The following is a 70,530-nucleotide window of genomic DNA, read 5'->3' as shown; positions in this document are numbered from 1 at the left end:
TCTGTAAATACAGGTACTAAATTAACTGCATAGTAATTACTGTGCAGTAACACTCATGCAGACGCTGACTGGGAGCAAATTTGCTCTCAGTCAGTCCAGGCAGTAGGGGATCACAGGGGGCAGGGAGCTCTCTGTCCTCAGTGTTGATGCTGCTTAGCTCCCCGCTCCCACCAGAAGCTGATCAGCACCAGGACTGGGGAGCTCTCTACCCCCTGTCTCATTTCCCAGTGTGGAGTTGGCAGCTCCGGAAGGTGAGTGGCAGCTGGGAACCCAGTCCTGCTCCTGAGCAGCTCTGCATGGTGCAGGCAGGGGCTGGGAACTCAGCCTCTACCTGCCCCCCAGAGCAGCTCTGTACAGTGAGGAGCTAGTTGCTCTGGGGAGTGGACAAGGGCTAGGAACCAGCCTCTGGCTGCTCCCCAGAGTAGCTAGCCAGCTCTGTGCCAAGCAGGACAGCTGCCAGTAAACTATGTGCGCCTCTGCTCAACAGGAGGTTCACCAGCAGCTGCCCCAAACCTGGGACAACTCCCAGTGAACCCCCTCCTGGGAAGGGAAGCCCTACCCAGCAGGGGCCTCCATGGAAGCTGTGTGTCCTGATGGGCACAGGGCCAGGAGAGCTCTGCCTACTGCAGGGGCAGCTGTCTCCCAGTCTGGAGCACATCAGGTCCCCTCCCAATGTTTATGGGGCTAGGAGACAGCTGCCGCTGCAGCTGGCAGAGCTCTCCTGGCCCCTATGCATTGGGACCAGTCCTGTGCCCCTTGCTAGCCCCTGCACTAGCACCTGGGGCTCCCTGGAGTTCCCCCGGGGTGCTGCAGGGGGGGTATAGCAGGGTGGGGTTAGCCCTGTATGGTGCTGCTCCCACTGAGAGCAAATCTACATGTAGGTGCACTCCCAGGGAAGGCTTATTGCTAGTATTTTACTGCAGAGTAAGCCTACTGCAAATTAATAGCATGTATAGACAGACAAGGTTCTTTGGGTGAATCTGATATCTTTTATTAGACTAGCTTAAATAGTTGGAAAACAATTATTAAATAAGCTTTTGGGTTCAAAAACCCTTTCTCAGGCTAAGGAAGTTTCAGCAGTTGGTGTGTGCTCTTCCTGGATGGATTGAAAAGTAAAGAAGTCAGGCTGGGCTGGTATGCATACAAGACAGCAGGACTGTGCAGAGCAGGTCATATTCGATTCGACAGCCGTGTCGAATATTAAACCGGGTCCCACTTCGATTTGCTGTCTGCTTCGAGTGGAAGTGGGTCTGCTTTGAGTCGAGGTCAAAGCTAAGTTGAATATTCGAGCTGCTTCGACTTCCCCATAGGCTATAATGGGGAAGGTTGAAGCAGGCTATAACTTTGGCATTTCTTGTCTGATCTTGATGAAACTTGCAGGAATGGTAGCGCCTGAAGAGCCCACAAAGCCTGACAAGTTTCAACAAGATAGGTTCGGGGGTACAGAGAAACAGTACCCCAAATTCCTGAGAGAAAACCTCCTGTGACTTCTGTGTGGAAAGCCACAGGGAGCTCAAAACTGCAGGCTTGCCAGCCCCCGAGGAGCCCACAAAGCCTGCCAACTTTCTTGGTGATAGGTGCAGGGTTTTGGGGGAAACTGCACCTTAGGCTGCTGAGAGACAAAACTCATGATCCAGACGGAGCGAGGAGGTGACATTCGCTCCGTCTGCACCTGGTGCTTGGGGACCCCGGCAGCAGGAGGTTCACCTTGAGGAACACCAGCTGCTCCCCCAAACCAGGATCCAAGCAGGTGCACTGGGGTGTCACAACATCCGCAGCCGTGCTGAACACCTTCTCACTTGGCACGCTGGTCAGTGGACAGGACAGGTATTCCCGGGCAACTGTGGCCAGATCCGGCCACATCGGGCTGCAGGTTGTCCAGTAGCTAAGGGGTCTCAGTCCAGGGTCTCCACAGGCTTGGCAGGATAGGCAGACACCATGGTGTGAGAGCTGTCTGTCTGATCCTGGGGTCTGGTAGGTCTGGACCCCCTAATTGCCATGGCCTTAGCCCATATTGGCAGCGCCCATGGTGGAGGGGAAGACTGGCTCATGAGTGGTGGGCTGGGTTCAGGCAGTGGATCCCCCGTCCCACTTCCCCCTGCCTCTGCTGCTCTGCCTCCATCACTGTCTTAATAAGTACCTCCCTCCAGTGACTCAGTGTCTCGCTGCCACATATGGTGCCCTTCACCCTTGGGTCACAGATGGCGGCCAGCATATTCACTGTGTTGGACCCCAAGGGTTCAAGCCTTTTCCTAATGCCCTCCTTCAGCCGCCTCACCAGTGCCTGCACATCTGGTGAAAGCGGCCTGCCCCAGCCAGGAACATTGGCCCCCAGGAAGCTCTCTGTTTGGCTGCAGAGCTCCTTCACTATGGGGACCACCTGACTGAGGAAGGCATCAGCAGCACTGAGGGTCTCAGTGGCCTCGAGGAAGGGCTTGAGGAACCATCAAGATCTGGGAGATGGCATCCCACTCAGCTGAGGTCAGGGGGCTGCTGATCCCAATCTCCCCAAACAAGGCCAGCTCATGGATGGCCTTCTGTTGCTCCACCGGCCTCTCGAGCATCGTGTATGTGGAGCTCCACTGAGTCTCCACGTCCTGGATGATTCTGCGCTGTGGGACATTTAGCTCTGCTCATTTGTCCCGCAGCATCTTGCCCCCCTTGATGCTCCGGTGGAAGTAGCCTGCCACCTTCTTGCATCTGAAAATGAGCCTGCTGGTGTTGCTGGTGTCATCACTGGCAGCCCTCTCCCCCTCCAAGGCATCCCTCACAATCAGATGTAAATTGTGTGCCACACAGCGAATACCAGCAAAGTTGGCATCATGGACTGCCTTGACCACATTGGCCCCATTGTCAGTGACCAAGAAGCCGTGGGTGAGCTCAGCCTGCCCAACGCCCAGCCACCCCTGCACCGTGCGGTTCACGGCCCCCCTTATCTTTGCTGCTTTGTGGGACTCATCCATCAGCTTGGTGTAAAGGAGAGCCCACCGACGGCCTGACTGGCCACACCAGTGCCCTGTGAGGGAGAGGTACACATGATCTCCACCCCGGCTGCTCCAGATGTCTGAGGTGAAGTGTACGGTCACCTGGGGATCTGCCTTGTGCAGCTCCCCCCTCAAGTGCTCCCTGCATGCTTCATATAGGGAGGGCACCACTGAACTGCTGAAGGTGGTGCGTGCAGGCACCTGGTAGGATGGAGCCAGCAGTGCCAGGAGCTGCCTGAACCCTGGCTGCTCAACACAGGTGAAGGGCTGGCCATCCAGAGCAAGCATCTCCTCAATGGCCTGGGTGACCTTGCTCACATTTGCAACTGGTCCCTTTTGCCCCAATGTTCCAGGGTGCCCTCCTTTGTTGTGGGGGACGGGGCCTGTGGAGGGAGCGGGGGCCATTCCTGTGGCAAAGGGGTGGTACCTGCAAAGATGATTCAGCATTCCCGAGGTTGTCATGCACTTTGTTCCCTTGCCCCAGCTGATTTTGGCTCAGCAGTGCACGCAGATAGCAAACGCGGGATCATCTGCCAGCTCATAATGATCCCAGACCATGCTAGTACTAGTCCTTTCCCTCTGGCGTGCAGGTGCACCTGTGGGTGCTGCTAAACTCTCCCCCTCTTCAGCAGTCAGAGGCATAGCAGGAGAAAGAGTGGACTCAACTGAGCCGCTTGCCTTCACCTGTACAGAGGCACCTTCTGAAGTGCCTTCTGGGAAAGACCTTGTGGCTTGAAAGGAAAAAACCTGAGAAGGGTCGAGCATAAACTCAGCTGATTCCCCCTCCTTCCCCAGAGCTTCCCTTGCCAGGGCACTGAGATCCAGATCCAGCGCCAGCTCTTCCTCTGGCGCGGGAAGGCTCAGCATCGGCGGTGACATGGGGTGGAGCATGCTGCGGTGCTGGTTGCAGTTATGGTGGGAGAGCTTGTGGCTGCTGTGTCTGGACACGAGAGAGTCTCAGGCCCAGGCAGTGGCTCTGGTGGCACTGCTGCCCCCCTCTCTTTACTGCTTGTAGCAGCCTCATCCCTTGTAGCAGGAGGAAAGAGGCTGCGTCTGAGTTTGTTGGGGGGGAAACTGCAGCTCTCCCGCTTGCAACCCTCCTTGCTCCCCTTCGTTCAGGCTGGCTAGTGTGGCCACCTGCCTTTCCACCCCACTTCATAATGTGTTCCTTCTTATGAAAACTGGAACCTCTAAGTGTGCTGTGCGCCGCGGGCTAGATTTCTGGATGTTATGTAAATGTGCTTGTGTGTGTGTAGATAATATATCGAGAAGCGTTGGTGTGGTGGAAAGAATGAATGACGTATAAAAATATATATATATAAACTACATTCCTATATATAGAATAGATCCTAGGCTACTACTAACCCTATCCAAAATAAGCGTAAACTTATATGAAAAGTAGTTATAAAATAAAAGCACCAAGTTCTCAGAAATCCCTGTTGCTAGCGTTGCAAGCAGGGAATCTGTTGAAGATCAGGGCTTCCAGCCGTCGTGGTCTGACGCGGAGGTGCTAGAGAACACCAGCAGCTCAGAAACGGACCCCAAGGCAGAAAGCAGGGGAGCTGACAAACTGCTGCCTTTTCTGCATTTTCTCTGGCTCTCCCCCAGAGCACTGGGATTGGAAGGGACCTCAGAGAATGCTGACAGGTCACTGGCCAGCCACACAAGTCAGTCATGAAAGCACTTCTTCCCCCTCTCCCCCTCCCTCCCCTCACTTTCCTTTTTTTCCCCCCACAGGGAATCCAGTATAGGCAAATCAAATATTCGACCCTTGTTGAATATTCGACCCGCGCTGTTAATATTGGACTGGCACTGTTAATATTCGACTTCCGGTATTTGATTCGCAAGCTATTCAACCAGCTGCTATTCGACTTGACTTTCACTTTTCAAGGTCGAATATGTCGAATATTTGTCGAATCGAATATTAAGTCGAAGCTTTGCACAGCCCTACAAGACAGGTAGTTAGTGAAAATGTAGATTGAGGAGTCAGTGGGTAAGAGACAGGCTGGGGGATAGGGAGGGGGGAGAGAAGGGGGATGAATAGTGGAGAGATACCTGGGGAGTCACATGTCAGGCAGGTTATAATATGTCATAGATCCAATGTCTACATTTAGTCCACGATTTTTAGTATCCAGGCGGTGGATAAGTGGAGTTCATAGGCTCGTCTCTGGGAAGTGTTTTGTAAGTTTCCTTTGAGGATCAGGACTGAGAGATTGGCAAGAGAGTGGTTTTCTTGTGAGAAATGTGCCCCCACAGGTAACTGGGTATTCCTGTCTTTGATAGATTTCCAGTGTGCATCATTCTGGTGCGCAGTTGTTGTTTGGTCTCTCCTATGTATTTTCCATCAGGCCATTTGGTGCATTGGATGAGATGTATTGTATTTCTGGAGGTGCAGCTATAAGATCCGGGAATGCTGATGGCTCTGTTGTAGGGTGTAGTAATTGTGGGGGATGGTGGAGATGTGTTGGCAGGTTTTGCATTTCTTGTCATGGCATGGTCTGGATCCATTTGGTGTGTTCTGGGCCTGAGGAAGTTTGCTTCTAGTGATGAGGTTAGTGAGGTTCAGTGCTTGTTTGAAGGGTAGGATGGGTGACTCTGGGAAGGTCTCTTTAAGAATAGCGTCTCTTTCTAGTATGGGTTGCAACTGTTTGAGGATTTTCTGTATGGGTTCGAGGGAGGGGTGATATGTCATAACCAGCGGTGTGCAATTTGTGGGGTTTTTTCTTCTGTACTGCAGCAGTTCTTCATATGGTATCTGGATGGCTCTTTCAAATGTGCGATCTATTTCTCTGGAGGAGTGTCTTTGTTGGGTGAAAGCCTTTTTAAGATTGGTGAGATGGCAATCCCAGGTGTTCTCTTCAGGTCAAATTTGGTGGTTTCTGGGGGCTTGGCTGTATATCACAGCTTATTTGGTGTGTTTAGGGTGACTGCTGGTTCTGTGAAGATATGTATGTTGGTCTGTGGGTTTCTTGTGTAACGTGGTCTGTATTTTATCATTCTGGATACTGATCATCGTGTCTAAAAAGGAGAGGTTGGTGCTGGAGTATTCTAGAGAAAGTCAGATGGAGGTATGGTGATTGCTGAATTTCTGATGGAACTCAGTCAGAGATTGTAGGTTTTCAGTCCAAATTCATAGATTTCATAGACATTAGAGCTGGAAGGGACCTTAGAAGATCATTGAGTCCACCCTCGCGCCTGAAGGGCAGGAAGTCAGCTGGGGTCATAGGTCCCAGTAAGACAAGCATCCAATTTACTCTTGAAGGTGTTCAATGTAGGTGCTTGAACCACCTCTGATGGCAGGCTGTTTCAGACCGTGGGGGCTTGGACAGTAAAGAAATTGTTCCTTATGTCCAGCCTGAAATGGTCTTGGGGCGCTCTGGTGAACAAATGTTCCTCCAGAAACTGGTGGTCACCCCTGATAACTTATAGGTGGCCATCAGATCGCCCCTGAGCCTGCGCTTTTCCAGGCTGAAGAGCCCCATGGCTCTCAGCCTGTCATTGTAAGGTCTGTTTTCCTGACCTCTGATCATGCATGTGTCTCTTCTCTGGACTCTCTCAAGCTTCTCCACATCCTTTTTCTATTGTGGAGCCCTAAACTGGATGCAGTACTCCACCTGCTGCCTCACCAAGGCTGAGTACAATGGGAGAATGACGTCCCGGGATTTGCTCGAGAAGCATCTATGGATGCAAGCCAGCGTTTTGGTTACTTTACTAGCCGCAGCATCACATTGCAGGCTTATGTTCATCTTGTGGTCAGTGATGACCCCCAAGTCTCTTTCTTCAAATGATGAAGATGTAATCGATATATCTTAAGGATAGCAAGGGTTTGATGGTGCAGTTCTTGAGGAAGTCTTCCAGGTGGCTCATAAAAAGGTTGGCATAATGTGGAGCCATTTTGGTGCCCATAGCTGTTCCCATCATCTGGAGGAAGTGTTGGTTATTAAAGTGAAATTATTTTGTGTGAGGATGAAGTGTATAAGGCCAGTATTATCTTTGGGTCTGTATTCTGAGTTATAATCTTGTTCCTGTAGCTATGTAATGCAGGCTTGGATGCCACTGTGGTGTGAGATGTTGATATATAGGCTGGTAACGTCCATGGTGGCTAGGAGGGTGTTGCTGGGAAGGTGGTCTGTGTTTTTAAGTTTCCGTAGAAAGTCTGTAGTGTCTTGGACAAAACTTGCTCTGTGGGTTACGAGCAGTTTTAAGATTGAGTCAATGAAACCTGGTATTTCCTCAGTTAGGGTCCCATGGTTGGATACGATAGGTCTGCCAGGGTTCCTCAAACAATTGCAACCCATACTAGAAAAAGACCCTATTCTTAAAGAGATCTTCCCAGAGCCACCCATCCTACCCTTCAAACAAGCACTGAACCTCATTAACCTCATCACCAGAAGCAAACTTCCTCAGGCCCAGAACACACCAAATGGATCCAGACCATGCCATGACTAGAAATGCAAAACCTGCCAACACATTTCCAGCACCCCCACAATTACTACACTCCACAACAGAGCCATCAGCATTCCCGGATCTTACAGCTGCACCTCCAAAAATGTAATATATCTCATCCAATGCACCAAATGGCCTGATGGAAAATACATAGGAGAGACCAAACAACAACTGCGCACCAGAATGATGCACACTGGAAATCTATCAAAGACAGGAATACCCAGTTACCTGTGGGGGCACATTTCCCAAAAGAAAACCACTCTCTCGCCAGTCTCTCAGTCCTGATCCTCAAAGGAAACTTACAAAACACTTCCCAGAAATGAGCCTATGAACTCCACTTATCCACCTCCTGGATACTAAAAATCATGGACTAAATATAGACATTGGATTTATGACATATTATAACCTGCCTGACATGTGACTCCCCAGGTATCTCTCCACTATTCATCCCCCTTCTCTCCCCCCTCCCCACCCCCCAGCCTGTCTCTCACCCATTGACTCCTCAGTCTACATCTTCACTGACTGCCTATCTTGTATGCATACCAGCCCAGCCTCTGGCTTCTTTACTTTTCATTCTATCCAGGAAGAGCACACACCAACTGCTAAAACTTCCTTAGCTGGACAAAGGGTTTTTGAACCTGAACGCTTGCTTAATAATTGCTTTCCAACTATTTAAGTGGGTCTAATAAAAGATATCAGATTCACCTAAAGAACCTTGTCTGCCTATGTCCTTAGACCAACACAGCTACAACCTACACCCCTGTAGCATGTATAGACATGCCCAGTAAGCTTTCCCCGGGAATGTGCCTACACATGCACCCTCTAGGGCACAGATTTGCTCCCAATAGGAGTAGACAGATCCAAGCCTGGTCCTGCCTGTTCTGCCTCCTGCAGCAGTGAGGGAGAGCTGAAGGCTTTGGCTGTAGCTGCCCGGGTCCCAGGGTGCTTGGGGTAAGGCTCAGCTTTGCGGGGGATTTGTGGGGCAGGCTCAGGCTGGCAGGAGGCTCTGTGGGGGAGGGAAGGCTCAGCTTGGCAAGGGACTCCAGGGGGACAGGCTCAGCTTGGCAGGGGGCTTTGGCGGGACAGGCTCAGCCTGGCAAGGGGCTCCATGGGTAGGCTCAGTCTGGCAGGGACACTGTCCTGAAAGCCTGAGGCCAGCGCACCATAGACACTTTTGGGTCTGTAAGGCTCTTGTGGACCACCTCCTCCTCCACCCCCCACAGTAGGGCACCTGGGTGGCTGCCCATGAACTCCAGGCCCACAGGGCAACCCCAAGACCACACACACTATGGGAAGTTTCAAGTAACAGTCTTTATTTCCCTCACTAACAACAGACTCCATTCCCAACAACAGATTCTCCTGCCCTCCCCCACCAACAACTGATCCCACCTCAAATCCCACTGCCCACCATCAATAAAGTGCCCTCTTCCCTGTGCAACTATGTAGTGTGGTATGTGCCCAGGAGGCATACCTAGCATCCTGGCCTCCGTCCATGCTATTCTGGGTGCGGAAACTGCAGAGGGGCCAGCAGGTTGGGGGCTTGACTGGGGGTGAGGGCAGCCACTGTCCAGGCTGCACAGTCTGCTCACCCCTCTCCACTATGGGGCTGGGGCCAACAGGGCCCAGGTGCGGTGCCAGTTTTGCTGCAGGCAGCTCCCACTCAGGGGCTGCATGGAATGTGATGGGAGGCAGCTGCCCAGGGATCTGGCTCAGAAGCAGAGGCAGGGAACCCTGGTTGCTGCAGGTATCTCTGGACCTCGTCCCAAACCCACTGGGTGGCTTGGTGCTGGGCTGCGGGCAGCTGCCAGAGGCAAGACAGGGCCAGGGCTGGGAGCTGGGTTGCAGGTGGCTGCAGGGAGCTGGGTGGGGATGGGGACTGTGCCACAGCGGCATGAAAGAGACTGCCAAGGCCAGGACAGTGTCCAGCACCCAACTGTCCTCCTCCATTGCCTTCACTGCCTGGGCTACCACGCTTCTGGGCCTTTAGCATCATCTTGACAAGGGCAACGTGTCTCTCCTTGAGGGTGAGGAATCTATCCCTGAAGGTGCAGTCCTCCAGTCCCTCTCCTCCTGCTGCTCCACGCCCTGGGCTTTGCAGGTCTGCGAGTCCTCCAGCTGGAACAGCGTTGGCTTCTCAATAAAGTTCTGCATTGCCTCCCACCTCCCTGTGTGTTGGGGGACAACAACTCCAGAGGGCATGAGGGAGCTTTCCCAGGCAGGGTGGGGAGCAGGGGGAGGGGCAGGGAGGGAAGGGAATGGAGGGCCCCCTGGCTAGCAGCCAACTGTGCAGCAGATTAATTTACTGCACAGTAAATGTTGCACATGTGTAGATAGTGATGCTTTACTGTGCAGTAAATTAGTCTGCTGAGGAATAAAGAGTCTCATGTAGATGCATCCTTTCTCCCTTACTGGGCAGAGAGAAGTAGTTAGCTGTGTTAGTCTGAAGTCAGGCCGAAGACAGAGCAGAGTTGCACCTTACAGACTGTGTAAGGCAAAAGTCAGCAACATTTTGGGGCACAGCATAGGCAGAGGAAGGGGGGATAACGGGACTTAGCCCCCTGAAATGCAGGGCAGCGGTAGGGCCACAAGGCAGCCCAGCCTCAGGCTTCCAGCAGCTGCAGCAGGGGTGGGGAGGGGTGGACAGGTAGCGGTGAGGGAGGGAGTAGGGTTGGGGCAGGCACTGCACAGCTGGGGCAGGGCATGGGACTGAGCTGTGAGTGGCTTGTCTAGGGGGTGCATCTCCCACCATTGTGTGCACCCTGGGAGGCATGGGGGTGTGTGCCCCTGGATCTGCATGGGGCACAGCAGCCTGGCAGTGGCAGTGCTGGAAAGGTGCTATGGGGGGGGGTTGCAGCCACCCCAAAATTCACCATAGTCCCTCCAACTCCCCTTCCAGCACTGCCGCCACCTGCCCCAAGTGCAGTGCAGCCCAACTCCCCTGCCGGGAAGAGCCGGGTACAGCCCAAGCCCGCAGTGGCAGCCCACCCTGCCTCACACAGATTTGGGGGCACACACTCCCCATGCCCTCCCGGGGTGCATGCAGTGGTGGAACCTGCTACTGCCTCCCTGCATCTCCTGGACGAGCCACAGTACAGGTCCTGTGCCCCAGTTTGCCCCAGTTGGGCAGCACCTGCCCCAGCCCCACTCCCTCCCCCCGACCCTTCCCTTGCAGACTTACCTGTTGAGGTGGGGCATGTGCACATGCTCAGCCCCCCCGCCATTTTTTTTGTCCTTATGCGTATGGAGAGTGCCAAAAACATTGTCAGCCTCGACTTGTAAGATGTTGGGGTGCTAGGGGTGAATGGTGGGGGGAGCTGCAAGAAGCCCAATCCTTGTTGCAGCAGCACAGCCCCAGCCCCTTCCCCACTGTCTGCCCTGAGGTGTCTGCGCCAAGCAAAATGCCTTTGTGTGCTACATTCTGCCACCTGTGCCAAAGGTTGCCTACCCCTGGTATAAGGTTTCATAAGCAGCGGTGTACTTAAATGCTACTGGGGATTACCTTTTTCAAATATCTGTAGCCTATTTCCCCTACCTCATTCTTGCTTAGCAGAGCCATGCACATTTATTTATTTTAATCTTTCTCCATAAATCAGCCATACTCTCCCAATCGTTCTCCCACTGCCTCCAGCTTGCCAGCACCTTTCTCCTAATGTATTATCTAGAACATAATTATGCAGACAAATAACCTGACAGCTGGGGGCAAAGTGGCTTCATGTTACTTTTGTGTCTTCTTGATTCTGAGGCCAGCTTGAACACGCGTGGGACAGAACTCTGCAGATTCCATATCATTGGCAAATTCCCAAGCAGCCAGAATGGTTCAAAGGAGCCACTGTGGACCAAAGAATCATCCTAATATTGAAGATGTAGCTACGCCACAATTGCAACTGAAGCTGCCATGTTTTTGTCCTGTGATGTAATATGCTCAGCCCCATATCATGGCAGCCTCTTTTGTTTTCAAACTCATGCCTAATTTCAGCGATGACTAGTGACTTCCATTCCTAGATCTTTGAAAGCACTAATGCTTCCTCATTTTCTTAATCTCATGCAGCACTGAATTTTGGAATTAGTTTTCTTCTGACAGTTTGTTAAACCGTATGCTGTCATGTCCTGCCCATGTCTCTAATCTCTCTAGATCTCTGCATTTTTTTGCTGTGACAAAGCAATGTTTGCAACACTTCTTGATTTAGTGCCTTTAAAGTCAATAGGAGTAGTGTTGTAGCCTTTGTATCCTCTGTTGATTTAATAGGCACGCTGTTTACATCTGATACCTTCCAGATCTACCTGAAATATATCATTAGCACAAGGCCAAACAGAGATCCCTGCACCCTAATTAGATGCCTCTCCACAAACTGACGTTTATTTCAACATTCTGTTTATCATATGTATGCTGATTATTTTCCTTTGTTTACAGACCTTGGGTCTTCAATATACATAGCCTTGACTACAAAGGGGATTTTCTGTAATTCTCCTGCCATTGCTCCTTTTACTGGTGGTATTCTCCTGGTGTTAGGCAGAGTAAGCTTGTGAGTGTAGATGGACCACTGGTGATTTTACCTTTGGGTCATCTAGACTCACTGTGAGCATGGTCTAGAGGTGAAAATGAATGTGGCTAGTCTACACAGGAGTGCTTACTGGTTCCCCTGCACTACGCAGTGCAGTAGACAGACCGAGTTGTACCAAGCAGATCTTTTTTTGTGCTTGAATAGAGGCAAGAATTGCATGCTAAGTGGCCTGGGCTTATTTGGTAGCAGCCTGGCCCAGGTTACATGCCTAAGCCACACTGAACTGGGGCTTAGCTTACACTACAGGATAACACAGTCTTGCTGAGAAGACTTTTGAGTACCTAGAGTCTAAGTTCCTCTAGATCAGTGGTTCTCAACCTTTTTTGTACCAGGACATATTTGTAAACATTGATGGCCAGTCATGACCCAGTGTCCCTCACTCCCAGCTGGCTGCCCCCACCCCCAGACAGTAGCCCCTCACGGCGTATGCGTGTGTCGGGGGAGGGGGGCGCCCAAGTAGCCCCTTGCAGGTGGAACTCTGTCAGCCTGTAAGGGAAAAGCCACGCTTTCCCACATTTTTTGTCTTTAAAGGAGAATCCATTTTTAAAGTTTGTTCGTAATCCTTTCATATATTCTCACGACCCGCTTTTGGGTTGCAACCCATGGGTTGAAAAATGCTGCTCTAGAGTGACAGTATCTCTTCTCCTGCCAACAGCTACCCAGCTTCTCAGAGTGGAATATGAAGAGCACTCTGGGCTTAAACCCGAGAATGAAAGGATTGCTATCTTTGTAAGTAAGGAGCATCTGGAATTTGCCCAATGAATCAGCTAGAGGACCTCATTTTTAAAGGTATGGAGCATCCATTACTCTCAGAGATTTCACTATGTACTATTTAATACAGCAGTTTCCAATCTGTGGTACACGTACCACCAGTGGTACACAGACAACCTGTCAGTGTTACGCATTACCAGATTTATTAGAATGACTTTATGTGACAAAAATTTACTGGTGGTACTTAAGGTTGAACTGAAAAATTTGTTAGTGGTACTGAAGGTTGTATTGCTTTTAATTGGTGGTGCGCAATCTGTCAGATGTTGGGAACTGCTGATTTAACATATAGATTTAGCCTAGTGGCTGTTTCCACAGTGATAATCTTCATTGCTATCTTGGTGCTAACTAGAGTGTAGGCGTGTTAATATTAGGGTCAGGTTGAATCAATAACTATGCATCCAGACTTGACCCTGCTCCACTTGAAGTCCATGATAATTTTATTTTTGGTATTCCATCCCACCATGTGCATCGTTAAATAGAAACTAAAACACCCAATAAAAAAAATCCTCTGTTTAGAACTCAGTTTTCACATAAATATTCAAGCCATGAGTCCTTCCCAACAACTCCCACACTTAGCTAGGTGCTACCACATAGCACTAGTTCTCTTACAGGTTGGCACTCTTAGAAATGTAATCAAAGTTAACATCCTTCACAGCCACAATGCAAAAGTTTAGAGGATTTTTCTCCCTCTCTGTATTAATTGATGGTTTGTAAATGTAATTTACAAGCTGTGAACTGTATTGAATTATATAATTCAATACAATTTGTATTACTAATACAATACAGTAATACAAACTGTATTGAATTAGTAATACAGATCAAAGGAGCTCTCTTCTTCACTGGTTTTTAGGAGAAAGCAGGGAGTGAACATTCCTAATCTGCTTTACACTAAAAATCAGTGTGCTTAATTGCTAGCAAAAGCCCCTGGTTGAAATAAAACAAGAAGCCACCCCTCAACCAAGATTTGATAGCACCTCTCACAATCTGGGCTCATATAGATAAATGCAATACAATCAAGGTTGCATTTCAAATCTTAGCCTCTCTTATCAGTTGATTATAAGCATGTTTCCCAACCCTCCTTTTTGCAATTGCCATTCTCCTTTTGGGGTGCAAAGCAGGGAGAAGAGCACAAGAAACAACCACAAGTATGCATTTGAGCTTGCCAACACAGGGAGAGGAGTGAAAGAAGGGAAAGCAGAGACAAATGAAGAGTGCTAGTAGCAGAGCCACATCTATATGCTAATAGCTAGCTTTTCAAGTTTGCTTTGTCTTTTCTCGCAGCTACATTTTCTTTCCTGCTCTGATTTTGTTTTTTGTTATCTTCACTCAAAGAAGTTATTTTTCTATCCCTTCCTACTCTCTTCCTCGTGCCCCTCTCCACCTTTCTTTTTTTTTATTTTTTTCCCTCATTTTTTTCCCCCTTTTTTTTTTTTTTTTTTAATTCCTAGACTAAAGTTTCGTATTGGATGTTTTCGCGTGCCTGATTGATGCCTGCTTCCCATTGGAGCTTTGCAGAAGCTGACATCACTTAGGGAAAGAGGGGTTGGGTTGGCAAGCTTAGTTTGTCACCACCCAGCTTGCTTTGCCTTTGGCTGGGTGCAACTTCCATTTTAGGTGTTGGATCTTGAAAGAAGGGGAAAGAAAAAAAAACCGCCAGAAAGAAAGAAAGAAGAGAAGATCCCAGGCGAGGGAGAGGTGGAAGAAAAGATTGCCGCTTTGCTCTTTTTAAATTGATTTGATCAGGGATTGGGCTCTCGTTTTCCTGTTAGGGATTTCTTGGGAAACTCGACTTTAGAGTTCTCTGGTGTGGCTTTTTTTTTGTGGTGCGTGTGTTTGCAAAGGGCGAAAAGAAGGCGCTCACCCAGGGTAATTTCTTTTTTTGGTGTTGGATATTGTCACACTGAGATATTGAAGAGAGGAGGCAGAGGGATAACCCCGCTGGCAACTTCCCCCCCCCCCGCCCCCCTTCCATTTCTTAATCTGCTGCTTTGAAGAGTGGGGGAAACAGATACAAGGAGGAGAAACAAACTTGGAGACTCTTGTTGGTGCAACTTCGGAGAGGGGAGAAAGCCAGGGTAAGACTAGTTTCTTTCTTTTTGTTCTTTTATTGTTTTAAATGATGGTGGTGGCTGTTGTTGGTTTTTAACTATTTCTGTTCTGGGGAGGTGTGTGTGTCTGATGCAAACTAACACGCAACTCCTGGACTGCGGTGTTGCAAGAGGGTTGATTTTTATTTCTGTATCTATATCTAGATAGCCCCTATGTTTCCTAGGGGAAGGAATTCAGTCGTGTTTATAAAGGAAGCTTCAGCTTTGTTTGCTCTAAGTAGGATATTTCTTTAAAACTTGGGGAAAACTGAGCATTTTGGGGTGTGTTTTTTGGGTTTTTTTAACTTGATCGGGTCTCTCTCTCGCTCTCTCTCTTTCAAGTATTCTCACTGGGAATGTGTTAAGCTGCTTTCTCCAGTACATTTTAGACCCACACTTTCTCTATGGGTGTATCTCTTTTTTTTCTTCCAGGTATAGTTGGGTGGGGACCTTTCTTTTCTTCAGTATGGATCCTTTTTAGAAGGTTAACTTCCCTCTTGATTTTTTTTTTTCTTTTTCTTTTTTCGGGGGGGCAGTGAAATAAATGCAGGAGGTTTTTCCCTACCAGCCCCTTCAAGGATTCCAAGCTCTGATTGACAACTTGTGTGTTGGCTTGCTCTCTCCTTCCCCCCCCCTCCAGCCCCCCCCCCCCAAACAAAACCAAAAAAAACTTTTCTGTTTTTTAAGTGTGTGCTAACTTAAGTACAGTACTTTTTTTTTCCTTCCTTGAAATTCTTTCAAAACATCACATGCATTTGGGAAGTGGGATACATCAAAATAGCCTGGTAAGCAAACAGGCTTGAGTCAGTAATGTAGGAAGATTTAGATGTCCATTTAAAAGAATATCTACTTACACTCCCCATCACCTGCCTTGAGCTCTTGAAGTTTTGTCTGGCATGGTGCTGTGATTTGGACTTCTTGGGTTTTGCTAAGAATGTTTTATATGAAAGCAGTGCACCAGGGTTTAGGATCCCCTGGTAGTGATAGTCTGGGGTCTTCCCCCCCCCCCCCTTAAATTTTGTAATTGCGCCATAAAAAAAACCAGAAGTATCTAGTTTCATCTTAATTATGACAGGCTAGGGTAGGGAACTAGACTGTGCTTCTGTGTTCAGAATCGTTACATTTTAGGCACACGCTGCATTCCCTGTAACAGTTCTGGGAATATGGTATGCTTTCTCTTCTCGCTGTGCTGTGCTGAGCCGGTAATGCCTTATCTTGGATGAATAGATTTCATAGCGAGAGATTCTTGGAGGGGTGTGTGTAGGGGTGGGAGGGATTTTTCTAGGTAAGAAAACTAGGTTCTGGACCCCTTAAGACCCTTGTTTCATCCTGTATATTTAAGCACCTGCCTCATTTCCCCCCGGCAAGGTCTTGGATATAGCAGAACAAGGAAAACGGTGTCCTACTTCAAGTGAATGTTTCTAGGGCTATTTGGGAGTGGTCCCTTTCAGTCCTGGGTTGTGCTCTGCCATCTGTGGGGAAAGACGATCGAAGGCACTCTGAAAAGTAGTTTCGGAAGGATCGTGTCTTGTGGTAAAGGAGCGGCGCGGTCTTGAGAGGCTTGGCTTGGGGTCTCAGCCTTTCAGTTTGCTTTGTATTGCTGTCTAACCCCCCAGTTCCTCAGCTCCCATTCCAGGAGGTCGGACATTTGACTGGGCTCTAGCGTGTCACTGCTTTGAGCGAGGCATGAACTGGGAGGCTTTTCGCTCTTGCCCCCAAAACAAAGGAAGTTTGTGTGCCAGCCTTGCAGCTCTCTTGCAAGGGAATGAGAATGTATCTCATCAGACAGGCATTTAGCATTAGAGCAAGGGTTGTCTGGTGTAACAGACAGCGTCCTGTCTTTCTTCCCTGCTCTCTCATCATAATATTCCCTTTGTGTCAGGGGAGGGGGTAGGGGAGGTTTCTTATGTGTTGGGAGCAGGGAGTATTTTGGTTATGCAGACCTTTGGGGCTTCCGAGCAAGGAAGGGGGTGGCAAGGGCTGAGTATCCTGGACTTTAAATCCTTTTTTTTTCTGTGATGCTCAGGATCTTAATCTGTGTAGGAAGGACGAAGGGATCAGGGCTTTGTGCATTTGCGAGGGGGAACTCCATGCAGACCAGACTTAACAATTTTAGCTCTGCCCTGGCTAGCTTATCTCTCTTCCTACTCTGTCTCCTGCTGTCTAATTTGCCTCCTCTTCCTTTGTTCTTGCAGGGAAGTGAATTGTATGTCTAGGGAGGGTCAAAACTATTGGGTGGAGCTCATCCTTGCTAATGGGACAGTTCTGATCTGAGAAAAATCTTCCTGATACCCTGACTAAAGTGACGCTGAAATTCCCTCAATAAAAGAATAACTGCACAGCCAGGGGCCCTGGGTTCGTCAGGCCATTTTTCTTTGGTTCTTACTGGCAACACCTTCATCTGGTAATATCTGTCCCTCCTCCCCCTTCTGTGCGTCTTGTCCTGAGGGATTGGTGTCATCCTCTAATGTTCTTTGTTACAGAATTGGGGCTGTGACTTTTTCTACAAGTCTGTTCTCCAAAGCAGACCATTTTAGGGACTTCTGTAGCCATTATTGTTATGAGAGACGTAGTTAACTTCGTTAGCTTGAAGTCTGGCAGCTTTCTGGGAGGCCATGGTGCTCTAAAGCAGTTTTTAATACAGTTAGCCCAATGCCACTGAGATTTAATAGGATGCCATCATCCCCATTTTACAGGGGGGAAGCTGAGGCAAAGAGATGAAGTGACTTGGGCAGGGTCCAAGCAGTCGGTAATAAAGGAGGGACCCAAACCCTGCGTTTGTGTTCCAGTTGTTGGGCCATCTTTGCTGCCCAGAGATATCTTGTGGCTATCTTCTGTCATGCCAGTGTTCAATCTGAGCAGGTCTAAATTTCGAATGTGCTTTAACCAAGGGTTAGAGTCTTATCCACTTATTCAGTCTGTGCTGCTTTGTCCATAGTATACGGTTAATATGGAGATGATATCAGCACTTCCCCAAGCTCAACTGGGAATTCTTGGAATTCTTTCCTGTGCTATCACTTGAAGCAGGACTCCTTATGGTTTTAATACTTGGACTTTTCCTAACATGTTTCATGTGATCTCAAAGCATTTGTACAGATCTTAGTGAACTTTTCCCTGCCAGGAATGGAAAGGTGGGGAATAGTCTTTAGATACATAGTTATCCCAAACATACTAATAAAGAGCTGGAAACCCAATGATCAGCACAAACTCACTATGGCATAGTGGTGGAGATCTGGGACTTATTTTGCCCTTCTGAATCTTTATTTTTTCACTGCTTCATTTATCATGAGGCAGGTGAGTTGAGGGCTATTCTAGTTTCCAAATACCTCCTTTGGGTCCAGTTCAGATTTGATAATATAAGTCTGGATCTTGCCATTCTCCTTTTACCCCTCTGCCAGCTCCTGAGTGCTCAAGCTTTGGTATGCAGCTGTTGATGTTATTTGCTCAAAAGATTTGATGTTATTGGCACTTCCTGCTCAGGAGTACAGGGCTGGAATGGCAAAAGCAGAGCAAGGCAAAAAAGAGATGGAGGAGGCAAGAGCTGTCCTGGTATAACAGGACAGTCTGGCTTTATGCATAGTCCTCCTTGCTTTGCCGTTACTTTCTGAAACATCCTTGTATGAGGAAAATTTCACGATAAAACTATTTGTCGGGAAACTATGCAGCAGTGGGGAACACTGAGAGCATTGTTGAATGTACCCCTAGTTTAAAATTATGTAGAGAAGTGATGTGGTCCAGTGAATGATCATTATACTGACAGTGGTTTTATTTTGAAATACCCTCATGCTTGTTCACCCCTTTAGCCTGTCCTATTACACTTGACTTTAGTTTGGCTGGGATTTTGTGCATATAAGGTGCTGTCCTTTCTTTTCAGGCAGCATTTACTGAAATTTTTAAGAGCCTTTCTGGGATGTTTGGGAAGATGAAAGCTACTAGCTTAATGGTGTGTGCTGGACAGTTTGCTGGACTTGTGTGGGTTTCCTACATGGTGATTTCTTTTAGTTTCAGCCCTTCTGGTTCTGTTGCTAGACCCAGATGATAGTGGTACAGTGTCTATTACAACACTAGGTTTGCCAGAGCACAGGGCTTGGAGTTGGGAGAAGAGTTCTCTGTCTAGTTCTGTGCAGTTAAACCTCTGTGCCTGTGGTTCTTCATCACTAAAATGGAGATACCACTCTTCAACTCATTGCTTTGTGTAAAGTGAGGATCCCCGGAAGAGTGGAGTGTTACTGTACTTGGAAACAGGACCTAGAGGTGCCTTCAATACCTAATGTTTTCTTTAATACTGAAGCCCTCGCTATTTAACAGATATTGATGAATCTAGTTTCAACCTCTGGTTGGGATAAGAAAACATGACTTTCAGACTTGCTTCCAGTTTCTCCATCAGCAAGTTCATATACAAGTGAAGCGCAGTGGCTTCAGTGAGTCTGCACACTGGTAGAAAATGAGATGCTGGCTTATAGTTTATTTGCATCTCCTGTTGGTGGCAGTAGGTAGAATTGGCAAACTGGTTTGGGTTTGTAAACATACAGGTGTTGGCCAATGGGATGACAGAATCCAAACTTGTTAGTTGAATTAGTTAACTTTAGAACTTTCTGATGAAATGTGTGTATTTAACAGGGCTTTACTGGGAGGGAGCTATATTATTGTATTATGGCTCAGGGACCAGTGTTACACCATAATGTTGTTGAGAGAGGCTTAATTTATGGCCCACAAAGTCCACTAGACCTCCAGGAGAGTTACAGATTTCCAGTAAAAGCTTTGGCCACTGTACTTCAGCATCTGCTTTGGATGTAATGGGGATGGTCTTATTTTGGGTCAGTTTTGCCCTTGGCATGGAAGATCAGAAGAGGCACCAATAATGAGCGGCTTGTAAATACTGTTGTTAGCAAGTTGGAGGCCTGCAAAACAGAATAGCAGTTCAGCTGTTGCTACTGATACCTGCTTTCAGCAATCTGGGAACTGCTGCTGTATGCTTGCATAAAGGAGGAGGGTGTGGTTAGGTTAGTGAGATTTTGATTTATCTATAGTGATTTTGAGTGCTGGGAGGCTTGGCTTGAAGAGTTGTGATTTAACTAAAAGGACTGACAAGAAGTTTATCAGCAAGGGAACAACAGATTAGACGGGTAGCTGATACCACATGACTGACCATCTCAGACCATTTCCATTCCCTTTAAAGGAAGTGGAAACAGAACTGGGTTTCCCCTTTAGTGGTGTTGCTTCTTGGTGTGTGGTTTGATTATGGACCACAAAATGTAAAAGGACAAGATTGAGAAGGTGGTTGTGGGGGAAGAGAATTGTGACTAAGCGGCAGATGCTGCCATGTATCATTCCAGGATTGAAGGAGAGGCAGCTGAACTCCTAGTGGGGTGCTGTCTGCCCTTCTGCCATCACCAGTGCTGGTTCACAAGAAATGCAGACCGGTGTCTATACCCTGACACTTGCAGTAGTATTCCCAGGGATGAAATACCTGGCTGCCAGGCTTACTCATATGTTACACACTATTTATGCAAGAGGCAAGGATTTTTGTGGGTAACTTATCTTTTTAGTGGACCAGCTGCATTGTTGGGACAGACTGAGACAAGCTTTTGAATTCACAGTATTTGTCATCCGGTCATGTAGAATGCTGTGGATTTGAAAGCTTGACTGTCTGTCCCAAGCATGCAGTTGGTCCACTAAAAGGTATCGGCCACAAAAATCTGTGCCTCTCATATAATGCATCATCATGCCAGTGCTACCAAAAAAAGTAAGCTTGTGTCTGTGAGGAGGAGGTGCTTCCCTTGCCTGCTCCCTATGACTGTCTTTATAGCATAAGTGAATCTACTTACATTGGTACCTTAATAATGAAATAAGTGAGCTAGAACAAGCTTTCTGTAGTGACTTCACAGTGACTTGTGTAGGACTAGGTTTCTAAATGTCTCTCAGTGTAAAAAAAGAAACGCTGTCCAGGTAACAAGGGCTGTAACTGATAACTTTCTACAGTCTTGAGATGTTTTCTTCCTTCAAAAAGAAGACCAACCTCTTTAGGAAGTGGAGAAATTTGGTAGTACCTGGAGAGCAAAGAGTGGCTCCAAGAAGTAAAATGGCAAAGCTGTAGGAAGACTTTCTTGGGTGCTCTTTTAAAATATCTACACTTATTGTTCCAGGACAGGTGAAATACTCTCTGTGGCATTGCACTTTGGTTTACCCAATGTGCTGGATTGTAAATGAGAATATTGGTGCCAGCCCACTAGCTGTAGCCATATAGGTGGTGGTTATGGTGCCTCTTTACTCGGGCCTACATGTGTAGCGAGTCAACAACCACTGTAATAAACCCTGCCTTTTATATAGTAAAAAAACAAAGAACTGGGAAGCTAAGCAGCATGGTTGGTGAGGTTTGCATATGCCATTCCCCACCATGTTGTTCCCAGAGTTTGGCAGGTAGGAGGAGGACGTGGTTTGAACACACTTCCTCCCATTCTCACAGATTGGTTCTGTTTATGAGGTTTTGCAACTACAGCAGGATCTGCTTGGCAAGAGGCTATAGAAAGAGTACATGAACGCCTAGGCTGAATTCTTTCCACCCTAGCTAGGAGTAGGGATGTATCTTCAGCTACGGAGCCTGGCCTATTTTCTACCCTACTTCATGCTGCTTTCTGTCTTGAATACCTATCAAATTGCTGTCCCATCGCTTCCTCCCTGCAGAAGTGCTCTCTAGTTTAAACAAAAGGAGCAAAGATGGCAGTGGAGGAAGAGGTAAGCATTTCTTGGCCAGAACAGTCCTGCATGGCCAGTTTTGTGGGTTTTTTTGTGGGGCTTGCATCGGCAACAGACCAGTCCTATACATGCATAACTACAAAGACTACTTTTCCTTCAGTAGAAGGGTGGTTTACTGCTCTGTCTGCATGTTTTTGGCATGCCCATGGCCTGTAGAATAGTGCATTCCTCTAGTGTGCATGTTGTTGCTTGCAAAGTTGTTACCACAGCCTGGCCATGTGACTTCAGACAGGTTCTCCTTCCTCTAGGGGTGGGGGAGTGAGTGACAGTAATTTCTTTTCCTTGTGCTAAAGTGAAATTCTGCTGGGGGAGAGGGAATTGGTCCCTGAAGATACCCAAGCCCATTTCTACTTCCAGCAGGAGAGGAATACCATGGACAAACCTTCCTTTTTGTGCTGCTTCCTCTTGTCCCTTTAATTACCAGGAGCTGGTGGTTTGATGTCTTCTCTGAGAGATTACCTCCAGTGAGTGACAAACAGGAACTCTCCCCCACCCCCTCAAGCCTCACCTGGCCTCTGTCACCCGAAACTAGCTGGGCTGGAAAGTTATTTCCCCACAGCCAGTCTGGGGGGGTGGGGGGAGCTGGCCTTTCTTGTGAATTCATAGATCTGGCCATGAGGAGTGTGACTGCATAGGAGGTGGGTGGGGAGTTTCATGATGGTCTCTCCCCCAGACTTGTCTTATGTAATGAGCTAATGTGAGGGACCACAGTGACACATTGCTGGCATTTTCTGTATTGCCTTAAAGTTCAGGCCAAGGGGTGCTAGTGAGTTCAGGGAGAGGTAGGTTCTAAAGTGGTTGCACCTATTAGCAGTGTCCAGATCACAGATGTTTGGTTCTCTGGGGACAACTAGCAGCAGCACGAGGTGCTAGCTGTCCCCTGGGGAACACCCATGCCATGAGTACTCTGGTGTGTGGCAGGTTACCCCAGATGGGGTAGGGGAGGCTGGGGCCAGCAACTTTGCTGGCCCCAGCAGCCCTACTTGGGAGCTGGGGAAGCTGCAGCCACGTTGCTTCTGCAGCTGGGAGCCTGCCAGCAGCTGGAGTGTGGCTTTGGCCAGCCAGGCTCCAGTTTTTGGGCGGTGTGCCCTGCCTCCATGTACACTGCCCTGCCTTTTGTTTTTCTTCATGGGTGTTTTTTTTTTTGTTTTTTTTGTTTTTTTTTTTTTACCTTGGGGTCAACCCCCTTCTGCCCCCCTCACTCCCCCGGAAACACTTGAATGTGCACTGTGGTACCGCAGACGGGGCTGTGATGCCATGTACTGCACAGCCGCATTTGTCTAGATGTGGCCACTGGTGCTAATTTAACACAGAAGCAAAATTTGAGGCTACAAGATATTCTTTAAGCTAGAGGCTTACGTTCGAATCTAGCGTTAAACTAGGCATGTTCCCCAGTTAGATAATTTTCTAGTTGGATACCATGTCATTAAATTCACATCTAGTAGCATGGTGTCAAACAGGCCAACTCACAAGATGCATTTACTTGAGGAAGAGGTATGTTGCCACAGAGGTGAGTGGCTCTTAAGCATGCTTTTTGGAGCCAGGACATTAACCAACTGGTTGAGGTAGTGAGGTTTGGTTGCCTACTTGGGGGTGGAAAATCAGAAATGTTAAAAGTGGGAGGGTGATGTTGTAGGTGACATGAAACCATGCTCAGTCCTCCTTCCCCGGGTGCAGATGCCTGGTGTTGTGTTGCCACCTTTTTAATGTAATGCAACTATTTCCTTCCCACTCTCCTAGCATCCCCTTTCTAACATAAGCGAAGGTATAAAGTGCTGGGGAAAATGGGTTGTGAGGGAAGAAGATTAAGTCCTGTATTCCAGGGAGTGTCATCTTCCTGCTTGGGGGGAGGCGGGAAGCGGCTCTTGGCAGGACGTTGTGTTTAGAACCTTGCAGGAAAGGGAAGGCACGATGTCACTTCCTGTCTGACCAGGAAGTTCTGGTTTCCTTACCTTCTGCCTGCAGAGAGGGTCTGGAAAGCTGCTCCAGCAGGGAGTGGTGTATTGAGTTATGGTGCTGGGAAAAGATGTTGGAACAATAGCCTGTATTGACAAGTCTTTCAGCTCTGTTCTGTGAGTGAACAGTGCCAGGCTGCTCAGTGTGGGTAGTAGAATGGGGCACTCCCTACTCCACTTGTACTATATTCTCCTTTGGTAGTATCCACAATGATGCTATCTTTTCAGTAACGTTACATGCATAGCACAAAACTGGCTCTCCTTTCCTGCTACCACTCTGCTGGTGCATCTTCATTCTGGCCTGTAGCACCCGATGCTTTCTGATCCTCTGTCCTGGCAGATATCCAGTGGTATTGCAAATGTGAGCTCTGTCTATAGCCCTTTGCCAGCTGATGCATTTGCCAAACCTCATCTGTTTCTCTTTCCTGCTTTGCACATGTGGGTATTGGAGACTTGGGGGTCCTCCTGGATACTGCTATCCAGTCACATGTCCATGGGGTAAAGAATTGCAGTCTTGCTGCCTGCATTCCATTAGAGAAGACAGTAATCTATTCAAATGGTGAAGTGAATCTTCTGCTTAGTGGTGATTTCAGTCCCTGGCTCTTGTGTAAAGCTCCTCTGACTTGCTTTTCTTACCCATTCATTATTCCCCTCATCAGGTTTTCTAAATCTGTCTCTTAGCATAGGCACACATACAATTAGAACAGGGGCATTTTGATGAGATCATGCTGAACTAATCTGGGTTTACTGTGTCTCCTCCCTTAGCTCAAGTTGCACAGGGTAGCTACAAGTCACTCTACTCTCATCTCTGATCGAGGAGATTTGGACAACTTGCAGAGCATTCTTGCCGGTGGCATAAATGCACCAGTGTAATGAGTGCAGGAGGGCAGTTGCAACATCGTCACAATGACTGTCCTCCCTTTTCCAAAAGGCTGTTGGCCTGATCCCAACAACTCCCTACCTACTGACTTCCATGCCAAACATGACTTCAGCCTCTAACCTCCTGCCTGTTTGCTTAGAGTGATGACACAGGAGGTGCATGACCTGACTGACAAGGTGTGGGCTTGGAGGAGGAGATGCATGTCTAGGGTGAGAGGAAGGGATGGTAACTAATTTGACAGTGTTTTAGAGGATAGCAGCTTGGCAGTGGAGGGCATACTCCTAACTCAAGAGCATGCTTGGATGGTAGAAGAAGTAACTACAGGGCCTAATAGGAAGGGATTACTTATTTTTCCTCATCCTGTCGTCTGTGGGATGGTGGCAGAAACTATATTCTGGGTTCCTTCATGCATTGTTTTCCTTAAGTAGTTCATACAGCTGGGGGGAGGAGGGGTATGTCTGAGCCCCACCCTGGAGGAAGTTGTGCGCTGAGGAAGCTCTATTCTTGCAGCTCTATCAGAGCACCTTTAACTGCAGTGGGCACTGCAGTTACTGTCCTGGTTCATCTGTAGTGGGCTACACATTGATCCTTCTTGGCAGCCGTCATGTCCTTATGTTGTCCTGAATTCATGCTCTAAGTTGGCAAGCTAAGTTGCTGCAAAATAGGCTTGCCTATTCTGTACTACAGGTGTATATGTTCCACCTGTGTGGCATGCTTTCAAAGGGAAACTTTAAAATGAATAATTGGGACAGGGGCCAGTTGTTGGGAGTTAGGTGGGGTGGGAGAGACAAAATCTGAGTGACTTTTTAATATCTGCTTGCCAGAACTCTTCCTCTGGCTATACTGTACTTGGAGTTTCCATGTTGTCCTCCAGTTCCAACACTGGTCTGTAGCTGACTGGTAGAAGTATGGGTTCTGGTGCCATAGGGATGCCTCTAGGGGTACTGCTTTGTTCTTGTTGCAGTTCCTCAAGTCCTCATAACGGCATCCTCTCTACATAACCATGGGTACAGGTTGGTGCTCTTTATTGCACTGGAGATGCTGGTCATGGGGGATGGATATGAGGTCTTTATGGAGCATCTACTCTAAATACTTCTGTTGGATGTGTGGTTGTGCTACAGTCCTTCCATCTTTCTGTTGCATTCCCTTGGGTATGAAAAGGCACGTCTGGATGGTACAGTGTTGTTGTTCAACATGTATATTTGTGTGTGTGTGTTTTAAATCTTTTTGCATGTACCACATTGTATGCAACAAAATAAGATGTATAGAGTACTGTCTACAAGCTGCCTATTTAACCTGCCTTGTGCCTGATTCTTGACTAACACAGTTAACTACCTCTCCCACTGCTGTGTTGGCAGGGAGTCTGATTCCCGGTGACTGCATACTTAGGCTTTGGCTACAAGGGACTTTGATCCCTTTCATCAGATAGGACAGGCCTTATCTCATGTCATGCAGGGCCTCTGTTTGTTTTAAACGGTAGGGAGAGGCTGGATTGGGAAGTTCAAACAGGAGTGTTTGGGGGGGGGAAGGGAAGAATGAGGGCAAGGAATACAACCTGTAGGGAGGCAAGTATGTGTTTGTTTATTTTTTGTTTTGTTTTTAACCAGGAGTGTTGGGGAAGCGCCTCCACAGCTGCCTCCATGTTGCAGGAGGACTGGGCTCCAACAGGGACTTGTGCCCAAAGGTGGGAGGAGGAATCCGAGTGTGGGATTACAGGCAGTTTGCTGCTCTAAGGAGCCTTTGTAGTCTCGCTGGCAGCACTGTTTGTGATGAGCTCTAGATCTAACTCCTTCCTGCCCCCACTTCCCCCAAATCCCTGGCTCTTCACCTGATGAGCCTGTTGTGAAACTTCTTGAACCTTGTTTCGGGCTGACCCACTGGGAGTGGGGCGGTGTGCGTGTGGGGGTGGGGAAGCAGGGCAGCCAGGAGGGGGTTGTTTACCCTTGCAGAAGGAGCTGCACGGGGTGAAGTGGGAGCTCTGGTCGGGGATTGGCGGCTGGGCGGCTGTGGAATGCTCTGGCCGGGTTCCCAGAATCCAGCACTTTGTTTGTTTGTTTGAGCCTGAGGTCTGGTGCTACTGTGACAGGAAGTGGGAAAGCTGGGGGGAGGGGGGAGAAGGGAGCTGTCTGTATGTGTGCCTGTGAAATCCCTTTGTCCCCCGAGAGCAGCTCAGCTGCAAATTCCCACAGAGAGGAGAGAGCGGCCTTTGTGCGGATAAAGAGTTTCCAACATGTGAAACTCCTGCGCTCGGGGGCTGGGAGTGTGAATGTTGGCACTGGCATCCGCAGCCTGCTCCATGGATCCTGCTGCATGCAGAAGGGAGCCTGGGGCGTATGCCTGGAGGCGCTGGTGCCCTAATCATGACTGTTTTTAAGTTGGGCAGGACAGGTGAGTCTGAATCTAGTGTATGGCTTCTGTTGCTGAATGGCCCTCTTGGAAGGGTATTGTACTGAGGCGTTTCAGAAAAGAAGTTGAGCAATGGGGATTTTGCTGACTTGAGGGAGGAGATAAAGCAGCAGACGCAGACAGTGGATCTGATGGTAATTGGTGGGAGCAAAGGTTGGAGTCAGTAGAATGCAGTGGTTTGGCTGGGCTCTCTGAGATGGAGTTTCTGTCGAGCTGCTGGTTTCCATTCTGAAAATGCGGGTGGCAGGAGGAGAGACCTTGAGGGTCTTTTGTTCATCTCCTCCCCACAGATTATAATAGAGTTGTGGAGTTGCAAAGTGAAGAAAATAGCAGTGAATGTGACCAGTACCTGTGAGTCTGCCCTACTGGAGCCTGCTATATTTTTGTCTAAAGATGGGGCAGTAGGAGGAATTGTATGTGCTTTGCGAAGAGCCGGGACTGGTTTGCACTGGGGAAGTTCACCTCTGTCTAGACGGAAATGGAACGTGCTCTTCCTGCCACTGCTCTTTTCCCCCTTCTGAGTGGGCCCTCCACTGTGAATGGTAGGGGAGGCATCTTTGCAGATTGTATGTTTTAGTCCACAGGATTTTGCCAAGGCAGGCAGCTAGCAAACACATGTGCACGTGTCTTTGACTGTCCGAGCAGACAGCTGCCCTGGAGCCAGATTGCTGACATACCAGTGGAGCAATTCCTTCCCTCTGTTCTGCTCCCCACTCCACACTATTTCTTTCATTTCTGCCAGTCCTGCTTGATCTCTGCTTCCTTTTGTCAGGTGAGGAAGTATACACTAGTCTGGGCAGGTTAGCACTCCTATCATAATGGTTCTCAGCATGGTTTTCTGATTTCCTTCCCCTTCCCCCAGCACAAGGCATGTAGGTAGATATGTAGGATTTTAAAGGGTGAATAGGAAACATGAATTTGCCACATGCCCAGTAATCAAGGGTCCAACTGGTAGTTCAGCAGGGCACTGGAGTAGTTAAGACCTCTGACCTGAGATGGCAAATCTCTTCTGACAGTACAACTCATGCCTTCTCGGTGTGCTTCTCCACCCATCTGTCCTTCCTCTTTATAGCCATGCTGTTTTCATTGCTGTTATTTCCCAATCGGGTAGACACCAATCTTTGTAATGATTGCTCTGTCTACAATTGCATTCTTGCTTGGGAATGGGAGTTGCATCTGTTTCCTTCTTTCTCTGGTCTGTAGTCTGGGTAGTAAGTGCCCTGCCCTTCTTATCTCTCCTTCCTTATCTTCCCTTGGCCACTGAGCTTTTCCCTTATAAGGCTAGGTGAAGCATTGCGTGTGGGTGTAAGCAGGGACACAGGTAACTGCTCTTGTGGGGTTCTTTCCTAATTTAGGTATCTTGGAGCTGAGACTGGCGTGTGTGGGGAGCAGGCGATGAGCAGACCAATGTGAGATCAGTGACTAGTTAGACCAGTCCTGTATGTGTGACACGCTAGGGAGAAGTGCACTCTTTCTGCCTGAGGCCAGTGCTCCAGTCAGCTTGAGACCACACCTTGCATTTAGTTACAGCCTTCTTGCTGAAGTCTGTTACCTTCCAGGAAGGCTTGACTCTGCAGAGGTTTACGTAAGTACACTGTGTCCAAGGTGCCAGCATGGATAGAAGTGGGTGATAAGACATTTAAATTCCATGCTGCATTAAACCTATTCTTGTGCTTTGATGTAGTTTCTGCTGCCCCATGAAGAAGGATCTTTCTTTCTGAGAAGGTGTATTTGGAGGCTGAGGAGCAGGTAAATGAAACAAGCCAAAGGACATGCTTCAGAAATACTAAAGTTCACTTAAAATCTAAAAGCTGACAGCTACAGATCTTTTTCCCCATCCCTTGAGCACATCTGCTGCCAATTCCAGATGGGGTGGTGGTGCCATCTGTTGTAGACAGTTTAGTTGTCAGTAGATGAAGAACCTTTTTGCTATATGTCCAGTAGTGCTCAACCTCTGGCCTGTAGGGCCACGTCATCCAGCCTGTTGGGGGGGTGGGGGGGGGCGTGTTCCACATAGGCCTGGAAACTTGGCAGCAGGGGAGCAGTGGCAACATGAATTGATGCAGCTCTGGAAGCAAATAACATTGCCACCACTTCTCGACCCAAAATTTTTGACCTTGTGGGTTGTCTGATGTGGCCCTGTATACCGGATTGTGCTCACGTGTCCTGTGGCACCCTTGAACTAACCTGGCTTGCAGGGTCACACTCGCAGACCAACCCATTGTGTTGACCCCACACTAGATATGGCCTCTGGACTGATCCTTCCCATGAGATCTGGCTCCTGGACTGTCCCTTTGCTACTTATGCAGCTCGCAGGGCCAGAAGGGTTGGCACCATTGGCTTAGGCTACCAAAGAGCTATAGTTCTGTTCTAATGTGGTCACGGTAGGTGGGCCTGTGTCAGCAAAATGCTGCTTTTTCTTACATAATGCTTTAGAGCTGCTTTCATTTTCCCCTGCCTTCCCCAGTAACAGTTCAGCAAGCTGTGTCCTATCAGGTGTGTGTTTGTCCTCTTGGGCTCGCAAGTCATCTCTGACTTAAAGCTCTTTTTACACATAGAAAAGTTTCTGGCTTAATTTGCCCATCTGTAACGCACCAGAAGCTTGTGGGGTAGGAAAGGGAACGAGAGTTGCTTTCTCTTACAAAAATTTCAGTTTTTGTTGGAGACCTACCCTTCTTACTAGTTCTAGTGGAACTGAGTCTCCAGATTTTTTTCAGTAAAAGTTCAGCAGACTGTTCTTTTGTCTGGTTTGTTTCCACAGTCAAAGGAGTTCCCCTTCCAATTAGCATTACTTTAGAGATGAATTAATTGCGGGGGTGGCAGTTGGGGATGGTGGTATCAGGACTCCTAGATTCTTTTTTTTGGCTTCCTCACAAACTCTGACCTTGCCTTGCTATACTGGCTTCAGACTTGTATTCAAGTGTTAATACTTCTGGGGTATGATTCATGCTGGATGTAAAGCTGCTGAAGATCTTCTGGAAGTGTCTAGAAGTGCAAGGATCTGTTTTAAAAAAAATGCTTGTTCATGCTAATGAACAGAAAGCCCCACCATGAATTACTAAGGATGTAAACCATTGTGGAATAATCAGAGGCAATGTGCCACTACATGCATGATCTACTTTGACTACTGTAGTTTCAATTTTGGAGACTAATGGCAACTTCAGAATAAAGCTATTTTATATTCAGTGATCATTTACTGGACTGCATCACTTCACTTCTCTGCATAGTTGTAAACTAGGGGTAGGCAACGGGTTTTTTTTCTGGAGCGCTGAAAAACCACAATGTCTACTTTGGAAGGTGCCAGAGTGCCGACATGCCAGAGCCCAGAGCAGCTGTTTGCAGCCAGCCCACAGGGCCCAGTCTGCTTGCATCCTCCCAGCTGCCTGCTGGGAGCAGCCTGGGCTCTGGCTGGCAGCAGCTGCTTGGAGCCCGGGCTGGTGGTGGTGTGCTGAGCAAAATGGCCTTGCGTGCCATGGTCGGCATGTATGCCAGGTTTTCCTGACCCCTGCTGTAAATGATGGGTGCATTTTTGACAATGCTACCATCAGTATTCCCTGCTGCTGTATGGTTTCCCCAGTTTGTTGCAGACATATAGTGTGGGTGTTTCTGAAACACCCTCATACACTTACACTTACAAAATTGTGCCATGTCATACAATTGAGCCTTGGTAACACAATGCCTTTGCTATTAAAGGGGAGGTCTGGGGTCCAGTATTGCTGGGGTCTGTTGTCTTGCATCTTGAAAGCAAGAGAGATTCTGCTATCCTCGAGATGGGTGACCTTGTTCCACCTGTCACAGAACATCTTGGTGATAACTTTCCCCTGTGCTTAGAAATTGATATTTGCATTTGGAAGGAGCTCTTGAAGTAGCTTGGTCTAGTCGTAAATCTCAAGTGTTCTTTACCTCACTTACCTGGCCTTGCATCTTGTGGTATAAATGTACAGATGTGTTGACTTGATGTCCATTGCCAAAGTGTGGCTAAGCTAATGTCTCATCTACAGTATTGAAGGTTGATGATGGGCAAACTGGGGAAGATTTGCTTATACTTCCTTGAAGTAGGTTTTCTTAATGGGGGAAGGGGAGGGGCAGTAAGGAGGTTGCTTACTTAAGGAGATGTTTCCAGGGCTTTTCTCTTGGCCCTAATGGGTGACCAATCTCTTGATCCCAGTGTAAATGTTCTTGAGTCAAGTCTGCTTTTATGCTCTCCCAGGACCTACCAAATGGAGATGTGGCAGGGCTTTTGACCTGGAGAAGATTGAATTGATGCCAGTGAGCAAGGAAACAGGCGAGTTTCCCTCTTGCTGTATGATGTTGACATAAGTGACTGAAGCCACTCCTATACTTCCCCAAGTACTGTACAGCGTGGAGTGTAGAGCCTACATCTTGATCTTCGGGTGAACTCCAGCTAGTGAGTTGCCTTCTGTATCAAACCTTGTTTTAGTGATGTCTACATTTGGGGCAGGAAGGATGAAAATACTACCTTCACCTGTAAGTTCTCTCTCAAACTGCAGACCTGTCTTTAGTTGACTTGAATTGTCAAGGATGTACATAGTGGATTGGCAGTACCCTGGCTTCAGAATGTAATGAGAGCCTGTTTGGAGTTTCTAGTCTTTTGCATACTGCTGGAATCCAGATTTTTGTGAATTATCCAACAGGATGAGGAAAAATGGACAGGCTTCTATAGTCTGTCAAGCCCTGGGGCTAAACTCCTCATGGCTGCCAGTGAAACCTTCCTGGTGGAGGGCCTCCAGTTCTGCAATTACTTCCTTCCAGCAATATGTGCTGGAGCCTGAACTTCAGAGTGGGGAGGTTTAGTACTGGATCCTCAAGTGCTTTCTGGTTTGAGCTTCCTGGTAGGAATTGAACTGGAAAGGTGCTTACTCCTAGAGCTCTTGACTTGTATCTGCAAGTTGAATCCGGGGAAAATATCTTGTACAGAGACTCTTCATGATAAGCTAAACAGACAGTCTGGAAATGATTTGATTAGTATGTAGAAGGGCCTTTACTAGAAAAAATACAGGGCATTAAAGTTTTCTCTTAAGCAGGGAAAGGCACAGAAAGAACAATGGGCGGAAGCTGAAACCGGATGCATTCAGATGTGAAAGGTGCACTCAACTTCACGGTGAGGGAAACTGACTGTTGGGACAGACTAGCAAGGGCTGTGGTAGACTTTTCTATCTCTTGAAGACATTAAGGCTGCATGCCTTTCTGGATGTTGTGGTTTAGCCAGGCAAGCATTTTTGGGCTGAATACAAGGGTAACTAGTTGCAATTTTGACTGCCTGTGATGGGTCAGACTAAATCTAATGGTTCCTTCTAGCCTTAAGCTCAAAAAACTTAGTAGATCCCTTTTATAAATATAGTTATCCAGCTGATTTCTGCTGGAGAGAGGGGATGAGTGGGAGAACACTTATTGTAGGTTTTAGTATTTGCTTACTGGCCAGTCTTTGGGGCCCTTTGCACATCTTGTATAATCAGTAATGGGGAAGTGAGAGAAATCCAGGCACTCTTCCCTCTTTGGGATAGAAATTGCTTGGTAAAGGACTTCTTGGTTTTCTTTTTCAGTTCTTGTTTTGGCAGACCTTGATTCAGGTCAAAATATTTTTGGTTTGTTGGGTTTTTTAAGTAAGGGGTGTGCCACTGAGTCTCATTCTAATGAGGAAAGTTTTTTGCAGAATATCTTAAGGATGGGTCACATTCTAGATTTGCTTGATCTGACCTGGAAATTCCAAAATCTGGATCTGTCACCAAATTCCCTTGATGCAGAGTACTTTGTCTAAGCTTTTATATGAGATGTCTTACCCTTTGTGATGAACAGCATTCAAGAGGAACACACATTGACCAAACTGCAGTCTATCTGTGGCTTTATTGGCTCTGAAAAGTAGCACCAATGCCTTAAACTGGAGTTTGAAGTGGAGGAGGAGCCAATGGAGGTATACGGGTATATTGTGCTACCTCCTTTTGTGAATTTGGGTTACTAAGGATGGGTGGGAGTGCATATGCAGGTGAGTATAGGACAGTGTTTTGGGATTGACTGTGGAGGATGGTTTTTTTAGCTTTGTCTTGTTCCAGGTAGCATCTGTTTCAAGTTGGCATATAAGCAAATGTTCAGAGCAGCTGATTGAATTTCAGCTGCTTTTAAGAGATTGAAATACCACTAATCCATGCAGTGAGTGGTGTTTGGGATTAAGACTTCCTTTCTAACCTATAATACTATGAAATAGTGGCAGGCTTAATTAACGCTTGGACATCTGGAGGCTGTACAAGGTAAGTGAACAGATGTGGCAGCATGCAGTGGTGTGAGGCCCCAGATTGGGATTGGAGACCTGGGTTCTTTTCCCAGCTTGGCTCTTCATCTACTGTATGACCTTGTCCAGCTCTGATATTATTGGCAATAATGGGGTTAATAATACTAATACTTGGCCTGTTCAGCTTGCACTTGCACAACTTGGAACTTTTTCATTAGAGTCCTTGTGCCAACTTGGGGATCCATTACTCAGAGTTATTTGTTAGGCCTTAACCCAATGGAGCGAGTATCTGGTTCAGTCTTGTCATCAGTGATGAAGCGAAACCAGACTCGGTGCATTATTTTCATTGCTCTGAAGTGTAGCTTTATAGCTTTCCTCATGCCAGAATGGAGGAATTCTAAGGCAGTCTTTCAATTTTTAAAGCGGTGAGCTATCTAAAGCACTAGTCCAAGTGAGGATACCTAGGGTCTGATGCTGATGAGCTGGGGTATAGAATAGAAAATTGAACCATTGATGGGGAAGAACTTGTACTTTCTGCTGATTTTAGCAGACTAATACCTGTACTGACAGCTATTTTGAGATGCCCAATATAATATGGTATATAATACAAGAATATAGAGAGGTCTCACTAGAGAGGAAGTGGTGGCATGCAGAATCCCTTCTGAGTCCTTGCTACAAGGAGGTTCTTCTGGATAGTCTGTTTTTTTTCCCCCCTCTCAGAGACCAGAAAAGTTGTCTCATTGCTTCCATAGTCTCTTGTACCTTTGAACTTTCAAGAAACATTTGGACGCTTATCTTTCTGGGATCCGTTGACCCTAAATGACTTTCTGCCCCTTGGGCAGGGGGCTGGAACCAATGATCTTATGAGGGCCCTAATGTCTATGAACTCTTAGCCACTGCTAATTTCTTCAAGTTCATAATGAAAGAACATGCTAAATGAACCTTGTGACTTGTGCCCTCTGGGAATGTAGTTCCAAGTGTACTTTTGTGACAGTGAGAAGATGCTTAGCCCATCGTTTGTAACTGACAGCTGGGAGAAATGTATGTCTTAGTAAGCACCACCTCTGTATTTGAATGCCACCAGCCCCTGATGAGGTAGGGCAGCACTTTCAGATCAGTATAGGGGACTGAGCCTCAAAACTTAATTGACTTTTGCCAAAGATGCATTGGGTGGAGCAAGGACTAGACTCCTGACCATCCAGTGCCCAAACTGAGTTCTTAACCATAGGACCATCCTTCCTTATCTGTCCGTTCCCTGTGGCATCTCCTTACTGGTCATTGACTGGGAACATGGGAAGCTATTGTGTGCTCTGCACAGATGGGGAGTAGCAACTCATTTAATACTTGATCTAGAGGTCTTTTACCTGATGGATGTTTTGTGAAGAGAAGTGCCTCCCTTTCTGAAGAGTGAAGGAGAGGTCTATCATTGGGGCAGAACTTTGCTCTACAATCTAACCCTGAAAAGCAGAATAAAAAAATAACAAGATGTTCTGGTGATCACTTTTAAACCAGTCCTTTGCTTTTGAGACCCCCAGTCTTACAGAGCAGTTGCTCTGATCCAGGAGTTGGCAATTAAATTGAGCTGTTCTGGTGCCTGGGGAAGGAGGGAGCAGGGCAGTGGTGATACCTCTTTCACCCCCTCCCCAACATTTGGCCCTGCACCCACTACCAGGGGTGCCAGATGAAGCAGGCAGGGTCTCCATGAAGACTGTCCCGGGACCCTGTGGCAGGTTGTGCTCAGCCGGGCAGTTGGGATGGGGCCAGGGGCAGGCAGGAAGTGGCATCTGGGAGTGGGACAGGTGAAGGGGGGCTGGGACTGTGGGGTGTTTATCCACCTGGCTGAGTGTTCCCTGTCTGGGGGTCCTGAGCCAGTGTCTATGGAGAGCCAGCCCACCCACTCCATCCAGCACCCCAGGCAGTGGGTGCAGGGCAGACTGTGGCCAGGCAGTGAGGCTGGGTCTGGTGGCAGTGGAAACTGGGCAGAATAAGCTGCTGCTGCTTGGGGGGTTGCTGGGAATCTGAGTCCTGCTGCTGTGCTGCCTCTGCTCCACTGTGTGCCTGGGGGTGGTGGGACTGGTTACATGTGCCAGTGTCTTCTGCACCTGTGCTGGATGGGGCTGAGGGACCTGCTGTGGACCGGATCGAATCCCTTGGCTGGCTGGATTTTTCCCACCCCATCTCTAATCCATGGAGAAAGGGCCAGGTCCATGTATTCCATTAATTAACTTCTCAGGGCTGTCCTTGGCTGCTAAATGATTCTCTGATGGTGGTTGTTTTGCGGTCATCTTGTTGCTGCCCTCTTTTCTCCTGCCAAGTATGGCTAACCCTTAGACTCTAATAGCTGTATATTCCTAAATGTTGGGTTGTTGGCAGACTCCTAGCTTCCATAAACGCTGGAGCCCTGGGCCAGGGGCACTAGCCATAGTCTTGTGCTGAAGAGCCTTAAGTGGCAGTAGATGGAGCCATCCACCCAAGTCTATTTATGAGGTCCCTGTCAGCCTCAATCTTTCCTCTTTGGATAGTTGGGTGTCTTGTCCCAAATCTGGTATGGTTATTTAGCAGATAGGTCTGTCTTAGCAGTGGGAAGAATGCTCAGTAAGAGGGTGAACACCACTTTAGTAGAGCCACAAGGGAGTAAGGGGCAGCAACACATAACGCTTTGCTAAGAGGGCTTGGGTTCTTGGAGGGGCTTCCATGCAGTTGGGCTTTACTGTTAACTGACTATTGACTTTTCTGAAATTGGGTCAGACTCCTAGTGCAGTTGATCAGGGGTGCTTCCTTGAGTCTGGTCCTCAAAGGTTTTCTTCATTGGGAGGGCTGGAAATATAGTTCATCAGATGAGATCAGAGATCTGTCTGACTGCAGTGCTGGTTCTGTTCCCTACGGTATCCCTAGATGCCATTTTGAAATCTGGTACTGTTGTTGACCCTGATGAAAGCCCAGGAAGCCAAGCACCAACTAGCCATGTTTCAATCCAGTTAGAACAAATCAAACCAGTTTGTGTGTTCCTGAAGAGGATTTTGAATGTTTGTACACACCCACATGCTCATGTATGTGGTGGTCTCTCTGCTTTTGTGTACATTGAGCACAACAATAGAACTGGATTTCAGTGGATAAAGGAAGACGACAGGGCAGAAGCCACCAGATGTTAAAAGAAAATTCAAACAATCTGTCTAAAGCAAATTTTAAAATCTCATCTGGGCTTAGTCTTTGGCAGTTGATCAGGGGTGCTTCCTTGAGTCTGGTCCTCAAAGGTTTTCTTCATTGGGAGGGCTGGAAATATAGTTCATCAGATGAGATCAGAGATCTGTCTGACTGCAGTGCTGGTTCTGTTCCCTACGGTATCCCTAGATGCCATTTTGAAATCTGGTACTGTTGTTGACCCTGATGAAAGCCCAGGAAGCCAAGCACCAACTAGCCATGTTTCAATCCAGTTAGAACAAATCAAACCAGTTTGTGTGTTCCTGAAGAGGATTTTGAATGTTTGTACACACCCACATGCTCATGTATGTGGTGGTCTCTCTGCTTTTGTGTACATTGAGCACAACAATAGAACTGGATTTCAGTGGATAAAGGAAGACAACAGGGCAGAAGCCACCAGATGTTAAAAGAAAATTCAAACAATCTGTCTAAAGCAAATTTTAAAATCTCATCTGGGCTTAGTCTTTGGCTGATAGGAATTGAAGCCAAAATGGTTACTTGCTTATGTTTTAAGGGGGGCCTTGGAGGGTTGAAAGAATAGGACCTAGCTGGAGTGTCAGCCATCTTAATAGGTGGAGGAGCCTGATCTCAATTTTTTTTTAAGGTCACAAATTGTCTGGGAGGCCTCTACCCTAGACTTTAATGGCTGCTTGTGCGCTGAGATTGAGGGGCCTTGGCAGAGTTGAGATGGAACCAGAATACTGGGGACAGGATCTGGGAGAGGGGAGAGATGGTGAGGTAGGGTATAGCTTATGGGAGCAAGTGCGAGAACTGTTTCTGTCCTGCTGTCTGTTCAATGAGTATTTTATAAGGAAGATGCATGCAGGGGCATAGGGCTTGGGTGCAGCCTGCTCTCAGGGGCTGGTGCCTTGCTGCAGAGCGTGGGAACAGGAGAGAGGCACCTGGCAGAGAGGCTAGGCTAGTCCTTGCATGCCTCCTCTGACTCTATCAGTTTCTAAAATGTCTTTAGCAGGCTTGCTGGGACTCGGTGCGTCTGAGGTGGGTGGAGGAGGGAGCCTGCCTCTTCGCTCTGGTGCAGGTTTCTCGGGAGAGTGAGGGTTTGTGTTCCTTCCTGTTCAGTCTGAGGCAGCCTGTAAAGGGCTGACTTGGCCAGTTGAGCTAGCAGGAATGCATCTGAATGGCTCTATGAGGGGCTTTATGGACCGCTGTAATGGAGGCTGGCAAGCTCTAGGACTGGGGAGTAGGGACAGGGGCTAGTTTGAGAGAGGTGTGTTTTTGTTTTTGTTTTTTGTTTTTTGTTTTTTTTTGCAGGAGAGGTGTTGATTTCAGTGTATATGCAAAACTAGTGTGAGTGAACTTCTACTTGGAGTCATTCTTTTCTACCAAGATCGTCCATATCCTTTTGAGATGATATGGGAGATTGGTGGAAACCAATGCTGAAAAGCCACTGAATGGCTCAGAGTTGTCTCCCATAATTCCCCAGCAGTGTCAAATCCTGACCCATCCCATATTGCCTGTCCCACCCCTCTTTTCCTTTGTTTTAGTCACTATTTTTTTTCTTTACCCCCTTTCCCTTCCCACTATCTCTACAGCACTCTTCCTTCCTGCTGCTTCACTGGTGGTGGCCGGGCTGCTTCTCCCATGATTCTTTGCATCTAGACGTGGCTGCACTGTGCCTTAGTCAATCAGATCAACTCTTCTTTAACAGGTGTGTATGGAAATTTTTTTTTTTTTTTTTTTTTTTTTTTTTTACATTTTAATGTTTGTGATTTTTTTTTTCCTTTTTAATTTTTCTTTCCTGTTTTAACTATTTGTAATTCTCTGCAAGCACAGCAGGTGAGGCAAGAGGATATTCTGCTTTTTGGGACGTGAGATGAAAGACCAGTTGTACAGGTCCAAAGGAGCATTGTGGGTTCAGCAGGTTCAGATTCCAGTCATAAACTTTATGGAGTTGGGATGGGTGCCCAAGGAGGAACTGAAAGTGAATCCCAGGGGCAGTGTAACAGACTGCATTTCCCTTATGGGGGCCCCTGCTTCATTAGTTCTTCCTGTTGGGGAATGATTGCATCTAGGACTGAATACAATGGGAATGGATGATGTTATCCTGATCAGAGTGCCCAGGGAATTGACTGGCTGTATCATAGAGTACATAGAATGGTGCAGGAGCTGGTCTGATTGGGTGCCTATCAAAATACTTCCCACCCTAGTTCCTTGAGCAGCTCTGGCTGATGAAGGATCTTGTCACTGCTCTATTTGACTTCCACTTCCCCAGGGTTGTTAAGAGACAGAGGAGGGGAGTTGTATTTGTGGCCTTTCCCATTTGTACTCTGGGAGTTAGCTTTTAAGCAGTGTTGTCTCTGGAGGTTCCCTTTCAGAAAAAGAAGCCTGAAGAGGAAACTTCCATGTACTGCTTTCAGGTTCAGGATTGTTTTTTACTGCTTGGAATTACGCTATGCTCTTGCTCGGAGCATTTGTTCCTCTAGCGTCCTGATGTACTTCTCCACTAGGGTGGAAAATAGAAACGTCAGTAAGTGAGAGTTGCTGTGGTGATACCAGATATTCTCCTCAAGCAAAAATGATCTTTTGTCTGCCATGCTTCCTGAAGATCCAGGGCCACACCTTTTGTAGGCAGGTAGCCAGGGCAGGGAATGGGGAAAATGAATGGCTCTTCATGGTGGGGACACTAGCTCTCCGACAACTGTAAGCCCATAAAGATGCAGCTATTACTATCTGGCTTCTGTAAGCCAGTCGGTTGTCTGGTGGAATGGGCTTTCTCTGTAGTGACAATTGTACTTGCCTTGCTGACTCTCTTGTCAAGAGTTTCTGCAGCCTGAAAGAGCTTGAGAGAATGCCCTTATCCTTCAGGTGATCCCTGTAGGGGAAGCTAAAGGGACTCTAAGATTGTACAGGAGGTCTTGGGCATATTAGGTGGGATTGCCTCTCTTGGGATTGTTGCTTCTTCAAGGTGCGGAAGACGGATCAGTCAGTTCCATCTAAGATCTCATCCCTGGGGGCAGGCCTGTTTTGAAGCTTGGATCAGGGGGAGCCCCCTTGAAGCGGGGAGGATGCCTCTGCCATGCAGGCCAGCTGTATCAGGCCAGTGGCTCTTGTCTCTGGGGTTGAGTGCTAGGTTGGGGCAGAATTGACGCTTATTCTTTCAGTGCTAAAATAATCTGATCTTTTGGGATCTGTCTCCTGACCACTGATATCTTCTCTCCTTCCTTCCTTCTTTCCCCTTGGCCCCAACTGTGTGTGGTGAAGTGAGGGGTACTTCCCCTCTTGTTTTTTCTTCCCCTCTGATTGACACCAGTTTCCCTCACACACATACCCTGTGCCCTACGCCCACCCCCTGTGCGGGGTCCTCATCATGGACGACTCAGAAGTGGAGTCGACTGCCAGCATCCTGGCCTCTGTCAAGGAACAGGAGGCACAGTTTGAGAAGCTGACCCGGGCGCTGGAGGAGGAACGGCGTCATGTCTCAGCACAGCTGGAGCGCGTCCGGGTCTCCCCACATGATGCCAGCCAGACGATGGCCAACGGTACCCTCACCCGTCGGCATCAGGTAAAACCCCCTCAAGAGAGGTGGGCATGCAGGACTCCAGAGCCCTTTTCTCTGCCTCATTGTGGACAGTAATGGATGCTGGAGCGTCTCTGGGCTCCCAGGAGAGTTGGCCTGTAGTGAAGTGGCGCTCCTCACTCTCCCACTCCTCACTCTCCCAGCTTGCTTTACAGAGCAGCTGTTTCCCCAGCTAACTGATACAAGTACCTGTAGTAACTTGTCATTTGCACTGTAGATCTGGAGGATTTTTTTTTTTTTTTGTGTAAAAGGCCCCATAGGGCATCTGGTCATAAGAGGACTGGTGTGTGGTAAGAGAATGATCAATTAGATAGGAAGGTACTGGTTGATCTCTGTGGTACTAGAGACTCTTAAAGCAGATTGGGTAGAAATGCAGTCCCGGGCAGAAATGTTTGTATGGGGGAGAAGGAGGGAGGGCAGTTGGGGAGCTCTGAGGACTGAGCCCTCCCCTGTGCACATGTACCTAGAATAGCTTCATTCTGAAATGCTCATAAATACGATCAGGTTTTTTAGGATTATTTTTGGAGCACTTCTGCCACTTCTGGAGTGCTTTGTAGGGTACTTACAGCTGTCCACTTGACGTTTTGAGTATTGGAGAGGCATTTTAAGTGCTTTAAATGCTACCTCTGTTCATGCCCTTGGTGTTCTGGCATTGTAACCTGGCAGTGGCACCTGAATTACTTTGTGTATGCTGTGTTATGGTAGGAAGAGTTCAAAGCCACGCATAGGAACATAGATAGCTGTGAGTAGCAAGCCCTGCACAGAAGCTTAGCTAGAGCCCAATCTGACCAGACTTGGCATAGTCTGAGGCACTTTGGTCACATCCTGGTGATATGTGAGCACCTTGGCACTTTGATTTGTATATGTTCTCTTCATGCCTGTAAGAGACGGGGCTGCACCTTTTAATTTTGTAGATAAAGAACTGAGACCCAGAGTTCCAGAGACATGGGTTTAATTCCCTGCTCTCCTACAATGCCCTATAACTAGGCAGGCTCCTGAAGTCCTGGGTTAGCATTTGAACTGCTGGATAGGTGGCCAGGACAGGGCAAATGCCAAAGGAAGCAGAGGAGAACTAGTTCTATATTTACATGGTTTTAAATGAACTTTCTGCTAAAGTGACTCTGGTTCTGTTTCTCACTCTGCTCTTTGGCTATCCTAAACTCAAGACCCTTTGTGCCCCCTCAGTGGCCAGATTACAATGGCAGGAGGCATGCTGTGTGCAGGGTGGGGTTTAGCTCTGGCTGTGGATACTAGTTCTACTTGAGAAAATTTGAAGGTGCTGTTTGAGGGTAAGAGTTTTGCAGGGAATACGTGGGAGTAAAGTTAGCTTCCAAGTCATCAGAAGGAGTGAGAACCCATAGTACAGTGGTCTGCTGCTTGAAACTATTCATGGTGTTCCCCCTAATTCTTCTGAGATGCTGAAATGTCTTATGACCTATTGCTCCCATATCAAAGAAAGATGTAAAAATCCTGAGGAATGGATCCGTCTTTGGCATGACTGTTCAGCACCTACCTCAAGGGCACTTGCTTCCTTTACTTAAGGGAGTAAGAGCGTAGGGTATGTGGAATCTCCTTGGAGTCAATGCTGGCACACTTCTAGGGTCTTGCAACTGGCTCCTGCAACACTTGGGCCTGACTAGGGTGAGAAGGGCATTTGAAACTTGAGTAGCCTTTGCCATGGGGGGCATCTGACCCATCTTACTTGGGCAGCAGGATAATGGTGTAGCTAGCTTCATGGGCATGCTGTTACAACTTGTGTTTCAGAACGGCCGCTTCCTGGGCGATGCTGACCTGGAGAGGCAGAAATTTCCAGATCTGAAACTTAACGGACCCCAGGTAAAGGAATGGTGTGAGAGGGTGTTATCTGCTCTTGGATAATGGCAAACTCTGTGTTCAGGGTTCCTCTGGCACTTCCTCTCCAGAAGGGACAGGGACAAGCCTCGTGAGGTGGTGGGTGCAAGGTTCTCCCACTGCCTGTTCTGCATATTCTTTCTCCTCTCTTGTGCTTGCTTCCCTTCATGACTGCAGATTTGGCACTGAGGAGACAACCCCTCCATTCAGCAAAAAGCCTTGTCTTGGCCCCCTCCCCATAACCTCTCATCCTGTGCAGTCATTTCACTTCATTTGTAAGGAGTGTGGCCTGTGAAGATGAGGGTTGGATTCTAAAATACCTCTAAGCTGAGTGGCTTGCATGGAAGAATTGGTTCCTCCAGTACCCAGGGGCATAAAAATTGTAGGTGCCTTCCTCCCTTTTCAGGAGATGGAAACATGGCAATAAGTTGCTTGCATGCTTGGACAACTTTTGTGTGAGGAAAGATGGGGCTTTTTCCACTTTCCCGACCTATGGCCTGGGTACAAGAGCTAGGTCTCATCTGTCTGTGTGGGAGGTGGAGTTAATTCATCTGGGCTTAGTTGATCCATCTTTCCTTTTTGCCATAGGACCACAGCCATCTCTTATACAGCACTATCCCAAGGATGCAGGATCCAGGCCAGATCGTGGAGGAGACTTATACCATGGAAGAGGACCCAGAGGGTGCCATGTCGGTTGTCTCTGTGGAAACATCGGATGATGGGACTACCCGGCGCACAGAAACCACGGTGAGGAATGAGGCAGGATGATACTGAGTGTGTTGGAAGACTCTGGCTTTTTTGGTGCTTTTTTTTTTTTGGTGTTGTTTTCCTAAAAGGTGTGTGTGTGCATGCACACACATTGGTGGGGGGAGGGGGGTTGTACTCTAAGCTGTCTTTGTTCTTCTCTGGTGATAGCAACTGAAACCAGGCATGGGGCCAGGAGGCTGAGATTTGGAGCATGGGTGGGCAAAATACAGCCTGGAGGCCAACTGATTGGATCTGGCCTGCAGGTGGGCATCTGTTAGTTGACTGCATTTGGCCCATGGCTCCCCACACAGTGCTTCTCATGGGGCCAAGACCCTCCTGCTCCTGCCTGGGGCAGCCTGTGGTATGTTCCTATGTGCCCTGGTCCTGGCCAATGCATGCAACTTTGTGGTGGGACTGCTCCCAGTTTGGCTGCAGCTGCCTGGGTACTGCTTGGCTCTCCCCGCCTCCAGTGGCTCCTCCTGGCATTGCTGCACTGCTCCAGGTAGTGTGGGGATGTGTGCCGGGCACCACATGTCCGGCCAGGCTGGGTGGGTTGGAGGAAGCTGCAGCCAGGTGGCTTCTGCCCCAGCATGCAGGGCTCCAGTTTTTGGCTGCCTTCCACGCACTCCACCTGCCTGCAGATGGCTGTTCATTGCTCTGGGTGGAAAGTGGCCAGGAGCTGGAGCCCAGCATGTTGGGGCAGGAACTGCCTGGCTGCAGCTTCTCCACTAGCTGGGTGTGTGGTGCCCAGCACATGTCCCCACACCTTCCCTGCATAACCTGCTGCCTGGAGTCATGCAGTAGGGGCTGGAGGTGAGGAGAGCCATATAATAGATGGGCAGCTGCAGCAGCAGCCCTGTTGGGAAGGTGTGCGTGTTGGGTGGGCTGGGGTGGTGCTGTTGGACTGGTGCAGGCAGGAGCATGGCACAGGCTCCCCTGGGTGGCAGTGGTTGGGGCTCGGCGCCATCCACAGGCTGGATGAAGGTTGGGGCAGGTGGGGGTGGACTGCACTGCACTGTCCAGGTGAGCTCTGCATGCGCTGCCTGCCCCCACCACCTTTGGCCAGCTCCTGGGACCGTGTGGGCAGCCTGCCACACGTGCACATCTCCCTCTAATGCAGTTGCCTCTGTATACACTACTCAAACAAAAAGCAGAACAAATTTGCAGATTTGGAAGACAAGTTCACGGATGACACCAAGCTAGGAGGTGTAGTAGATATGCTGGAGGGTAGGGTTAGCATTCAGAGTGACCTAGACAAATTGGAGGATTAGGCCAAAAAAAATATCATGAGGTTCAACAAGGACAAGTGCATAGTCCTGCCCTTAGCAATGCGTCATATTGTTCCATGGTACAGGCTTGGGACTGACTGGCTAGGTAGCAGCCTTGTAGAAAGGGATTTGGGGGTTACGGTGGACAATAAGCTGAATATGAGTCAGCAGTGTGCCCTTGTTGCTAAGGAGGCTAACAACATACTGGGCTACATTAATTGGATTGTTGCCTGCAGACTGAGGGAAGTGATTTATTCCACTATATTCTGCACTGGTGAGGCCACATCTAGAGTACTGTCCAGTTGCCTTCCCCCTCCTCCCCCCGGACAGGATGAGTCAAGTTGGGGAGAGTCCAGCAGAGGGCAGTGAAAATGGTTTGGGAGCTGGGGCACATGACTTGTGAGGATAGGCTGAGGGAACTGGGTCTGCAGAATTGAAGACTGGGGGAAGGGGGGTTGATAGTAACCTTTGGAACTACCCTTCAGGTAATTAAAAGAGGAAGGAGTGTTCTCTGGGGTGACAGATGACAGGGCAAGGAGCAATGGTCTCAGGTTGCAGCAAGGGAGATTTAGGTTGGATATTAGGAAAGACTTGCCCACCCCTGGATTGGAGGAAATGCTGAGGGAGCCTGGGACTAGGATGGCAGGGGGTGCATAATTTGGGAATGATGAGGATCAGCAGGATGCAATCTTAAGTTGAGAACATTGTGTTGACCATGTCTCCAGGTAAAGAAAGTAGTGAAGACTGTGACCACAAGGACAGTACAGCAGGTTCCTGTTGGGCCAGATGGGTTACCTCTGGAGGGTTCACCTGTCACCAATAACTATGTCCAGACAATGGACAGGAACTTCCGTAAAAATGGCAACAGTGGACCTGGCAGCTACATAAGCCAGGCTGGCACTGCCACGCTCCCTCGCAACTACCACTACCCAGATGGCTACAGTCGCCCTTATGATGATGGCTACCCTGGCAGTGATCACAACTACGGCAGTCTGTCCCGTGTGACTCGAATTGATGAACGTTACCGTCCCTCCATGGATGGTTACCGGGCCCCTAGCCGGCAGGATGTCTATGGTCCCCAACCACAGGTGCGAGTAGGGGGGAGCAACATGGACCTGAACCGCTTCCATGCAGAGCCTTATGGGCTAGAAGATGACCAGCGCAGCGTTGGCTATGATGACATGGATTATGGTCTGATATCAGATTATGGCACAGCCAGGCGGGCAGGGACGCCCTCGGATCCCCGGCGACGACTCAGGTATCTGTCACGCTTGGTATACTTGAAACATAGGTCTTTTGGTTATCCTTTTATCCCTGCCTTTGGTGCCCAGTGGTGGCTGATTCAGAGGGTGGTGTGTGTGTTGGGGTGGCTCTTCTGTACCTGCTGAGACATGCCTGACTCTAATTATAGCTGTGAGTATTTTAATTGGTAGTAAAATTATACATTTAATTGAACTTTCCTTCCTGCAGCAGGACAGCTCAGTGGGTTTTTCATTCTAAACGTTGCCCTCCCATTATTTGCCTCCCTACCCATATATTCAGTCCTTTTAAGGAAAAGTCTTTCATGCTCCGATGCTCCGGGCCCCTTGGTTGTTCTCTTTGGCACTGTCTGATAGCCCCTCCAAACTGGTAGGGCACTTTCCTTTTGTAACAGCCAGCCCATTGGGTGGAACAAAGTATTTATGGCAAAGTTTGCATCATGACTCATCCTACTTTGTAATGATGCCACAACTGCTGTTCTTTTCATGGTTCTACAAAGAGATGAGCCTCATCTTGAAGTGGCATTGTCTTCAACTTTCAACTATCACTGAACTGGGGATGCAGGATGTGCCTGTAGAAATAGAGACTTGCAGGGGAGGCTTAGGCTGAATGAGGATAGGTCACTAGGTAGGTGTATCTCACAAACTACCAGAGGGATACAGCCCCTTGAAGTACTTTTTAGCAGGATGGGCAGCTGTCAAACCTGTTTAAAGACAGCAGGGCTTTTTTTAACTTGGGTGGTTCAATCATTCTCTAGTTGATTATCAGAGTGATTACTTGATGGGAGGAGCAGCCTACTAGATACTGGAAAAATATGTAGTGGTGCGTCTTTCATGACTTGAGACTTGGTGTCTCAGGTAAGCTGCTAAAATACTGTTACACTAACTAAGAACCTAGACAATTTGCTATTTTGAGGAGGGGGATTTAAGATCTTTCTCCCTTCTTGCTTAACAGTTTAACTGAACGTAGAATTTCACGGAGTTGAGACCTGCATAGTTTTCAGCTTGGCCTGTTAAAGGGAATGAATTGTGAATTCAAAGTGGAACTCTGCCAGCACAGGGCTCAAACATGCAACTCCTCCCTATATTCATGATGTGTGCATGTCTTTTTGTTTGCCCATCCAGGCTGAGAAGGGGTCTTTCTCCTTGATTTTTAACCTAGTCTGAGATCCTTGGGGCCCCAGCATCTTAGAAGAACTCTTAACTGAATGACAGTGGTCCTCTGTGTGTGCATGGTGTGTCTGTCTTCCTCCTCCTCTTTTTTCCCCCCCCCCCAAGTGAGTTATGGATGGTTCACATACTTGGGCTTAGTGGCAAGATGAAGCAAAGTATAAGGATGCTGCAGCTCCTCAAATGTTGTCTCTGGCTGTATGCTTATGCTGAATGGCCAGGAGAACAGAGTGGTGGTGGGGTACATTGGGAGAGAAGGATCAAGCAGCCCCTCAGCCCAGTCTCTTGGGCTCTGCTGGTGTAATCTTATCAAGTGTCATTCTGTTCATCACTTCTTAATCCTGCAGTCTGTGGTCACTGGAATGACAAACTCTGTAGAATTTACACGATTGCACTTCCCTTGTACTCTAGTTCCCAGTCCCATGAGTGTGCTTTGGTCTCTGTACAGACTGATAAGGATCACAGAAATATGTGGAATCCAAGCATTGTTGGAGTTGACTTACCACAACTTTCTCAATTACCATCCTGTCTTTTAACCTCCTATTTTTAGGGGCTAACTGGCAAGATTAATATCCCCTGAGATGTTTGTTGAGCAATGGCCTAACTTATTTGTGTGTTTGGCAGTTTGCCCTCCTTCAGAGTTTAAGAATCTCCCTACTGTCTCTACTGGCTGTAATCAGTATGAAGGACATGGATCCATTTGACATGTGTTATAGCAACTTGTTGAGCATGCACAAAACTTCAGGTGCAGTGGAATGAGACACAATCACTGTAAATTTTTTTTTTTTTCTTCTGTTTCAGTGGAAGTACTTAGGCTGTCTTGAGTCTGACTGATAGACTTGATATGAAACAAGTTGAGCTTTCCTTGTAGCAAAAGTCATTTGAAAGTGGTATTATCCAGAATGCTGAAGACTTCATTGATCTGGAGTCTATAAATTTTATTGACAGTTTCTTGACAACAACTGTGTAGCATGCCTTGCTATTTGGATCAAATCTTGTGATGATAGCATGTTGGCCATCTGTGGTGTTGCTGCTTGTGTGTGTGTGTGTGTGCCTATAACCTGTAAGGCTAAAGAAGTACTGAGGCACCATGGTCAGTGGCTGCTGGTCACAGGATTGACATGCATCTTCAGTCACTTTTTTTAAGTTATCAAAGCCATAAAATCAACTCTGGCTCCAGCAGAATAGCTTTCAGATCTCTGACTAACCACTCCAACTGGAATGCATAGGTGATCTTGACCTGCACCTCTGGTTGGACCCTGACCTATCCTCTGGCTGTAAAAGCTCCATATGTAACCACAAGCTATAATGGAGTGAGACACAGCTATGCCTATTGCACTAACAGGTTAAGAACATTTAATCAGTATGTCTTGAAGAATGTTATTGATTATGGCATGTACTTGGAACTAGACTAGGGTACTAGTTTTGGGATAAAATTCTGTTGAGAAGTAAAGGAGTTCCTGCTGCCAGGACTCCTATAGTTGCTTCTGCTCCCAAGATTGAAATTTCTACACTTAAGGTCAGATGCAAAGAAGCACTGTATGATTTAACCCAGGAGTGGCCAACCTATGGTATGCCTGCCACAAGTGGCACTGACAGGCTTTGTGGGTGATGCATGACAGAGTGGGGAAAGGACAAGCAGCACAGTGGCAGGCAGGGCAGGGAGTAGAAAAGAGTACCAAATTGGGTAGAGCACACAGTGCAGGAAGTCAAAAACAAAGTAGCAGATTGGAGCAGTCAGTTGAGCTGGGGAAGGACTCAGTGACACCTGGAGAGTGGGGCTGATTTCTATGGCACACCTGCTTAAAAAAAATGTTGGCTCCCACAGCTTTAGCCAAATACTCTTCTAGGCAAAGCTGAACCAGAGTTTGGTATCCTATGGAGTTATGAAGGTAGCCCTGGTAATGCAGTTGTGTGGTGGAAGCTGTACTGTATGGATATTGCAGGTACAAGGTGTTTCAAGAAGCATCTTAGTTCAGCTTTCCTTATTTAATATAAAATAATGTAATACACAATAAAAGCATGGTCTCCATTTGCTTGTCTGCTTTATATTTGACTTAAAAAAAAATTTGCTCTGTTGAGGCTGAGGGCTGTTTGGGAGACCAAATTCTCTTGTTTTTGTTTTGCTTTTTCCTCTTGCCCTGATTTCCACCCCCACCCCTTTTGGAAGTGTAAATATAGTTACAAAACTGTAGGGACTGAATTAACACCTTCACATGGGTTTTGCCACTTACACATCCTGCTGCCTCATGTCTCTCTAGCAGGAGTGATGTTAAGTTTGTCATTTACTTAGAAATGCCAGCCAAAAATGGGATGTCTGTGCCAAGTACTACATACAGTCGGATACAATTGTCCCTGTTTCGTAGATGAGGTTAGCTTAGAGATGGAGCAACTTGCCTAATGTGGCTCAAATGGGAAATATCATCTTCTCCCAATTTCCTAGGCTACGGTGATGACTGCAAGATCATTAAATGTTTCTATGAGTCTTTTCCCTTGGCAGTTCCTATGTGGCAATGCAGTCTTACTTGTAGAACAGTAGCATCCAAGATTTGAGTTCCACTTAGTTCAGAGAACCATTTTGCTTTTGCAAATATCCTCCTCCAGTTGGTGGGACAGAGAGCTTTCCTCAAACTTTTTTGAACTAATCTGCATTTAAGTATTCTTAAATAAAAAGGTGATGGCAAGTTGTGCTTGTTGGTGTGTCTCATGTCATTTGTGCAATAAGCCATGCCAAAAAGATGGATGAAATGTCCAGATACAGTGTCAAGATTGCAATTTGTGCCCTGTATAAACTGGGTGCCCTTAAAATCCGATCCTGCTGTTGAACTGTACCCATCTAACTACTATATAATGGTCTTTACATGAAACACTTAAAACCTGGCTTAAGCTCTAGAGAATACTTATTAGGAGCAATCTGTCCCTGAGGTGAAGAAGGTAGGCTTGCCCAACCGTAGATCATTTTCCCCCTAACTTCTTTGGATTTAGACTTTTGGCATTAACATGCCCTCTAGTGGCAAGAGCACGGAACTACTTGGGAAAGTGCAACAGCATTGTCTGCAATTGCAAGGAAATATTTAATTGGCCATGATTTCTCATGAAATCAACTTACAAAATGGGTTTTTTATAATACACTGTTTTAGAATGTCCCAATGCTTATTGAAATACAGAGACTGTTAACATGATTAGACTATGCCACTAGCAGACTAAGTGGAGGCACCAATCAGTGAAGTGAAAACATTTTATACTGAGGCTAGCATTAATTAGTATTTGTAAACTTTTTTTTGTAGAATGCTACATAAAGATGTTACAACTCCTATTATGTATACATGTATATTAATGGATTTAAATCTAGATTCATACAATGTGATTTATCATATTATTTATTTTCTGCGGCATTTGCTATTAAACTATACCACATATGCCCCTCTGCCAACTGGTGGCAGGGGGTGGGGCTGATGGGAAATGTTTGCAAAAATTGCTTTGTCTTGCTATAAGCTGAGTAGATCCCTAGTCATTGCTTCTGGATCTTGCTTATTGATAGAGAATCTGTGGAAGTCCTAACTGAGATCTGGATCCTGTCAGACTACATGCAGTTCAACAAACTCTGCCTCCAAGAGGTTTCAGTCTTTTTATTTAACTAAGTAAAAAGCAGGGTTTGGGAGGGATGGAGAAGAAATGGCTACTATTGCCCTGGACAGTGTATCTTATTCATATTTTCCTCTGCCCAGGCAAAAGAAGCTGCTCCACCCTCTATTGAAATACAGACTATGAGGAGAAGGAGACTGTATCTTGGTCAGTCTGACTCTCAGTAGACAAGTGTAGGCTTTCTGGATCCTCAACTTACTTTCTTCCCCAAGTAACTTTTGCTTACAGAAGCCAGGAACTGAAAAGGGCATGTAAAATGTTTTCTTCTTGGAAGACAGGGAACTTCGTTACAGAGTGCAGACGGCCCTGAAAAATCTTAGCCTCCAAATGCAGGTCACCCTGGCTCAGCTGTTTTTGCATTAGAAGTTGGAGTTGTAGCCCTATGCTTTTTCATGGAGGCAATGGTCTTGGTCCTTGTGCTAATTGTCCATTCTTTCCCCTGTGTAGGAGTTATGAAGATATGCTGGTGGATGATGTGGCCCCTGACCAGTACTACTGGGCCCCCCTGGCACAGCATGAACAGGGTAGCCTGGCAAGCCTGGACAGTCTGCGGAAAGGAGGCCTACCACCTGCCAATTGGCGCCAGCCAGAGCTGCCTGAAGTCATAGCTATGCTGAGTTTTCGGCTGGATGCAGTAAAGTCCAATGCAGCAGCCTACCTGCAGCACCTCTGCTACCGCAACGACAAGGTGAAGACAGAGGTGCGTAAGCTGAAGGGGATACCTGTGCTGGTGGGGCTGCTGGACCACCCCAAGAAAGAGGTACACTATGGGGCCTGTGGGGCCCTGAAGAACATATCCTTTGGCAAAGATCAAGACAACAAGATAGCCATCAAGAACTGTGATGGTGTCCCTGCCCTGGTGAGGCTGTTGCGCAAGGCCCGTGACATGGACCTCACAGAGGTCATCACAGGTAATGGAGAATATGAGTGATGGGTTGGCTGGGCAAAGGAAGTGGTGGAAGGGGCGGGGCTGTCTTTGGAGTGCTGTGGTCTTAAGTATGTGTGCTGTTGCAGGGACATTATGGAATCTCTCCTCCCATGACTCAATAAAGATGGCTATTGTAGACCATGCGCTGCATGCTCTAACTGATGAGGTCATCATCCCGCGCTCTGGCTGGGAGAGGGAGCCTAATGAAGACTCTAAACCCCGCCACATGCAGTGGGAGTCGGTGCTCACCAACACTGCTGGCTGCCTTAGGTATGAGAGAAGTGGCTTCTGAGCTGAAGTGCTTTGTGGGGAGAGGAGGGTTGCTGCTGTTTTATGGCAGCTTTTAGGGATGGGGTTCCTGAAATTAGGATACAGATATTTCAGGGGAGGTTTAGTGTCTGGATAAATTGAGGTTGAACCTTGAGGTTATATTGAGGCCGGGCCTCTGGAACAGAGTGGGTGGTAAGAGGGCACGTAACTCCATTTCCACGTACAGTTGTTCCTTATTCTAGATTGCCTAGCTCCTTTCACTCCCTTCCTTCCCCTCCCCCTGACTAGTCATTGCAGTGAGAAGTGGGAATGTGGGTTGGCTTGCCCTTCAGCTTTCTCAAACTCAATAAGGTGCTGCCACCACGGTCTTCTCACCCCCCCGCTCCCCCCCCAATCCAACTCTTCCTTCCCAGAAACGTGAGTTCTGAGCGGAGTGAGGCTCGTCGGAAACTGCGCGAGTGTGATGGGCTGGTGGATGCCTTGATATACATTGTCCAGTCAGAGATTGGCCAGAAAGACTCTGACAGCAAGGTAATGGTGTGGAGAGAGGAGCAACGGTGTGCCAATTAATCTGGACTGGGGCATCTCTGCTGTTGTTCAGGGCCTCCCTGTATGCCAGTAGGATCAGAAATAGAACTGACCGATCTGCATGTTTTTCTTTCATAGTTGTGACTGCTCCCACTGTGCCAGCATAGATTATTTTCAAAGCTGGAAGAGAAAGGGAATGCAAAGCCATATGATGCACTGAGGGGGGTAGGGCATGGCATTAGATTGAGTTTCAAGAGGGTTTGAAGTCTGGGCTGGCTCTTTTTTTTCCTGTGCCCAGAAGCAAAGCGTTCTATGAACTAATGGAATCCAAATGCGAGTCCATGATTTGGAAGCTACAGTGTCCTTTGTGTTTGACTGCTGGCCACTAGATTTTGAGCCGAGTAGCAGAGGTGCAGCTCTAGGATTTTGAAAGGGATTTCCCTGGGTCTATGACCTGAAGCCTGGGAAGAGGCTGCCCTGAATTGAGCTATTTCAGCCTCTTCCTGGCTTGGTTGGTACTCAAGTCACAATCCTAATCACTCTGCTCTGAGGAGGTTAGGGTGGGTTTAGGGCAAGCTTTTCTCACTGAAAGCACCTCCCTCCATTCATAGCTGGTGGAAAACTGTGTCTGTCTGCTCCGGAACTTATCATACCAAGTCCATCATGAGATCCCACACGCTGAGCGTTATCAGGAGACTCCCCTCAACCCCACCAATAATGCTGGGCCCCATGCTGCCAGCTGCTTTGGTACCAAGAAAGGCAAAGGTATGTCAGGGATCTTGATGCTTACCTTAAGGGTGGGTGGGAGAAGGAGTGAAGCTTCCAGCTGTCTTGCTCTGATGTTAAATAATCTGCTAGAGGGCTAAAATCGCTGCCTTTTTTGAGAAACCTTTTGGTAACAGCAGCAGCTGCTGCATCTCCAACCTTTGCTTATAGGGCCTAATGCCCTGCATGGTGGGTTTAGATTGCCTTGGGTGGTGATGAGTACATCTCCACTAACTCCAGGCCTTTTCCATGTCCCTTTTTTCCCCCTCCCCCCCGCTTTTCTGCCAAACCATCTGTGATCCTGTCGGCATCTCTTCTCTTCTGCCTCTTCTCTCTCCTGTCCCTCTCTCCGCTTCACCAATAGACGAGTGGTTCTCCAGAGGTGAGTCTGCCTTGGATTTTTTTCTCCCCTTCCCCCTTTTTCCCTTGGTTCGTTGGGTACTCTTAGCTCTCTCCTCTTCCCTATCTTGCTAGACACGCATGCTCCCTATATTAGCTGAAGAGGTCCATGCTCATTCCCCATAGCACTTCCCATGGGGAGAAGCTGGTAGCTCAGTGTTACGTTTTTCTTTTTTTGGGGTGTGTTCTCTGAAGCAAATGTAATGTCTAACGAGTCATTGGTTGGATTGAAGAGGGATAGTTAAGAGGAGGGGTGGGGGGAATGGAGGATGGGATGTATATTAAAGCCTTGTGTGTTTTTTGTTTTTGTTTTTTTTTTGTTTTGTTTTGTTTTGTTTTTTTTTGTTTTTGTTTTTTTTTTTGAAGGCAAAAAACCTCCAGAAGATCCTGGTGCTGATACAGTGGACTTTCCCAAAAGAACAACACCTGCAAAAGGTACAGTTCTGTAGTGTGCTTGTTCTATGCTCCACTCCTCTTCAATTTTTGGAGAGCTTAACATAGACCAAATAATGCAGGGCTTCCTTGAGAGAGGTACTGATACAATAAGATTAAAATATTGCTGATGATGAGGATATCCATTTGGTTTAAGGGTGAGGATGGTGTAGTGGTGTGGGCAGAAGCCCAAAACTCTTTAATTCTGATACCGTAGTAGTCTTTAATTTTGGGCATCTCGCTTTGCCTTTTTGCCTTGCTCTTTTGCCCTACCAGATTTTAGTTCCTTACCTTAGAGAGATTTTGAGGGTGATTTTAAACTAAGGGTAGTAAAGCACTTGGAAATGTAACTGGAACAACATGCCCTGACATGGGGCAAGGATAAGTTTCTATAGCTCTTACATCAGGTTTTCAGTAGCTGTTTACAACTACAAAAAAACTTCTGTTCTGAAAAACCACCATCTTGGCAAACATCCTGTGCTCTTATGAAAGTAGAAAAACCTAGAGCTGGTTAGAAAGGTAAAACATTTTAGCATTTGAAAACTAACTCTCATTTCATTGGAATAAGGACTATTTTTGGTTCATAGCAGTTTGGACTTATTTTAAAAACTGAATATTTTTTTTCCTGTGCCTCACCCAACTTTCCAGCAAGAGGAAAGGGAAACAAATGGAGAAATAGGAGTGGGTGGGTTGTTTGTTTTTAAATATAAAAATCTCTGCCTTTTTAATATTTTTCAGATAAATTCAACCTTGGGCACACTGCACATGAAGGAACAATAGCCTTTGTACATTGTGTTGAGACACTGCTCATTGCAAAGCGTTTTTGCAGCATTGGTCTTGCATAGTGCTCTGTGGAGGGCCTCCTGGATGTAACTGCAATGCGAGCATTTCCAGTCTATAGTGGAAATGCCCAAAACCTGGTTTAATTCTGGCTGAACCAGTTTGAAGCCCTGCTCTGAGCTAGTACAGTTGTGGATGCACATGGAATGGTGATGACATTTTTTGGGAGTTTGTAGGCAGGGAGAAGGCTTAAAACATTACAGCTGCTTGAACTGGTTTGTTTTCTGCCAGGTCTCTTGTGATAAGGCTTTAGTCATCTGTCTTCTGATGCCATAAGGATTGGCTGTTAGGATAATCACCACACCCAACCTTGGCCTTGTATAAGGCCTGGCTTAAAAGGGCATTGACATCAGATAGATAATAAAATATCATCCTCATGAGTAATCATGTATTCTAACCATCTGCCTTGCAAAGCAAGCAACAGAGGTGCTTCAGTGCCTTTTTTTTTTTTTTTTTTTTTTACCCCATTAGACTGCTGAAGATACTCTCTCAGTAAGCATAGGTGTGTCAGCGCTATGCTGCTTTAAGCATCCAGTGCTAAGTGGCAGTTTCCAAAAACTGTTTTTAGCTCCTCAAACTTCTAGTCATTAGGGTGGGGAGAGCCAGTGTGTATACTTTGCGTCTTACCTATTTGACCTTTTAAACAGGCTGTATGTTCTCTTCTTAATGCTTCAGATTGCGTTTAACTTCTTGCTTGTTCGAACTTCCTGTGTCTTGTACCTAGGTTATGAGCTCCTATTCCAGCCAGAAGTAGTCCGGATATACATCTCATTGTTGAAGGAGAGCAAGACCCCTGCCATTCTGGAGGCTTCAGCAGGTGCTATTCAGAATCTATGTGCTGGTCGCTGGACGGTGAGTTCCCTTCTAAGAGGTAACATTCCTCCTGTCTGCTTTTAAAAATGCAGTGGGAACTATGCCAGATGAAGTCATGGTCACCCACCTGATGCTGACAAAAGCAGTGGAAGTTCAGACGCTGTTATCTTTTGATTTGCCATTAGTACATAATATGGGGGAAACCCAATGAAAGTTATTTAGCAGCACAGTTGAAAAACAGTCCATGTTTCTTCACAGGTCTTTATTCTGAGTGCCAAGCTCTTGATTATCCCCTCTGTTCATGCTGTAGCTAATGCTTTCCAGGATTGATGGCTGCCAGTGCTGCCTGTAATAGCTGACTTAAGGCTATTCCAGTAAAACATTAAGAACTCGTATGCATGTGTATCTTGCTTGGGATCCTTTGACCCTAGCTGACTTCCTGCCCTTCAGGCAGCGGACTAGACCTGATTGTCACATGAGGTCCCTTCTAGCCCTAATGTCTATGCAGTGTTTCCCAACCCTTTCTAATACTGTGGACCAGCAAATATTTTAAGCTTACATATTTAAATTTTACATGGTGGGTGGGTTGCAAGGTTCGGATTGGGATGGGGCACTGCAGCTGCGGGCACTGGAGGACCCTGCAGGAGAGGGGGCTGTGCAGGTAGTGGCCTGGGGGGACCCAGCTAGGGCTGACTGGGGAGAAGGGCCTCTGCTGCCTTCCCTAGGAGCAAGCAGTGGAGCTGCCTCCCTGCCCTGGGCGTTTCCCCACCTGCATCCCCCCGTTCCCGGCCAGGGGTGGGGCTGGAGAGTCCTGCCTGGCCCAGTGTGGGCTCTGGTACCTGCTGCACAGGCCGTGCCTTGCTGCAGCAGCCATGGCAGTGGAAGTGGGACTGGGCACACAGCTGGCTGCTTCCCTCCTGGGGCTGCCCTGCTGCCTAGCTTTAATCCCACACATGACTGCCAGCAGCCTGGCAGCCAACCCTTCACAGACTGGTACTGGGCTGCAGCCCGGTGGTTGGGAACCTCTGGTCTATGAATCTTTCTTGAGAAAAGAGTATCATGATGGAGCTCTTGCAGGGAAGAACAATTTAAGAGCTTGCTACCCTGGGCCACAAGAGGGCACTTAGTGCTTAATTTGAGTGATATCAGTAAGAATCCTAGGTGACAGAGTCCAATTAAAATAGCTCTTTGTGCCCTGATGTATCTTTTTGTGCTCTGTAAACTAAGTAACAGCTTTCCACATGGCTTACCTGTCTTCTGGAGCTTTCTCCATTCTCCAGAATACTTTCTCCATTGTTAAAGCTACCTTTTAGGTATTGGTTGAATCACTAGTGCAGGGGTGGGCAATTATTTTGGGCAGAGGTCCGCTTAATGAGTTCTGGCAAACCATCGAGGGCTGCATGACAGGCAGCCGGGGCAGATAAATACAAATTTTCTAAATTTTTTTTTTTAGGGGCCCCACAGGCTGGATAGAATGGCTTGGCAGGCCACATCTGGCCCACGGGCTGCATTTTGCCTATCCCTGCACTAGGGGCTTCATGTGACTGTGTCTGCATAACAGACTTGTATTTTTGGAATACAAGTCCTCTTGGATAGTTCCCATTTCAAGCTGTGATCCCATGTAGTGCCTGGCACAGTAGACCTTGAATTAGCCAAGGCCTTGGATGCTTCTATACAAATGTTGTCTGGCTTAGTTTGGCAGTGGCTGTTCCTGCAATGTATCCTATCCATGATGGTGACTAGGACCAGTTGCTTTGGAGGGACAGGCAAGAAGCATAGCTGTTCTCCGATGACTGACTGGTTCCACAGAGTTTCTTTCTGGTTCTAGATAATGATATGGAGCATGATGGATTTAGTCTGCATGCTGGTTGATCCAAGTCCCTGTGGAATAGCTTTTGCAACAGTTCTGGTTCCAAGTAGTTTAATTTTAAATGTTTCACTTGGATCTGTTTAATCAAAGACTACTTGGTATTAGTCTCTACAAACATCTGACGTTTTGCTGAAATAGCCAACTTAGGGTTCTTACAGGCAGCATTGACAGCCATCAAAGCTGGAAAGCATCAGCTACAATACAAATGGAGGAGATGAGAGCTCAACACGTGGAATAAAGACCTGGTCTTTATATGACATGTTGTAATCTGTGGACATTACTACCTGCTTGTTGAAGCAAATGAGTTGGGCAGTGTTCGAATATATTGAAATGTATAATGGTCAGTTATCACATTCTGCTTTACCTCTTCTGAATCAGAATGATGTTCATGGGTTTCTGGCCCTTGAGCCCTTAATGGAGCTTGCACTGAAATTTTTAACCACTTTTTCTGGCCACAGGATTAAAGTGGTATTTGGGCTGGCAGTGCTTCTGAACAGCTTCTCTAGCATTTTGTGTCCTTTTGTTACCTGACTTACTGGATGTGGCGATTCCTGTGATCCCACTGGATAGGATGCTTCTCCTTCCATGGGATTGTAGCGGCTTGTGGAAAAGTTTTAAATGGATGACGCATGCAATTTGATTGCAGCACCACAACATGGTATAGTGTGATTGAGAAGGAAGGGCTTCTGCTTGCCTCTCTTCTGGTAACGCTGCTTTTTGCCATGTCCCTGCAGTACGGTCGGTACATCCGCTCGGCATTACGCCAAGAGAAAGGGCTTTCTGCTATTGCCGACCTGCTGAACCATGACAATGAACGTGTAGTGAAAGCAGCATCTGGGGCTCTGCGCAACTTGGCAGTGGATCCTCGGAATAAAGAGCTGATAGGTAAGGGCCATGAAGAAGCTGACTGCTTTGTAGGTGCTGGGGCATCTTCCAGAATGGGTCCTTGAGGGGTGGGTTGGGGTTAAACAGGCAGAACAGTATTGAAGTCCAGATCGTTGCCAAGCATTTGACATGCATGAATGGCTGGCAGACACTCCTAGACTCTCCTTTTTCTTCCTACCATTTATTTGACAGCTCTGTTCTGCGCACCTTCTGACCTAAATGCTTTCCTACCTGTCCCCCAACCCAGGTAAACATGCTATCCCCAACTTAGTGAAGAACTTGCCAGGTGGGCAGCAGACACCAGCCAAGAACCTCTCTGAGGACACTGTGGTATCAGTCCTGAACACAGTCAACGAGGTCATGTTGGAGAACTTGGAGGCCGCAAAGAAACTGCGGGAGACACAAGGCATTGAGAAGCTGGTGCTGATCAACAAATCAGGGTAGATGCATTATAAGACAGAGGGGTGTGATGGTTGGAACTGAGCAAGTACACTGGTTACCTTTTCTCTCTCCTCCCTCCCTTCCCCCCTGCCTTTTATAGGTCTCTGTGGAGAATGTTGTGAAGTGATTGAATGTTAAGTACTTTGTGTCCTGTCTTTATCTTCGTTTTGACCTCTTTAGGAACCGTTCAGAGAGAGAAGTCCGAGCTGCAGCCCTAGTCCTGCAGACAATCTGGGGGTATAAGGAGTTGCGGAAGCCACTAGAGAAGGAAGGATGGAAAAAGTCTGACTTCCAGGTACCTTAACTGGTTGATGAATTGCCTCTAGGGTGGAGGGGATGAGTGAGCAGTGATATGATAGCCAGGTGCCCAGTACAGAAGCACTCACTCCTCTGGGTCTTGTAGCTTTTCTGTGAACTTTTTTACTCTAGCTAACTGCTGGTTTGTTGTTCACCAGCCTTATAGGTCTGATCTTTCTCTGCCCTTTTGGTGCTCCCACTGCAGTTATGGTAGGGAGAGGTGTGTCCTGTATATATCACACACTGGACTGTGACCTTGAGGATTTGGTTTCAGTTCTCAACTCTCCCTTTGCTTTTGGGCAAGCTGTGTTCAGCCTGATACAGACTAAAGATTTTTTTAAGATTGTTCTAAATCTTCATTTGTCTCAGTTTCTTTCTTGACTGCACAAATGCATTCAAATGCCAAGGGAACTTGGTGGCTTTTTAAAAATAATTTTCTATCAAGAAGAAAGAGTCCAGGTGGGAAGAAGTGTGTTCATCAAGCTGGTTCCTGGCATTTGCTAAATATTGAGCACCGCAGCTGAGTAAGACTGCCGAGTGGGCATTGCCACACATTCTTCTAAATGGCCTGAGCCCCCACTGAACAGATGGAGCCTTATTCTGATAGTGCAGATGTCTGGGAATATGGGAGTGGTGGGTTTTGGGCCCTCTGTGATCAAGGTTGTGACAGTCTGCTTGGTGTGATGCATATGACAGCTCTCTCATTCCAGGTAAACCTGAGCAATGCCTCTCGGAACCAGGGAGGCAACTCGTTTGATGACAGCACCTTGCCACTCATTGACAGGAACCAAAAAGGAGGTATGCTCTTTTTTCACAGAAGCCAGTTGTTTGGGAGGGGAAGAACATCCACTTGCACACCTTTCTTTCCCATATTTCTTGATGCCTGCTGACCTCCATTATATTCCAATTTCCCCTGGTCGTGCTTGTGCAGATGCCCATGTGTTGAGAGGTGTTGGGAAACTGTGGATATGGGTGTACAAATGCTTGTTTCCAGCTAGTGTATTCCAATTGTGTGTAAATGAGCTGAGTACAAATCAAATGTAGCAAAATCTCCAACTTTAGCTCTTGTTCATCCAGGGCTAAACTTGCCCCTCAGCATCTTGTGCTAGGGTTGTGAAAGTAGAACCTTTTTTGTCCAAGTGAATATAATAGTTTTGTGCTTGCTTAACTTGGTTCTTATTGGGGAATGGGGAAACTGCTAGATGTATAGCTGGCTGCCTCCAATAGACATCTCTGGGATCCTGAGTATGATCTCGCTGGTATACCTGTGTTCATCTTCGTCTAGATAAGAAATCTTCTCGGGAGGAGATCCAGATGAGCAACATGGGACCAGGTAAAAACCTTTAGCCAGCTTCCTATGTAAGCTCAAATACTTGGGTATCTTTAGGAGGGGAGGATTCTGCATCTGCTTGCTTTGGTTTGTGCTGTGTGGGTGCCATAACATTGGGAAAGCAAGGAGCTTATAAGAGGTCAGGAAAGATGCTTTTATATAGTAGTGTTTAGCTTTTTATTTGTCTTCATTGAGCTTTATGTAGGCTTTAAAGTGCCCCTTCTAGGGAGTGCCTGACTTCTCTTCTTGTTGTAGACAACAATTACTCCACACTAAATGAAAGAGACCACAACAGGACATTAGACCGATCTGGAGATCTTGGCAATGTGGAACCAGTGAAGGCGGCACCGATCTCAGTAAGGCATTGCTTGCTTCTTAAACACCCTTCTGCTTCTTCTGCCTTACAGCTTTGTGGGTGGTATGGGAAACCCCTAGGGTAGAGGTGGTCTGAATCATGGTAGTTGGGGTGGATGACCCGAGGGGAATGTCTGTTGGATTGTACCATGGAAGTAGCCAAGGAAAGGACTCTGGCTGCTTGTCATATGACAGTTTACTAGTCTGCTTCTGTTCTGCCTCTATCTGTCAAGCTCTATCTCCACCTCCTTTCCCCCAAACCATCTTCCTTATCTTGCTTCCTTCCCTGCCTACTTTCCATCTCCATACTAACAATGCATGTGTCTGCACCAGGATGAAAGGCAGGAAAACCTGTATGAGGAGGAGGATGACACTGTGGTTTATCCCCTGATGGCACATCCCTGAGTCCCCTGCTCCTGTGTAAGTTAAGAAGTTGGAGGACTGATACTGGCATTTTGGGCTAATCTGGTGTTGCTTAGCAAATCAAATCCTGCTGAGGTTGCAGCTTCATCCAAGGCCTTGATCATTCACTTCCTCATGACAGTAATTACCCCCCTGATATTGCTGGGTATATGCTGAATTGCTGATTGACTCTCTGTGGTGCTAACCTGTTTTCCCTTTTCTCCACAGCAGAAGATCTAGAGTTCTCTCCTGCCTCTGCTCAGTTTGGGTTTATAATATATCTCTCTCTTCATGGTGGAATGGACTGACTTACCTTTATTTTTTTGCTGGACTTTTTGTGCCAACTATCCAGCCAAATGATTGACCCTTTGTGCCTCTCCCTGCTGAGGTACAACTTGGTCAGGGCCCCCACACCCTCTCCTGTAGACAACTGCACCTCCAATCCTTGGGCGCTTTTTTTCTTCTGAGAGCAAATCTTCCTGCAGACCAAATACTCCTGATGAATCTCACTGGAGATACTAACTAACACAGACTCTGAAAGAACCCTTCCCTTGACATCACCTCTCCTGCTGGGCCTGCAGCACAACACAGAACTGGCTATACTGGCACTACATTTTCCTTTAAGACATTTTTTGGTTCTGCTTGCAGTAATGGGGACAGAGGCTGCCTCCTTTTAGCCTCTAAAATGTGCAAACCCTTGGCAACAGAGGATGCAAGGAATACTGGAACATTCCAGGTGGTGGGGGTACCTGCGATTTGATTGCAATACTTGTTTCCTATGACTTACTGTATCTGGATGTCAGATCACATTGAGGGTGGAGGTGGGGGTCTGTTTTTGAGATGAGCCACTCAGACAGGAAACATCTCTTCTCATCTAAAGGAGAAAGAGGCAGGTTGGGAGCAGTTTGTTCACTCCTTGTATGCTCTGGTGTTCTTAGGTATGCGGCCATTGTGGATGGGCGATGTGTTTGTGTTTGTTTTTGTTCTGTGGGAGGAATTTGTGCAGGAGCCAACCGGGGGAAGGTAGCAAGGATTGGGGGCAGATCCTGATCCCTAAAGAAGTCTGAATCTTAGAACGAGGGTGTGGGGTTTCCTTTTGAGGAGCATGTGGCTTTTTTGGCTGTTTAAAGTGCGGGAGATATCTGGGCTTATGGTGCAGGCAGGTAGAGGAGGAGAAAGAAGGTGATGGATTGGGTAGAGTGGTGATAGAAAGGGAGAGCCTAACTGTAACTAACCCCATCCCCCACAAACCAGATGAATGCAAGTGTCTCTTTCTCTTGACACGTGCCTTTCTTTGCCACTGTGAAATAGTTTCTTCCAACTCATAGGCTCCATGGCCAACTAGATAAGGAGTGTTTTGGACTGGGTTGTGGGGAATCTTTCTGGCACAGATGAGTTGCTGTTCTTCTCTCCACTTGAGATTCTGGCCTTTAACATCTTTTTGTACTGACACTGGGTGAATGGAGGTGCTGGGATTCCCAGGAATGACTAGATGGGAGGCAATAAATAGTCACTTATCTGTACCTCCTAAATGATGGGATATGGAGAGGCAAAAGCCACAGTCAGACCCAGTAGGTAATGGGGCAGCCTGCTGCAACTGGAAGGGGTGCATGTGAATGGGCCGTTGCCTCCCCTTCCTTTCAGCAGGAGAGTAGAGGTGTGTTATGTCCACTTCTCTCCACATGGCGAGGAGATCCCAGCCCCTCCATGCACCGTGCAACTGGAATCCTCCCTTGAGGGCCAGAAACTGGAACTGGGTTGCTGTAGACTTGTGTGCTTGGATGGGATTCTTGCTCCCTGCTTCTCCCTGTGACACATGCACTGTAAAAGGGGAAATGTGTGGGCTGGGAGACCTCCTGTGCCTCTAACCCTCTTCTGCTGCATCCAGCCTCTTCCTGTTTTGGGATGGGACTGAAGTACAAATCCAGGCTTTTTTTTCCCTGGGGGGGTCTAACCTTTTTTTCTTGCATATTATGTAAAACACTAATTCTTTTTGTAATTCCAGATGAACCAAAAACTCCTCCTTCCCCCAGAGACTGCTTCAGCACCTGCAGTGGGGAACCTGTAACTGACCAGTTTTTTTTGTTTTGCTTTCCTCCACAACCCCAGTGCCTGGGGGAGGATGGGAGGAGTCTGCTGTTCTTTGTCTGATTTCTGTGCCCGCTCTTGTAACGCTTTTAAAACAAAATGATTTTTTATATAAATAAAAATTTTTTAAAGTGTGTATTTGGGAAAACAGAGAATGACTCCTGGAACAAATCTTGGACTTGCATCAGATGCAGGCCCTCTTGGGCTTTGGCCTTTTTGGCTGGACCATATAAAGGAGGGAGGGGGATGTCTTTTATTTGTTGTATATGTATGATTCCTGTTGGTATAGTATCTGAGCAAAATGCATAGCTTTTTAACACTCCCACCTTCCAGGGGTGTTATGAGAAGTGGTGTTCATTCTGCCTGCTTTCTGGTATCTGAAGTTCAGATCCACAAGCACTTGGTACTGCCATGCCTAACTTCTGTGTGCTCAGCTTTTGGAGTTGAAGTCACAACCAGGCAAGAGCTTACATTTTACTGATGGTCTGAATGATCAGTAGTGTGACTAGGCAGACTTGGATGCCAAGGACTGAGATTCACAAGAGCTGGCAGAGTGAGGGATGCATTTAACCCAGCCAATAGGAAATGGTTGAGCTGCCCCCCTCAAAGCAAATAAAGGACTGGCACTTCAGAGAGGATCAGCTTTGTCTCTCCTCTGGTGAGGCATTGCTAGCCCTTCCCAGCAATGTATTTAGCCAGTTGGTCCTGAGCTTGTACCGGTGGGATTCTTCCACCCTAAGTGCAGGACTTTGCACTTTGTCCTTGTTGAACCTCAAGATTTCCTTTGCTCTAATTCTCCAATTTGTCTAAGTCACTCTGAATCCTAACCCTACCCTCCAACGTATCTGCTACTCCCCCAAGCTTGGTGTCATTTGTAAACTTGCTGAGGGTGTACTCCATCCCATCTTCCAGATCACTGATGAAGATGTTGAACTAAACTGGCTCCAGGACAAACCCTTGGGGCACTCCACTTGATACTGGCTGCCAGCTAGATCTCAACCCATTGATCACTGCCCATTCAGCCTGATGATCCAGGCCAGCTTCTGTTCCCCTTACAGTCCCAGTCATCCAGCTCCTACTTACACAAGTAAGTGGGAGAGCATATCAAAAGCCTTGCTAAAGTTGAGGTGTATCATGTCCACTGCTTTCTCTGCATCCACAGAGCCGTTCATCTCGTCATAGAAGGCAATCAGGTTGGTGAGGCATGACTTGCTTTTGGTGAGTCTATGCTGATTGTTTCTGATGACTTTCTTCTCCAAGTGCTTAGCAATGGATTCTTTGAGAACCTGCTCCATCATTTTTTCTGGGGACAGAGGTGAGGCTTAGTGGTATGTAGTTCCCTGGATCTTCCTCCTTCCCTTTCTTGAAGATATACAGTATATTTACCCTTTTCTGCTCATCCAGAACCTTCCTGATTTGCCACAAGTTTTCAAAGATAATGGCCAGTCAGTGGGTCTGCGGTCTCATCAGTCCCCTCAGCACCCTTGGATGAATTGCATCTAGCCCCATGAGCTTGTACATGTCTAGCTTTTCTAATAGTCCCTGTCCTGTTCTTTCACCACTGTTGGGTGCTCACCTCCTCCCCAAACTGCTGCCTAGTGCAGTAGTCTGGGAGGTGACCTTGCCTGTGAAGACTGAGGATAAGATGGATAATCCTGTAGTTGTATCCTCAGTCAGCTTGGAATAGAAAAGTTGCAACCAGGAAAGCCCAGAAGTATGGGAAATGCCAAACGTCCTACACTCAGCTCTGCAATGTGGAGATGGCAAGCATAACTCCACATGGAGGCTATGGCTGGTGTCTGTGCACCCCCCACCCCCTTTCTCTCTCTCTCTCTCACTTTGGGCTTTAACCATCTCTGAATCTTGTTAGGAATTATTGGCATTTCCAGAACTAAGGCTGCATTGGAATTTCCATGGCATGCCTTAGCTGGACTTTTTAAAAAGGTTTACAAACCTTTTTCTAATGTTTGGTTAACAGTCCTGCGGTTTGAGTGTTTTAGACTTTTTTTTTTTTTTTTGTGATAACATCACAGGTGCCAGTTGTGGGGTGTCAGCAACTGGCCCTTCTGAAGTGTCATTGGTTTATGGGCTTCCTTTCTCTCCATATTTTCAGGAGAGAATGCTGTAAGCTCACCCTATGGTGCATGGGTGGGCTGATTACGCCCATAGGCAGCATGCTGTGAAAAATCAAATAAGTCTTCAACAAAAGGGGCAATAAAGTACCACTGATCAGGGATCCTGGTTTTCTCTGACTTGGGGTTTACTTTTTTTAATCTGAAAACAAACAAACAAACAAAAAACCCCCCCCCAAGATCCACACTTTTTCATGATCGGTGTGAAACACCACTAGCATCTATATTTATTTATAGTGGTGTTTCATTTTGATCACAGAAAAATGTGGATTTTAGGTTACTCTTCTAATCTGAAAATTGGGGACTTTGTTTTTATCAGGAAAAAAACAGGGTCCCTGGTGATCCAGACCAACCAATAGATCTGTGAGAGGAGGAGCCACTACATAAAAATAGCAGCCAGATCCTTAGCTGATGTAACTGAAGTAAACCCAGTCTCTGACCAGCACAAAAATAACTCATAATAATAAAAGAGGCCTTGAGAGTGCTTAAATTTTAATGTTTGTTGGTTGGTTTGTTTTGTTTTAAAGTCGTACCTTTTTGAAGTTTCTTTGTCTTTTGTTTTCTGCTTCCTGACTTCCATGTGGTACTTAGGTCTTGATTTCAAGCTTTTTCTATGCAGTTGTATAGGCTAGAAAACTATGTAATAGCTGCAGGACTTTTTTGCACAGGAATTGTGTATACTGCAAAATCATATAGCTATACCTGCAGTAGCTTTAAACAAAGCAGCTTGGATGCTGGGAATTTTGGTCACAGCAGCATGAAGATAAAAGATACAGCAGTAAGGTGGGGATTTACCATGGACAGCCAGGTCAGGAGGAAAAGGTGGATGAGGTACTCTTTAAAGGAGATAGTAAATTTTATTCAAAGATATGAGGTGATACTGATAAGACTTCAGTTCTAGCAGATGCCTGGAAAATAATACATCAATCAAAAACAAGTTGATCAAATTCTTAACTTGTGTGGAGGACAACTTTTCTATTCCAAGATGACTGAGGATACAACTAGAGGATTATCCGTCTTATCCTGACCAGCAGGTTGGAGATGGGAAGGTGATGGGAACTTGAAAGGAAGTGATCATGATATGATAGAAGTCCTAATTCTGAGATGGGGAAGTCCATGAAGGCACCAAAACTATTAGGTTTAAAAGCAGATTTCCTACAGCTTGAAGAGACTGTAGGCATGGTGTGGTAGGGGAACAAACTGAAGGATAAAGAATCCTAGGAGTGCTGAAACTTAAAGGGCATAATATTGGATGCAAAAATGTATGCCAAACACTTTTTGAAGGAGATCAAATTTTAACTGGGTGGATGAAAGGACTTTTGTGGATAATAGTTCTCTTTGGGCTATAACCTTGTTGTGGTGAAGAGGCTTGTGTGTGTTCCAGTGACCCTCACAGCTATGTTGTCTGGAGTCTTGTACTCTTGTCTCCCCTGGCAAACAGGTCTGAGGCAAGGTGTCAGACTGAGCATGGACCAAACTCCTGAAGACCCCAACGGTGGAACAGGCATGCTTGAGGGCCTGCTGATTCTTGGTGGCTGTGAAGGTGGATGAGGGCTGCAACAGGATGGATGTCTCTGATTTGTCTTGGATATCCTTGCCACTTTGCTGCTGCTTGTCAATTTTGTGTGGCTGTTGCTTCCACACCAGCTTCTCAGTGTTGAAAGATGTCATGTGCAGGCCTCTGCCAGTGATGTTAATATCTCCCACAAACCAAGTCCTGCATCAAACAAGGCATGTGCTGAATCAATTGGATACTCTACTTCCTGTCACCAAGGTTGGTTTGATAAGAATAATGAGGGAAACCCTAGTACTTTATCCATCAGAAGAGAACCACCTGCAGTTGGCAAAATGAACCCTTCAACCAGCAAAAACAAGAAATTTATCACCAGCTTAGCTGTAGTTCAGAAGAGGCTATGGGACATCAAGAACCAGTGGTGGTAAGTGAAAGCCATGGAGATCCAGTGTTTCACTGATCAACATGACATAAGAAATTTATTTCAAGCAATAGAAGTCATGCATGAGCCATCAAACAACACTAGAAGGGGCATTTCATGATTCTATTCAACTGTGAATCGGAGGTTTGTTGCCACCATCAAGACCATCCCTCACCACCTAGTAATGGAATCTCTTGCTAATCCCCCACCCTTTTAAACAAAGGACAATAGGGCGCCAGGACCAGAAGGCATTCCTGCAGAGGTCTTCAAAGCTGGTAGAACAGCACTAGCACAAAAACTTCAACTACTTATCAAAGTATGGGTTAACAAGGAAGCTCCACGTGACTTAAAGAATGCCAACGTTGTGATCATCTTCAAGAAAAGGGACAAAACAGTGTGTGGGAACTACGAAGGCCCTCCTCCTTTGGGAATATTCTTACTTGCATCCTTCTGAATTGCCTCCTCCCCCTTGCCAAAGATGCCCTTTCAGAATCCCAGTGTGGCTTTTAAATCATCATGGGGTACCACCAACATGATTTTTGTTGCATGGCAAATTTCAGGAGAAGACCAACACCAGGAGCTGTTTTTTGGCATTCATTGACCTAACCAAGGCCTTTAACTTCATCAATTGTGAAGCCTTACAGAAGGTGCTGGCTAGGTTTGGTTGTCCACTGAAGTTCATCAGTGTCCTCGGGCTACTCCATGATGGGAGGACCACCACAGCCCTCTGCAATTAATTGGAGATGGACCTATTTACCATCCATATCGGTGTCAAGCATTGCCCTAACACTTTTCTCCACCCTGCTGTGATTTTGATTCTCATCCATGACTGCCTTCCTCCCAGAATTGGGGTTGAATATTGAATGGCTGGCCAGCTTTTCAACCTGTGGCATCTCCACAGCAAAACAAAAGTTACCAAGACTGGTATCGCCAACCTTCCGTGCACTGACCTGTTATCCTTGTGCACACTGAGACTGATTTGCAGTCCATTCTTGACCTTTTTTTAGGTGCCTATCATAGCCTGGGACTGTCCCTTTCTAATATAGGGCACCTTGGTCTTCCCAATCAGCCTGCCCCAGCACAAGCTGCCTCCCTTCTCCCACAAACTGCCACTGGAGAATGTTGGGCATTTCCCATACCTTGGCGGCTAGCTCTCCCAGTTGGTCAGTCTTGATGTAGAAATTGAACATAGGATTTGCTGTGCCAGTGTATCCTTTGGAAAGCTGCTTTGCTGTGTCTTTTGTCAACCAAGACACTGAAAACTAAGATCCTGGTCAACAATGCAGTGGTTATCCTCATGTCTCACACCCACAGGAGGAGGAACATGGGTGACATCAAAGCCATCTAAAGTGCTTGGAATGGTTTGATTTTACCATTGCCTCAAGAAGATTTTTCACATTCTTAGATGGGAAGAGCACCTTACTGATGTCAGCCTCTTCTCTGCAACTAATATAACCAGCTTTTGAGGCAAAGATCATGAAACATCAACTTCACTGGGCTGGCCACCATATGGTTGACTGATGCTTGTTTCCCAAAGCAAGTCCTCTTCTCAACTCCAGTCATGTTAAGAGGGCCTGCAGAGGATGGGAAGCACTACAAGGATACCCTGAAAGCATACTTTAAGGGCAGTATCAACATGACGCACTGGGAAGTGTTAGCTGTTAACATGTTTCAGTGGTGCTGCACCATACATCAAGCTACAGTCCATTGTGAAGAGAACAGTCCTGCTCAGGAAGTCAAGAAACAGCAAAGGAGGAAGCAAAGGTGCACAATGTTCTGCCAAACAACCATGTCATGTCAATTGCTTGAAGTTGTAGCAAGGTGGATTTGGGTATCTTCATAAAGAACTTCATAATTTAGAACGGTGAGGTTGTAGAATAGACCCTCTCAGAAGCTGTAGATTCTTCTTTTGTTCTGATGCTTTTAAAGAGACCAGACAACCATTGGTCAGAGATGATGCAAGTAGTTTTGCCTGGAGTGTTCTGTAAAGAACAGCAGTTGAAAGCCCAGGAGCACTCTTTCCCCCTTCCTCCTCATCTCCCAGCATTCATTTGCCAGGAGCAAAGAACTCTATTTGGAGCAGGTGGATGTTGGAAAAGGACCGTGTTCAGCAGCAGGAGCAGGGAGAGCTTTTATGTTCTCAACACCTGGCTTAGTTAAAAGAGCTAGAATAGATTTTATGTAGGGCACTTGATTTATAGAAAGAGGAATTCCAGTTGCCCATTTAGAGCTGGGGTGGGGGACAATTTTGTTGGGCCCGGTCTGAGTCATCACTTCCCCCCCCAACCCCACCCCCAAACAACACAAAAAATTCCCGGTGTGGGATGGGACCAAATATAGGCAGGCACAGTGTTTGGGAATGGGATGGGTGGTTGGGGTTGCGGTGTGGTCAGGCCCCAGGGCAGAGCTGCAATCCACTGCCTTTGTGCCCCTGTGATGGGTGTGGGTTCTGCAGGCAGGGGTGTGCAGGGATCAGATCGACCCAGCCCTGGCCCATGCTGTCACTGCCCCATGATCTTGGCCATGGCCCTAGAGGTAGCCCCCCCACCCACCTGCTCCACAGAGGCCCAGTTCTGTAGACGGGGATGTGTGTGGCCAGGATGCAGAGCAGAGCCACGAACCATTCACTGCACACCCCTGCCCTGTTGGAGGCTGGGGGGGTGGTGGGGTGGGGTGGCTGCTTGGGTGCTCGACATTGAAGCTGGCTGGGGGTGAGGGGAAGGAGGAGGGTGCAGAGGGCATGAGCGGCAGAGCTTACCTAGGTGATACAGTCCATAGCTGTCCCTGTGATGCTCCATGTGGGATCAAGACCTGCCCAGGGCAGCCCATGCTGCTCTTCTGCCTGCACCTGCCATCCCCGGTCCTAGCCAGCATGCACAGTTCACTGGCGGGGCTGCTTCTAGTGCAGATTAAACCCAGGGATTGGCGGAATTAAACCCAGAGGCTTCTGATTAAAGGGTTTTGCCCCTCTGCTTTGGGTCAGGCTAGTTGGGACGCTTGTTCTTGAGGGGGGTGGAGCAGTGTATCCATGTAGTGCAACAGGGTTGGTTTGTAGTTTTAGGAATAAGTTGAGCACATGTATAGGATGATTCGGATAGGGAAGATCCTCCCCCAGGCAAGGATTTGGGCCAGATGACCTCCAGCAGTAACTTCCTGCCCTACTTGTCTGATTCTGTGAATTCATCCCAGAGGGACTGACCCTTCTTCATTGGCTGGGGTTTTAAGACAAATAGAATCACAGGAAAATAGTGCTGAAAGAGACCGCAGAGGCTGTCTAATCCACCCTCTGCTCCAGGTACCATCCTCCAGGTCTAAACCATCCCAGCCATGTCTCACCTGCACTTTAGAAGAGATTGCCTGTCTACTGGAAGTTCTTATCACCCTCACCACTGTTGGTCACATAGTAAAATTTGACAGTTCTTTGGCTTCAGTTTTTCTAGGTAGGTTTTCTTCAACTTTAGTTTCTGGTCCACTGTATGCTATGGAATACGTATTGGTTCATTCATCTTCCATAACAACACTAACCCTCCTTCAGACGCTTGCAAGGGCTTCCTGTGCTGCTTCCTTGCTGAAGACCTCATCCCCTGCAGTCCTTTGTGTCCCTCTGACCCTTGGGCTCCCAAGTGCTTGGGGTTAGAGGGGGGGTGGGAAACATTGCATTGGCTTGAGGCCATCCTGGCTTCTGGATGACACTTGTGCTAGCGGGACTGAGCTCTGGACAGGAGTTTGGAAGCAGGAATTAATCCTGGCTCCCTTGGGCCCCAGACCTGTCTCATTTGCCAGGCTCATCTCTTCTTTCTTTGGGGCCAGTGTGATATTGCGGAGACTGTCTTCAAAGACGACATCAAGATTGCAAAGTCCTGATACTGAACAACAGCTGGAGAGTGGGAAGTCATGACACTTGGCACCAGTTTCCTGATCAGATCACTAGTTGGCCATTGACATGTGGCACTGTGCTGCTAGGCACACAGATACATAAATTGCAAAGGGCTGGAAGGAACCTCACAAGATCATTGGGTGTAGGGGGCTTTCCTGCACTGGGCAGGAAA

At 47.3% G+C, this 70,530-nt stretch overlaps 1 protein-coding gene across 9 annotated transcripts; it reads left to right on the top strand.

The window, feature by feature from the left end:
* The first annotated feature begins 14,328 nt into the window (after positions 1-14,328).
* Positions 14,329-62,551, top strand: CTNND1 (catenin delta 1). Of its 9 annotated transcripts, none has more exons than XM_090032096.1 (22): positions 26,562-26,829; positions 28,532-28,596; positions 37,849-37,964; positions 39,567-39,818; positions 41,598-41,669; positions 42,273-42,431; positions 44,425-44,957; positions 50,221-50,684; positions 50,788-50,971; positions 51,385-51,502; positions 52,111-52,264; positions 52,629-52,646; positions 53,030-53,098; positions 54,660-54,787; positions 57,353-57,503; positions 57,751-57,943; positions 58,125-58,239; positions 58,952-59,039; positions 59,527-59,574; positions 59,827-59,927; positions 60,259-60,345; positions 60,556-62,551. In XM_090032096.1, the coding sequence occupies exons 4-21, from the start codon at positions 39,624-39,626 to the stop codon at positions 60,328-60,330; spliced, it is 2,862 nt and encodes a 953-aa protein (XP_089888222.1). In that variant the 5' UTR covers positions 26,562-26,829; positions 28,532-28,596; positions 37,849-37,964; positions 39,567-39,623; the 3' UTR covers positions 60,331-60,345; positions 60,556-62,551. The 9 variants fall into 9 exon arrangements, with proteins under 9 accessions (XP_089888221.1, XP_089888218.1, XP_089888223.1 ...); XM_090032094.1 differs by having other exon boundaries at positions 39,518-39,818; XM_090032095.1 differs by lacking the exons at positions 26,562-26,829; positions 28,532-28,596 and adding an exon at positions 14,329-14,838.
* The last annotated feature ends 7,979 nt before the right edge of the window (positions 62,552-70,530 follow it).

This window comes from Crocodylus siamensis, chromosome 2 (genome assembly GCF_052110815.1).
Source record: "Crocodylus siamensis isolate JL-2025a chromosome 2, ASM5211081v1, whole genome shotgun sequence".
Lineage (NCBI taxonomy): Eukaryota > Metazoa > Chordata > Crocodylia > Crocodylidae > Crocodylus > Crocodylus siamensis.
Note: the sequence above shows the minus strand (reverse complement) of the source record. Positions and strands in the feature narration are given on the sequence as shown.

What these genes read in the sequence shown, in the direction of transcription:
- CTNND1 (XM_090032095.1), top strand. Translation starts at nt 39,624, where the DNA reads ATGGACGACTCAGAAGTGGAGTCGACTGCCAGCATCCTGGCCTCTGTC. An exon ending in TCGGAATAAAGAGCTGATAG is followed by an intron (nt 57,504 to 57,750) that starts GTAAGGGCCATG and finishes CCCCCAACCCAG; the next exon opens with GTAAACATGCTATCCCCAAC. An exon ending in TGAAGGCGGCACCGATCTCA is followed by an intron (nt 59,928 to 60,258) that starts GTAAGGCATTGC and finishes TGTCTGCACCAG; the next exon opens with GATGAAAGGCAGGAAAACCT.